We start from the raw sequence: 72,089 nt of genomic DNA on the forward strand, positions 1-72,089 counted from the left end.
GTGTGTATGTACGTGTGTTTGTTTTCGTGGTGAAGGGGAAAAAGAAAGGCGAAATGCCGAAATGGGATTAGCAAATGTAGGTTATCCCTGTCAATTTGTACCACCACCTTCCCCGGCAGTTAACTCTGCGCACCTCTTGCAGATCTCCAAAATCCACCCAATTCGTTATCTTTGTTTGTTGCACTGTTTTCCTCCTTCATCGCCTACAGCTCCCAGTGAAGTGTTCTGTATGCTGCAGCATGTAACGCAGTAACCTGTCCCTATTTCTGATACGATATTTTCAGTCATTGTAACTACACTATCTGTGTCTCAAAGCATTTCCATTCACTCCCATCTCCATCTAATTTTCATTGTAAGCTTGCTGTCCCATAGGAGACCGTACTATCATCAGTCTTCAGATATTTCCTTTGTTGCATCATTGTCAGATTGTAATGTGGACAAATAACATACAGAGCGGTGGTTGACGTTGGATTCGTTAAAAGGAAACCAAATATTTCACTTAGCAACACAATCTGCTTCCTACTTTCTCAATAACCTACTTTCTCAGTAACATTCGCCGATTGTGCTGCAGTTAGTGTACATGTATCGACATAAAATATCCTCTATCCTCTCACGTCACTTCACTAAACCCACTTTCAACAAAGTAATCCCTCTCTCCCATTTCCTCAAACATTCCCCATAGGAAACGTCTTGGATAATTTTAGTTTCATATTTAAAAGTTCAGTCTTACATGCGAAGGTACTTGCAAAGTGGCCATGTTTACGATACTTTAGAATATTTCTCGTACTGTCATAAACGTGTTGTGTATGTATTGAAATTTGTTTCACTGCCATCAGAGCACCCTTGCCACTGATAACTTCTTTTCTTCTTCTTGTTTCGAATAGGCCTACTTTGGACCACGCTTGTTCAACTGTTGGGCTTTGATCTTTGGCCAGTACTGTCACATCCTCTGTCAGTGTAGCTCCTTTCTTTCTTCTGTCCAGGGGGTACCTTTTCTTCAGGGCATTTCCTGAAATCCTCGGACTTCCTTCAGCGTGTGTCTCACAGACTGTCTGTTCCGAAGATCAATTACTTCCAGTTCTTTAATGTCCACGTCGGTTTCTGTCAGCCCAGTGGTGCGAACCTTCTTGTTTTGCCAGAAGGTGAACAGACGGTTGGTCAATCTGTTTCGCGGCAGTCTTGCCACATGGCTATAGAAAGCTACCCTTCTTTTTCTTGTACAGTCAGAGAGACTCTCGATATGTTCGGAGAGCGCCGAGTTATGCAGCCTTCTGAATTCCCCAGCTTCTTCTACTAGGCCTAGGATTTTCCTGAGGATTCTCCTCTCTCTGACTTCCGATTTCTCCATCAGATGTGTCCGATTTATACAAAGACATTTCATGGCATACAGGGCTTCTGGTCGCAAGAGTGATGTGTAGTGCTTAAGTCCCAGGTTGCGTAACAGGCATTTCATGTTGTAGGTGTTCATAGTCAGTCTTTGATTGTATTTCTTGTTATTTTTTATTTTTATGCTTTATATGCTCTCAGACAAGCAAAATCCACGCACCACGAAGGAAAAATAGGAACGGGATGGAAGTTGGTAGATGTGATGTACATGTACTGACTGACATAGACTGCAATTTTATAAAAAAATTGATGATTTATTGAAGAGAAAGAACATCACAAATTGGGCACGTCAGTAACACATCGGTTTACTGCTGGCCCTTATGTAACCAGTTATTCGGTTTGTTGTTGATTGACAGAGTTATTGTCTGATCTTCTGAGCGATTCCCGCCAAATTACCTCACAGGGACTTAAGTCCGGGAAGTGTAGTGGATGGTAGAGTATTTCCCGGTCCCATCGACCAAACAGAGTAGCAACAGCTTGCGCTGTATCCTCCTGCAGATTGTCGTGCAAAATGATGGGTGGGTTGCGCAGAAAGTATCACCGCTTCTTTCGCAAAGCTGGTCGCAGGTGATGCTCCAAAAACGAACAGTAGTACTCAGCATTGAAGGTTTGCCGTGGAGGAAGGTAATGCGTTAGGATAACACCATCATAGTCGTACACGAGAGTCACAATAACTGTAGACCGCTCCATTCGCACCATCAACATAACAGGCTCTGCTAACGGTATACTATGCCTTCCACATCACTGGCAACAGGTTCTACACAACGCTGGTGACTACTTTGGGGGACAGTAACAGGTGCCAACATGTGACTCTTTTGTATCGGCATTACATCATAAAAGTACAGATATGGTTGGAGGGTCCTGCCCATAATGCTGTAAAAGTACTCCCTTGTAGAGGGGGGGGGGGGGGGCAGGCCACAGGGGGTGGGGGACAGTTCCACCAACCTTGATGGCCAAGAAAGGGTAAGGCAAGCAAAAAAGCAAACAATAGAACCTCTCACCGTGTGCGGGTGTGCATTATTGCTGAAATGTAAGCCCACGATGCTTTGCCACGAGAGAAATGGAAATTGAGATATGTCGAGGCACCGCTATGCTGTAAGGGTCCGCGGATGAAAACCAAAGGGGCCTGCTGTAAGGAGAAGTAGCATCCCAGATCATCACTCCTGGATGTCAGGCAGTATAGCAGCCATAGTCAAGTTGGCATCCCGTCGCTGTCCAGGGCGTCTCTAGACACGTCTTCGCTAGACATCGGGGCTAGTTTCGAAGTGGGTCTCACCACTGAACACAGTTCTACTGACGTCACTGAGATTGCAAGCCGACGAAGTGTCTGGAGACGCCCCGAAAAAACGGTGGGATGCCAACCTGATTATCGGCCACCATACGCCTAGCAGCCGAGAGTGATGGCCTATGTTGCCATTTCTTGTCATAGCAGGACCACTTTGTTGGTTATCTGCGGCACCCTGAAAGCACAGCAGTACGTCGACGATAATCTACCCCCATTTTGTTACCTATCACGACAAGGCATCTAGAACATCGACATCAGCAAAATAATGTCCGCCATCACGCTACGAGAGTTTCTACTCTATATTAGCGCTTGCCCAACTCCACTTGTGCCAACAAGGTCTCCGGATCTCTCTCCAATTGAGCGTTAAGGGCAGCGTCCACTAACCAACTCCGTATTTTGATGATCAAACGCCCCAGATGGACTGAATTTAGCACAATGTCCCTGAGGAGAACACTCAAAAACTCTTTCAATGAAGGGCAATAGAGTAACTGCGTGCTTGCTTGGACTAATGCGTTATTGACTTACTCAACTAGTGAAGCTCTTTCTCTTGAACGAATCATCCAATTTCTCTCAATCATACGTCCGTCTGTACATGTACATCACGTCTACATTTTCTCCCCCCCCCCCCCTACACACACACACACACACACACACACACCACCACCAGAGTAGTATAAATTCGTCGAGGAATGTCGTTTCTTTTCGTCTTTAGAGTTTATTTTGTATGTTGAGGGTCAAATATATATACAAAACACGTCGATCATCTGCAGGTTTCTCTGCAGTATTATACAATTTCGTGCCGTTGCGACTTTTCTTTATGCAGCAGATTCACAGAGCCGCAACCGTCACTTTTAAACATTGTGTACCACAATGGTCATATGACACTTTCTTGCGGTACTGCCGGCGTTACTGTTACATCTGTGTATTTGCCTATGCTCTGTTCGGTTTCCTAGTTACTCCTCTCTCCTGTTAAAAATTTGATCGAATATTTCACACTTTAGGAGACAGTCCAGAACTTTATCGAACATCTACTGGACGACAAGGAACCGCGCATAGGATGTTTTCTGAGTCTGTGGACGGAAATAGCGAAATGCGTATCATAAGATCTTTATTTGCGGAATCCCACGTTGATTCCTATAGAGATTTTCTATCTCAATTAACGTCTTAATACGTGCGCTTAAAATTTTTTTCCCAAATTCTGCAGTATTGTGACGTCAGACAGAGCTGACCGATGCATTTTTCCAATTCCTTCTAACGTATGGTTCTGCCTGTGACTGATCGCAGAAGAAAAGCAAGTTACTTCACAGACTCACTGTTTAGAGCTTTATTTGGTGTTATAGAAAATTCGATCACTTCTGTGAGGATAGGAAGAACGACAACGTAAGTAAGGCCACCTTGCGTGGTGTGCTCGTCGATGTGTATACGTGTACTTTCGCCTCCTGCAGCGACAGCGCTCTCAGGAGAGCAGCAACGCCGAGGCAGGCGTCTGAGTGGTTCGGAATGGCAAAGTGGCCAGGGCCCGGGGCTGGAGAGAGCCCGTGGTCCCCGGGCACCGCAGTGCATCAGCCGCTGCGGAGTTTCTCAATAGGTCCATCTCTGTCGACGCTACACCTCACCAACTGACGTCACTCTGTGGGAAGCGTCGCTACGCTACACGACGCCAGCAAACAACTGACAGTAGCTGATATTAGTTCGCATTGTGGCAAAGGTGCCATGGGTTACCTGCGAATAACGGTGTTTTACTTTTTTGTGCTTATACTGTGCAGCAGAAAGGGTGCCAAAATTAGTCTACGGGACTGCCACCTCTGGCAGCAAGATTGGCTCTCACCCAACTGGGCGTCGAAACGAACTGAGAGTGGATAACAGACCCGGGCGCCTCACCCCACGCTGCTTCATTTCTGTACCACAGTTTATCAAACGTAGTGACAGGGAGGCAGTCTCTCGGCATCTATGACCAGACCTTAGTGTGTGAGGGTTCTCGTGGACTTATTGCCTAGTGTTACTGTCGAACACTTTTTGTATTGAGAGAATCAGGACAAAATGGATGCCTCGCATCATCTTCTTAAAAGATAGCGTAGAGCCACAGGGCATAACGAGTATGAAACGGAGCGAGTGATCTTGAAATCTGCAGCTACGTCAACCAGACGTGGTCATCTTTAGTGCCCAATGGCATTCCACAACGTGCTAGGTGCCTGACGTCGAATGTAATCTGGTATCGTCCGTCCTTCTCGTAGTCTTCACATGCAGATACGTTTTTCGTGGTGCTGTACACACAGCCGGGACCTGTGAAACGACCAAGTCGAGGGTCCCATTGTACAGTGATGCCACAAGCGCACAACGGTTGGCGAGCCGCTCTGTGGTTGATGTCGCGCTCCTTCACTTCGGAAGGCAGTCGGCATCGTCTCTGTCGTTTAGTGAAACAAGGAGGCCTTATCGAGTAGTGGACCAGATTTGCGATTGCATTCAAGAGTTCCTTGTTGATAAAACTCAGTACGCCGCTCTTACGGGACCAAAATCGACGGTTTTAAATGTAATTTCTGGAGCACCAACAATAATAAAATTTCGAATAATTTTTAGTCTCTCCGAAATTTCATCCTTGATGCTTCCTGTCTCGGTTAATATTCCAGATACTTGTAACCACTGAAGACTTTAATAATTTGTCCATTACAACTTACATCCTTCACTTTTTTAATTTTTCCTGCTCACCTTCATTACTCCACTTTTTGTTGAACTTACTTCCATGCCTACTTCTTCCATTTCTCTCTTGGAGGTATTTAATTGTTCGTCCAATTTCTGCCCATGTTCTTCCCAAATCACCAACTCATCTGCATCTGGTATGACTTTCGTATTATCTGCTGCTATCCCTTGCCAAATCTTCCTATACTTCCTTCCCAATCGTCTCCGTTCGTTGTTAAGTCATTCAGATATTTTGCCATGTATAATGTCACAATTCTGAGATTTTTGGAAACGTTTCAGATTCTCAGTAGCATTCCGTTTGAAAGTTCCTAGTACATTCACACCCTGCCATTTGTTTTCCCTCGCAATAGCGTCACAAGTCGTTTTTATTGTTAAGAATGCTACTGCGAAGGTCTTTCTGAAATTCCAGTTTCTCTTACACAACCCGTCTGTTTGGATAAATGACATGTAAAATTCATGTCCCATGTAGTTCTGTGTTATATCTGATTATCTGCTAAAATTATCTTTCGTAAATCTTCATGCAGTGTCACAGTAGTACTATTCCTCTGTAATTTCCACAGAGTGCCTTGTTAACATACTTGTAACATACTTCAAGACAGGTTCAGTAATTACGTTTGTCGAAACATCAGAAATTTTTCCCTATATCCATACTATCCTCATTGTTCTATACAGCCACCGAATTACAATAGGTCCTGCGAATTTAATATTTTCCACTGTGATTTCATGTACTTCTGGAGCTTTGCCATTCTCCATTTCTAATAAAGCTTTCTCTCCCTGCAAAATCTTCACATTTTGTCATTCTATTTCGTCTGTGACGGTGGTATTTCCTTTGTTTATCTCATTACGTGCATTTGTTTAATTCTGTCCTTGATATTGTGAAGTATTCTTCACTTACTTTCAAAACTTCTTCTTCCTCCCATTATGGGTTTTCCATGTTTGTTGATAAGTTTTGAAGTATTTTCTTTTTTCTTCCTTCTCTTACCGAATACTCAGTAAAATATCTTCCTGACGTCCTTAATATTCTCTTTTTTTTTGGGGTTTTCTCAAGACATGATGTTAGTCAACGCTTTCTTATTTCTTGCTGCTTTACTTAGTCGTTTCTATTTGTCTGTGTTATGTTCCGTTCTGTTTTCGAAACATTCTGGCCGTGCGTTCTTCTTCTTCTTGACCGCTTTTGCAGTTCTTTCATTAAATCGTGAAGTTTTTGGTTGATGACTTTTTGGATATCCTTCCATATGTTTCTTCCGTTACACGGACTAGAGCCAGTTTGAAGCTCAATCATTCTTCCTCTGTGTTCTTCGTCTCATCTTCGTCGTAATCTCCAGATGTTTATCTCTTGGATTTCTCTATTCTCCAATTCCCAGCACTTGATTTTTGGCTGTTTTTTTCGTATGTACCTTTTATGAATTTTTTCGATGTCGCTTCCAACAAAAAAATGGTTCAAATGGCTCTGAGCACTATGGGACTCAACTGCTGGGGTCATTAGTCCCCTAGAACTTAGAACTAGTTAAACCTAACTAACCTAAGGACATCCAAGCCCGAGGCAGGATTCGAACCTGCGACCGCAGAGGTCTTGCGGTTCCAGACTGCAGCGCCTTTAACCGCACGGCCACTTCGGCCGGCTCGCTTCCAACAATCAGCACTCTCTGTTGAGAGTAATCCTTGGCATTACTTTCACTTCTGTCAGGCATTTGCTCATTTTTGAATTTACTATTATATCTTGTATCTGGTAAGCTTGTAACTATCTCTTCTCTTATACCATACATTACCAGTTTACTTCTCCCACATTTATCTCGTAATACCCCACCTTCCTTGATTCTGTGATCTTGTACTTGGTTTCCCATGATGCTCTTGTATTTTCCTGTGAGATAATTCTAAGACATGCATGCAATTTTACAGAGATCTACTCACATGTTTGGCTTAGTACACAAATCTAAGTGTTAGGAAGTACACTCCTGGAAATGGAAAAAAGAACACATTGACACCGGTGTGTCAGACCCACCATACTTGCTCCAGACACTGCGAGAGGGCTGTACAAGCAATGATCACACACACCGCACAGCGGAGACACCAGGAACCGCGCTGTTGGCCGTCGAATGGCGCTAGCTGCGCAGCATTTGTGCACCGCCGCCGTCAGTGTCTGCCAGTTTGCCGTGGCATACGGAGCTCCATCGCAGTCTTTAACACTGGTAGCATGCCGCGACAGCGTGGACGTGAACCGTATGTGCAGTTGACGGACTTTGAGCGAGGGCGTATAGTGGGCATGCGGGAGGCCGGGTGGACGTACCGCCGAATTGCTCAACACGTGGGGCGTGAGGTCTCCACAGTACATCGATGTTGTCGCCAGTGGTCGGCGGAAGGTGCACGTGCCCGTCGACCTGGGACCGGACCGCAGCGACGCATGGATGCACGCCAAGACCGTAGGATCCTACGCAGTGCCGTAGGGGACCGCACCGCCACTTCCCAGCAAATAATGGACACTGTTGCTCCTGGGGTATCGGCGAGGACCATTCGCAACCGTCTCCATGAAGCTGGGCTACGGTCCCGCACACCGTTAGGCCGTCTTCCGCTCACGCCCCAACATCGTGCAGCCCGCCTCCAGTGGTGTCGCGACAGGCGTGAATGGTGGGACGAATGGAGACGTGTCGTCTTCAGCGATGAGAGTCGCTTCTGCCTTGGTGCCAATGATGGTCGTATGCGTGTTTGGCGCTGTGCAGGTGAGCGCCACAATGAGGACTGCATACGACCGAGGCACACAGGGCCAACACCCGTCATCATGGTGTGGGGAGCGATCTCCTACACTGGCCGTACACCACTGGTGATCGTCGAGGGGACACTGAATAGTGCACGGTACATCCAAACCGTCATCGAACCCATCGTTCTACCATTCCTAGACCGGCAAGGGAACTTGCTGTTCCAACAGCACAATGTACGTCCGCATGTATCCCGTGCCACCCAACGTGCTCTAGAAGGTGTAACTCAACTACCCTGGCCAGCAAGATCTCCGGATCAGTCCCCCATTGAGCATGTTTGGGACTGGATGAAGCGTCGTCTCACGCGGTCTGCACGTCCAGCACGAACGCTGGTCCAACTGAGGCGCCAGGTGGAAATGGCATGGCAAGCCGTTCCAGAGGACTAAATCCAGCATCTCTACGCTCGTCTTCATGGGAGAATAGCAGCCTGCATTGCTGCGAAAGGTGGATATACACTGTACTAGTGCCGACATTGTGCATGCTCTGTTGCCTGTGTCTATGTGCCTGTGGTTCTGTCAGTGTGATCATGTGATGTATCTGACCCCAGGAATGTGTCAATAAAGTTTCCCCTTCCCGGGACAATGAATTCACGGTGTTCTTATTTCAATTTCCAGGAGTGTATTTTCTGGAAGTATGTATCTGGTGTGTAGCCTTGCACAGATATAACACGTGTACGATAAACAGGCCAACACAGAAGATAGCAGGAGCTTGCAAAATGTGTGTAAACAGAAGAAAGAAAATTTGTTGGGTAATGGGCTAAAGAGGAGATACATTACTGAACTAGGGAGAAAAGAAATTCTTGGTGCAACTTGACAGAAACATTCTTAAGCATTAAGGAATAATCAGTTCTATAATGTGACAGATGTTGCGGTTAAAAATTGTAGAGGAAGACCAAGAGATAAATACAGTACGTACGGGTCGCAGGAGTTATTCCGACTTGAGGAGGTTAGTATAGGAAATACTAACGAGGATTAGTACATCAGACCAGACTTTGGACTGAACTACAACAGAAACAGTATGAACTCAAGGGTAGAAACAATGCACGACAATTTCGGAAAAACCCGTCAGCGCACCCACAGAAAGTTTGTCATTCTCAAGTGGAAACAAGCAAATATTGTCTGATGCCGCGTCTTTTGCTGACGAAAGCGTCAATTCGGCGAAGCACCACGAAGGACTTATGAAAATGTGTGGGGGAGGAGAGAGGTGGAATCAGTAGATGTGGAGAACATGTACAGACAAACAGATGGCTACAATTTAAGAAAAATTGGATGATTTATTCAACAGAATTATTATTACATCTCTCACACTTATGCAGGCAGTTACTCGACTTGTAATTTGTTGAGAGGATAATCATGCCAAATTCTGTGAAACTGGAGCGTTACATAGTCAAAATCCCGAGCTGGGATTTGCTCCGAAATTTCTCAATGTTCGGCGAACTTGCTGCTCAAGGGTTGGTTTATCAGGCACGAAGAGAAGCAGTAGAAAATCTCGCCGTGTACGGAAGGGCATCATCTTGCTGTAATGCAGGTCCAGGGTGGCTTCCCATGAAGGTAACAAAGCAAGGCGTAGAATGTCGTCGGCGTACCGCTTTTCTGTATTGCTGTAAGGGTGAGGCGGTTGACAACCGAAAGGGCCCTGATCTGAAATGAAGTGGCACCTCTGAGCATCGCTCCTGGCTGTCGGGCTCCTATGCTACTGCTGTCCGGGGCGACTCAAGCTGCGTCTTCGCTGTTCACCTTGGCTCAGTTCAAAGCACCACTCCTGAAGACTACCCCAGCCAATGAGATTCAAATCTGAATGTGTCCGTCACCACCGCAAGTGAGCTTCTGTAAACAGGCTGGTTGTTTTGCATAGGTCAATGGCAGGTGGCATGAGGGACTCAGTGAGGTGCGCCCCCTTTCTATGAACCACCTATTAACGATTCTTGTGAACGCTGAAGCACCAGCTCGATCGATGATACTGGTCAATCCACGGCTCAGTGTTCCACTCTCATTATTGCTCGGTCCTCACTTTCTGTCTCTCTAAGTCGACTGCTTGCTTCTTGACGCTGTGTTTGGCCATGGTTCACCATTTCCTGCCTAAACCGTTGAATAGTGACACGACTCCTACTCAAATGTCGACCGATTTGCCCGTAACTCCTAGAGGCTTCTTTGGGCGCAGTTACACATCCTCTATCAAATGCTGACATCTGAGTACATTGTTCATTCGCCTGTCTGCGAGGTAAAGTGTTTATCTAACTGCATATACGAAATGGAATTCGCAAAGACTTTAGGTCCTGGCATCAACCTGTCCCCCGGTTACTCTTCTTGCCATCTGCATTGTGAAACTGCGGTGCTTCGTCACACGTTCATCCATCGGCCGCCCAAGTTTACAACTTTGCATTTTCAGCCCAAGTTTGCAATTTTGCATTTTCAGTCAGAATGGGAATTTGTGACCAGTTTGCATAACTGCCGATATTTCGGAGGGAGAACACCCCGACATTTTCAAGGCGTACTACAACGGACAGGCGACGTACATGCAAATTTGAAACCTCGGTTCTCGGACTGAAGCAGGAAAGATAACACACACACTGAACACTAGTGCCACCAAAGATGACCAAAGTCAGAGCTATCGATAGTGTGACTACGAACTCGCAGGTGAGGTTGCATTAACTCTGTCCCTCTGTTTAGGATGATCTTAGTCTGCGTAAGGCGGGTGTATATCGCATTCCCTGTAGCTGCGGCATGGCATATATTGGTCAAATTATCAGGATCGTGGAGGACCGATGTACTGAGCATAAACGGCACACACGATTACAGCAGCCAATTAGATCTGCTATTGCCGAACATTGCTTGGGTACTGGTCACCCCATGTTATATAATAACACTGAAATGTTGGCATGCACGTCCAGCTATTGGGACAGTGTTGTTAAGGAGGCAGTCGAGATTAAATTAGCGAGAAACCTCGTTAACAGGGATGGAGGTTTTTTCTTCTAATAATTTCCGGGTATGCAGCCGGATCCCATCGACATTCTGCCACGATATTTCGGCCCAGAGACGTCCGGCCATCATCAGGTGAGTACTCAACTACTGAAGAGCCCAGGTGCAGTCGCGGTATTTATGCCGAATCTCGCACATGTGAAATATACAGGCATCCTACAGCGCATGCGTCAGGTGTTGACATGCGCAGCATAGCCGAGTTGTACGTGCTGCCCTCGGTGGTGGAAATAAAGGTTCATCTAGTCATTGAGTATCGAATGACACTGTCGATTCCGCTGTGATTGTATAATTTTAATAACAGGATTCCAATTTTTATCCAGCTGAAAGCCGTTGTCTCGATTTATAAGATTATTGGCAAGACGTATTTCCACTGATTCCTTGATTACGGAATCCCAAAAACCGGAAACCGGGGATAAAATTTCAGAAGTCACATGGAGGTTTTTGTTTAAACTCTGTTTGGAATCCGGATGTCCCCCTTGTCAAAAAACATAGGGACAGAGTCAATGCTACCTCACCTGCGAGTTCGTAGTCTCACTATCGATAGCTCTGACTTTGGTCATCTTTGGTGGCACTAGCGTTCAGTGTGCGTGTTATCTTTCTTGCATCAGTCCGAGAACCGAGGTTATATATTTGCATGTACGCCGCCTGTCCGTTCTAGTTTGCCTTGAAAATGGCGGGGTGTTCTCCTGCCGAAATATCGGCGGTGGCTGAAAGTGTTACCTGGTTGAATTCCCGGAAGTTATTTGAAAGATGTACACGCCAGGAGAAACTCATGTCTCAGCTGTTTCCAAGTTTCTGTCTTGTTGGCCCATTCAAAACGTCCATGCCGTCTCTTGGACCTGAACTGACACCAGCACTTCTTGTCGATTATGAAAACCGCTGTGAGAGACAAAGTTGACATCAGATATCTGTACGACCACTGTTTTTGCCGTGTTTTATATGGCTGTGGGAGCTGCAGCGTTTCTTGTAGACACGTTGAGGACTTCAAGTTGTCACACCAACAAATCAGAAATACTTACTATGTAGATGTGCTCACGACGAAAAACGATAGGTTAGTTCAGCCATTATGTCACGGCGCATGTTGATACGCCGATTCCGCTAAACACACTAGTACGTGCAAGATACTTCACTGCCACGTTTAATGTCAGCACTCAAAATCGACAAGGGTACCCTTTTAAGGGATTGACATTCCCTCCATTGAGTTTGTCTGACTTCGGTTTAAATGAATCCTTCATTCCTATGCACCAGCATTCTGTGACTTGACAAGAACAGCCATGATTTCACCTCAGAAAAATAGAAGTGTAGGTAAGCTACGTGTGTCATAACGGTATACTCACTACCACTGAGCCAAGTAAGAAGCTCTTCCCTTCGTACGCCTCTAAAATATGATGACAAACTGGTTCAAATGGCTCTGAGCAGTATGAGGCCTAATATCTGAGGTCATCAGTCCCCTAGAACTTAGCACTACTTAAACCTATCTAACCTGCACGAGGCAGGATTGGAACCTGCGACCGTAGCGGTCACGCGGTTCCAGAGTGAAGCGCCTAGAACCGCTCGGCTATGATGACATAAGTGACGTGTATAGAAAGGAGATTCGCTATGGTTCTGCTCGTAATGAGTAAATACTATGCTTAACATCGAGGAATGACTTAATACTAGCTGAATGTAACGTGTTGTAATTACATCGAGATTTCGGCCAAGCTCGTCCTTGAATCGCCAATATAGGGCAAGTAGTTTCGGGGCTGTGCAAACACAGGCATAAGGATAGACGATGCATGTCTGGTGTTACGACGGCATCTAAGCTACCCTGCAGGTTGTTTTCTGAAGGCAGCACCACAGTAGAGAAACGGCGCTGCAGGGGTTGTAGACATGGGCGATTTCTATCCACAAGCAGCCTAACACCAGGTGTGGAAGTAAGAGACGATCGGTACATTGAAAATATAAAGTTCCTTGACGTGGTGGAGTCATGTACCGATCCCACGACAAGTTGGCGACGGCGGTTGTGGAGTCATCAGCGTCGTAGGAGTCCTGGATGACTTAAAAGCAGTTGCAATCTGAGGTACGCCCCAGGTGGTTGCACTTTGATCTAGCCATCCTTGGCTACTAGGGCGCCGTTCTACAGTACGTTTTTTTGCCTACGACCGCACAGCCCCGTCGGTATGGGGCACAATGGGCTGCTATGTTAGCCTAATTACTGCGCCATCGCCGACACTGACGCCACACAAGTATAGGAAAAAAGACAGCAGGAAGTTTTTCCTTCTAAGGAAAATTAGATAAGAATCTAACAGGAACATTATCCTAAAAACTGGCCGTGTTCCAGTGATTTCACAGGTTTCTGCAGATGTGCAGTATCCATCGGAATCACCTCATTGCTGATTACATCCCGAAAGAGACTATCACCAGGAGTATTGACTGCTACTTTTCACTTATTGTTCCAAGAATTCCCACTCTCTTTCTGTGAGAGGGTGATAGGGTGATTTTTCCGGGCAGTCCAGGTATGATACGGTGCCTGAGCAATCGTCAAATAATAAATGTGGATGTGGAGCACGATGATAACAGCTGTCACCACCTTTCGAAAATCCGCATCATATTCACCATGAAGACGTAGAAGAAAGGGCAGAATAGGTCACCGAGAATACTGAAGTAAATATTGTGGTTCACATTCACGAAAACCTGATAAGTGAACTCAACCCTAGTACGAAATCAAAGATCACCTCTCGTATGAACTACATCATCCACTCGCAAACTTTTATACTCCTCGTTGGGCTCTCGATTGATTCGTAGCTTTGCTTCGTCTGAATGATTAAATACTATGACTCGTCAGATCTCACTTTATGTTTGTGGCTTTTATGTTATTTGGCCCGGTGAAAACGTGTAGTTCTATTCTAAGTACCTGACTCTAAACGTCCATTTCAACAGCTGTATTCACAAAGATCGCCGGCAAACTACTTGAGACGGAGATTAACTCATTAATAGCAGCAATTTCTGTAAGCTTTAAAACCAATTACCTTCGACAAGACGTGACATTGCCCTTTGGTCCCTGTCGGTTAGCATTTTTATACGGCTACAAATGGTACACACAATGTTGTAGATACGGTGCACACCCTGCGTAGAAAATCCCATGATTATGGAAGTAGTCTGGAAATAATAACTCATTCCACCAATGTGTCTTGTCTGCACGTCATTTCATCTTACTGTGCTAATCCCATACAACCCAATGGCACATATTCCTCAACGTCACAAGTCAGTGGCGGAGTGTCACATGACAGCTTGGTCCCAGTTCTACGCAACATGATGTGCTTCAAAATGATCAGTGGCTTCTTCTCAGGGGATGTGTTTAGTTCACTGAGTCATAACTCAAGAGGTTGTAGGCGCACGCTCTGAAGATCACCATTTTGTGCTATAATTTACTGTCAAGTTTTCAGTCCCAATAATGGCAGATATCAAGGTAACTTAGTTTCACCATCTGCGACATGATCGCGTATACAAACACCGATCCAATAACGTCAAATGTTTTCTTTATTCCAGTCTTTGATCACAATATGAATTCTTTAGACGATGACCGGTTTCAGTCCGTAATGACCATCCTCAGATCCATAATATACAAATATATACACCGAGTGAGCAGTGTGTCTTTCAACATAATACAGCAATACGTATCACGATATGCTACCATACAACCAGGAAGATGTACAGAAAATACGGTAAAACGTACCTTTTTTACACCTTGTCGTAAAGTGATAAGGCCATAGTGGCACCGTGAAAACACATAAATTTAATCAGCATAGCATCGTCATATAGATCTAAAGTAAGGTGTACAATAGGCCGCATCGTCCATTCAGTCATTATTGCAACATATTATGTTGAAAGACACACTGCTCACTAAGTGTATATATATGTATATTATAGATCTGAGGATGGTCATTAGGGACTGAAACCGGTCATCATCTAAAGAATTTATGTTGTGATCAAAGACTGGAATAAAAAAACGTTTAAAAAACATCTGAAGGTAACTTAAATTCTGATTTCTAAGTGTTTCCCCAGTTTACAGTTTAAATAAAGACATATATTACCTGCACTGTCATTCCAAGTGAGGGTGTTAGACATTGTTGATGTTAGTCTGTCCCTCAGTGGGTACACTATTACTTGCTGGTAGCGTAATTCCATAATTCATTTCGAAAGGAGTACGACATGTAACATTCGCAGCTTTCCCACCTGGTGCATTTGAACAACAGTTCCTTCATTAATGACGTTTCTCTTGCGCAGGACATCCTTGTTTATGTCAAGAACATGTCTGTAGAACCAGACCAGAGGTTGACGTCTTTGCCTGGCCCACATTCTGTGCTCGACGTGAATATTGGTGTACTTAAAGTGGCTGGTCTATGGCCTACGCGTCCATACGGTCTGTTCGCCTTCTACACTGCGTGGATATACTTAACGCAGTGGGCTGTATTCGCATTGGACTCTATGTCGCTATATTACTACTGGGGTAACCTTAATATGATAACGGCTGTCTTCTGCAACCTTACGTCTATAACAGCTGGAATTATTAAAATGACTCATTTCTTCATGTACAAGCCGAAGTATTACATGCTCGTTAACAAACTGGACGCACTGGTCGCTTCCCAACAGCGGATTACCGATCCAAATGTAAATTCAAAGTCTATTTTAGTACAAACAAGCAAACTGAATAAATACTCTACCTACATCATTGTGACATACGGAAATCTGGTTGGGGTGCCTTGGATTGTGCTGCCTTTCGTGATGGACACTGGAGAGACAGAAAGGACCCTTCCAGTGGTGGAGTGGTACGGCATACGGCAAGACAAGTCACCCCTTTTCGAGATTGGCTACGTCCTCCAGTGCCTCACCATAATGTACTGGTTCTTCGCAAGCTGGGGTCTGGACCTCTTCTTCGGTGCACTCATGATTCACCTGGCCGGCCAGTTTAAGATTCTCAATAACCGCGTTGCCAATGTGGGGCGAAAAGACGACGCTGCCTTTAATAGCTCACCCTCTGGAGAAACTGAAAGGGAAATAATGGATTTCAACAGAGATGTAGTCTCTAGAAAAACTCCTGTTCAACAGCAAGAGGTCACATTGTACAGTGAACTCCGTAAATGCATCATCGATCACCAAGAGATGATAAGGTGAGTGTATTTTCACATGTATATCTTTTTCTTACACAAAAACGGTAGATATAGTTGCTTTCCCAAGTATTCTATAGAATTAGTTTTCGAATTAAATGGCCCTTATGAAGTGCAACAAAAATTACCACAAATTTAGAGGCTTAGGGTAACTCATCTGAAAACGTCCGCTTCACTAAATCTCTCGAATGGTGTCTAACGATCTGAATCTGTAGTTGTTAGCAGCAAATTCGTTTTGGTATCCGAGTTGAAAGCTAACTGCATCATCTGCTCTTACAAAAGGCTCACTGCTCTAAAATTCGGAAAGACTGGAGGAGAGGTGGAGTGCACTATAGACCGGAAAGTTCTTGGAGATCCAGAGAGACCACGTATCGAGGAAGCCAAAGAGCCTAACGCGAGTACGTCGCTTTCATACTTTCATGGAGCGGTGTGATCACATTCAAGGGTACCGAAGAGTACAGAATTGAAGACTTCATATCACGAATACATTTCCAAAGACTGAGAAAGCTTACAAAATTGGCGTAACTGACAACTTAATCATCACTCTTACTATTCAGTCTGAATACTTTTACGAGATCTGCTGCTAGTTATTCAACAGTTCTTGGTATCGTTTACTGAGTCAGTGCTCCAGCAATATAACAGAGTAACTTATAGATTCCCAACAAAAATGTAAGGCCCTTCGCGAAATATTTTAAAGATCTTTGCTGACTTTCAGATGCCATTTACTGTAACAGTCTTTGTTTTCGTGTGTGACGAACTGTTTACGATGCGTTGGGGCTAATATTCCTTGCCAGAAGTAGTCGATCGGCGATCTGTTTTGCGATAGATTGCTAGCTGAAGTGGCACACCAATTACAGCCATAGTTATAGGACAGCTAATTTTAATGAAAAGGTGTGCTTTGGTGTTCTTTTTCTCAGTACTGGAATTTTTTCATTCGGCTTGCAGTTTCATGAACGACCTGGAGCAGACAGTCAACTTCGTAGTCCTCGTTCAGTTCTCGGCGGGAACATTGGTAATTTGTGTGAATCTGTTCCAGGCTGCATTGGTAAGTAACTCAGCCGATTATTATATTACAGAATCGTTTGGTGACCGAGTATTCTAAGCAAATGTACTACTATTATTAGGCGTTGCACAAATCTAACACTTACGCAACTTATTTCAGAATGTCCAGGACTTTTCTTCGGTGCTCAGAGTTTGCATGTACATGTTTGAGCTCATACTACAGCTTTTCATATACTGTTGGTGCGCTCACGACGTTATGGTGGAGGTACGTAAAACATCACAGATGCTACTTACCATACAACACATTGTATTGAAAAATTTCAAGACTTTTGTTTTTCTTCTGGTAAGATGTCTCTCAACAAACGTAATATGTTTAATGAGAGACGTGTTGATGTACAGCACAAGGCGTTGTATTGACGTTATCGAATCTTTCTTGTAATTTATGCCAATGTGGATCTTCTTCTGACATCTGATGCATACTAAGAAAACAAGCAATGATGTCAATATCAAAATTTAAAGTTTCTTACGACGCAGTCCGTGCATACCATTGGGTTCTTACTGGACAAGAACCGGTTTTAGAGTTGTGATTTCCAGTGTATTCTACACAATAGTCTAAATATTGAGTTTGATAAACAACAGCATGATGATTCTAAGAATGATTACAATTTTATATTTATTTCATTGTCTGTTTGGTTCACAGTCATCAGGTGCCAAAAAATGTTTCACATAAACTAAAAATTTGCGTCGTACCTCAGTACATTTTGTACGGCAACTAACATTGCATGTATAATAGTCTTTCACTAATATTTAATGTTCTTCCTGCATCTTAAGTGCAGATAATATTATAGTTTAAAATATGTGTTTACAATAGAAAATGCTAATAATATTCAATGAGTTTTATGCAAGGAGCCTACGTTTGTGCACTATGAGTATGTTGAGAGACTGCCTTCATTGCTAAGTGTGAAACCATATGTCTCGACAGAAATAATATTTGTCAAAACTCTGTTATCTATCTTCCCCCGGCAGAGAAATTTACTGTAACTTACCGAAAACCCTGTGGCATTTTGTAAACCCGTTAATCTATGCCTTAGGTTCTTAAAATAAGATAAGATTCAGTACCATAAGTCTTCGTATGTCTCTATCCAAATGACTGTTTTGCATGTTACTTGTGCATAGGATCGACGTGGACATACTATTTTTTCATCGTGGCCGTCAATCGACCTCACCGTGTAATTCGTCAGTAGCAATACGTTTCCAACCTTTTTAGCAGCTTTAATGCTATATGTTGATCGGTTTGGTCTTTCCGTTCACTTAGCTAGTATTCACTCATGCTAATAACTTTGTCCTGCTAAGGTCTGAACCTTACGAGATTTTCCAAACTCTTCTACCAACGCTGACTGGGTCGACAACACCGTCGCGTCTTGCAAAGAAATACTTCCTCTTAGCAGGTTCTTGTTTAATAGAACCAGCGGCCATTAACTGTGTGACTGTGATTAATACATCTGCTAACAATCTCAGGCAATGACGTAATTTTCTCAGGTCAGCAGTTGCTGTCATCCATCAATAGCACAACCAGCGATATTACCACAGGCAATTAATGTCATGAGCACCTCTACGTAATTCACATCTCTAAGCTAACATTACGTCAGTGTCAAAAATTACGACAACTTTTCACTTTTGAAAACTCTAGACCACTTCAACAGCATGTAACTGCCTTTCAGAATTTAAGGCGAAGGCTAATAACATCTCCAAAACCCCAAGTGACGTAATCGAAAACAGTCAGTCTCGAAGACGTAAAAAGTTATGGTAAGTTTACTTACAAATAATGTCCTCTTATACTATTAACTATAGTTCATCAAAATTTCAAGCACCATATGCCGATACCTCAATTAATGATTGGACTTCTGTTCAGTAACTTGATCTGCATAAGGTTTAACATGATGAGAATTTATGTTTTTTACTGATCTGTTGTACTCTACATCATGGATGATGGTTAATTACGAAAATCGGTAATGACTAATGGAACAATAAACAGCTGACGGTTGAAATGTATTGTGTATCATTAGCACAAACGCGCTTGCAACATTGCAACAAAAAATTCATCAACACATGTTATAAATCTCCATTATTAACATCTTCTGTTCAGTTTTTATTCGTTCGCCAAAATGCATTCGTGTCGTCAATGCAGTACCAGGAACTCTGGTTCAAATTCAAATGGTTCAAATGGCTCTCAGCACTATGGGACTTAATTTCTGAGGTCATCAGTCCCCTAGAACTTAGAACTACTTAAACCTAACTAACCTAAGGAGGTCATACACATCCATGCCGGAGGCAGGATTCGAACCTGCGACCGTAGGTCGCGCGGTTCCAGACTGTAGTACCTAGAACCACTCGGTCACCCCGGCCTGCGAACTCTGGTTGTTCACACGTATGAGTGAGAGTGCTGTGAAGACTACATTCTTTTTTAATCATAACAAAAGCCGCTGTTCCGACGACTTCTAACATAAAACTATACATATCACAGATATACACATTTTATATAATGACATGACACAGGTTAACTACGTTTCATGTAATATGGAAGTGAAAGGCATTGAATATCCCCAATTATTACAACAAACCGGGCATCGAAACGCCTCACTGAAAGGAAGGTAGTGCCGTCTAAGGATATGCCGTATTCTATTATAAATATCAGCAGGTTTTCTGTGGTGATGCAATACCATAATTGATTACCATGTACACTATATGATCAAAAGTATCCGGACACCTAGCTGAAAATGACTTACAAGTTCGTGGCGCAATCCATCGGTAATGCTGGAATTCAGTATGCTATTTGGCCACCATTAGCCTTGATTACAGCTTACACTCTCACAGGCATACGTTCAATCAGGCGCTGGAAGATTTCTTGTTGAACGGAAGCCCATCCTTCACGAAGTGCTGCACTGAGGAAAGGTATCGATTTCGGTCGGCGAAGCCCGGCACGAAGTCAGCATTCCAAAACAACCCAGAGGTGTTGTATAGGATCAGGTCGGACTCTGTGCAGGGCAGTTCATTACAGGAATGTTATTGTCGCGTAACTACTTCTCCACAGACCGCGCATTATGAACAGCTGCTCGATCGTGTTGAAAGACGCAATCACCTTCCCCAAATTCCTCTTCAACAGTGGGAAGGAACAAGGTGCTTGGAACATCAATGTCTGCTGTGATAGTGCCACGCAAAACAACAAGGGGTGCAAGCACCCTCCATGAAAATCATGACCACACCATAACACCACCGCCTTCGAATTTTACCGTTACCACTACACACGCTGGGAGGTGACGTCCACCGGGCATTCGCCATACCCACACCCTCCCATCGGATCGCCGCATTGTGTACCGTGATTCGTCACTCCAAACAGCATTCTTCCATAGTTCAATCGTCCAATGTTTACGCTCCTAACATCAAGCAAGGCGTTGTTTGGCATTTATCGGTGTGATGAGTGGCTTAAGAGCAGCCGCTCTACCATGAAATCCAAGTATTCTCACCTCCCGCCTAACTTCCGTAGTACTTGAAGTGGATCCTGATGCAGTTTGGAATTCCTGTTTGATTATCTGGATAAGTGGCGGCTTATTACACATTACGACCCTTTTCAACTGTCGGCGGTCTCTGTCAGTCAACAGGCTGCGTATGTCCCTTCACGTTTCCACTTCACTATCACATCGAAAATAGTGGACCTAGGGATGTTTACGAGTGTGGAAATCTCGCGTACTGACGTATGACACAATCGACATCCAATCACGTGACCACGTTCGAAGTCCGTGAGTTCCGCGGAGCGCCTCATTCTGCTCTCTCACGGTGGGTAATGACTACTGAGGTCGCCGGTATGGAGTGCCTGGCAGTAGGTGGCAGCACAATGCTCCTAATATGAAAGCGGTTGGTTTTTGGGGGTGTCCGGATACTTTTGATGACGTAGTGCACATCTTCCTTCGATTCTTACCGGTGAAAGCACAGATTAACAGCCATTAAATGAAATCCAAGTATTCTCACCTCCCGCCTAACTGCCATAGTACTTGAAGTGGATCCTGATGCTGTTTGGAATTCCTGTGTGATTATCTGGATAAGTGGCTGCTTATTACACATTACGACCCTCTTCAACTGTCGGCGGTATCTGTCAGCCAACAGGCTGTGTATGTCCATTCACGTTTCCACTTCACTATCACATCGAAAATAGTGGACCTAGGGATGGTCACGAGTGTGGAAATCTCGCGTACTGACGTATGACACAAGCGACATCCAATCACGTGACCACGTTCGAAGTCCGGGAGTTCCGCGGAGCGCCTCATTCTGTTCTCTCACGGTGTCTAATGACTACTGAGGTCGCCGGTATGGAGTGCCTGGCGGTAGGTGGCAGCACAATGCTCCTAATATGAAATCGGTTGGTTTTTGCGGGTGTCCGGATACTTTTGATGACATAGTGCACATGTGCCTTCGATTGTTAACGGTGAAAGCGCAGATTAACAGCCATTAAAGCAGCAACTTCGACTCGTTGGCGCGCAACAAACAACAAAATGGCACGCATTGTACTACGCGAAGCTTTTCAACGCAACTGCATAATGCAGGTAAGAGTGAAGCCAGCTACACTCTGTATATAGAGAAACATTAGGTTACAAGTTTCGCATTCAATGACAAGTGCGCCAACGGTGGCGCACATAATAGCATTGCTAGACTGAAGAGTGGCTCGCGTCGTCTTTCCGTACGAGTCCCGTTTCTGCCTACAATATCACGACGGACGTTTTATCGTGGAATAGGGGAGACAGTGCTACAGACATGATACGCGAATGGGGGTGGCAATCATTAGTACAAAGTAGTTTTTCGATGCGACGGAATCTTCTCATGACATTTCAATCAACATTTTTCTCCTCCGATTGCGAAAATATTCTGTTGACACCCACCTACATCGGAAGATATCATCAACACAATAAAATAAGGGTAATCAGGGCTCGCGCAGAATAATGTAAGTGCTCGTTTTTCCCTCACGCCTTTCGAGAGTGGAACGGTAGAGAGACAGCTTGAAGGTCGTTCATTGAACCTTCTGCCAGGCACTTTATTGTGAATAGCAGAGTAATCACGTGGATGTAGATGTATATGACGTATCTACAGGGGTATGCTCCGAGAACGAAAGTCGTCTCCCACGGCCCCAGTGCAAGGTGTTGATGGTTTAGGGTGCCATTTGGTGCAGAGCTAGTTACCGCTGGCTCGCAGAGCCGATAGTTTAGGAAAGAACCGTTATACCTGTGACGTGTTGAAGAACTACGTCATAATTCATTTCAACAAGAATACTCCTGACCAGCCCTAGCCGGCGTGTTCTGCATCTCTCGCAGCAGTTGAAAATGTGTGGTTAATGGCTGACGAGAGACTAACACACATCCTGACAGTCACTACCATTCATGAACTGTGGCATATAATCGAAGCAGCATAGAATAACTAAACGTTCACTTCGACACAATGGGTAACCTTCATAGAAATGTTGCTTTCACCACAGAAGTAATAATTTCCAAGCCCAGTACATCTGTAAATTTTCTCATGTATTGTTTCTACTGTATATTGAAAAGACACAAGTTAATTTTCGGAATTTTCTATCTTTGTTGATGTTGCTTCTTTAATTGCATGGGTTTAATTCGTTTACTATCCTAAAATCGCATTCAATAATTGGCAACTGCGATGAAACTCTTCCTAAATGTAGTACGTAACGATATATCAAGATAACACTTTTCAAAATGCATGTGAAATATTTAGTACGTAAAACTGTCCCTTTATCTTTACCACTACTTACTATAATTCGTTCTCCGAGCATACCCCTGTAGATTCTAAGTAATAATTTCCAAGCCCACTACACCTATATCTCCTGTAACTTTTCTCATGTATTGGTTCTACTGTATAATGAAAAGACACAAGTTAATTTTCGGAATTTTCTATCTTTGTTGAAGTTGCTTCTTTAATTGCATGGGTTTAATTCGTTTACTACCCTAAAATCGCATTCACTAATTGGCAACTGCGATGAAACTCTTCCTAAATGTATTACGTAACGATATGTCAAGATAATACTTTTCAAAATGCATATGAAATATTTAGTACGTAAAACTGTCCCTTTATATTTACCACTAGTTAGTGTAAATTCTAACAATGTTGAAATATCAGTAATCAAAATAGACATAAATTAATGCAGGATGGTGAAAACATTCATTTCAGGTCCGTCTATGTGCACATGAAGACACCAAATTCACCATGCCGTACCCATATATCCTTTGGTTTTTTTTAAGAGGTGGCCTAAAATACATACACCTTTAGGGATGTGGAATTTTGTTTGACACATAGTTTCTGTACTTTCAGGTTACAGGGAGTTACTACGCTTTTTATAAAATTACACTCATCTATATTTTAAATTGAAATGTGTGTAGGTGCTGCTCTACATGTGTGCTTGCAATCCTGTTTTGAAATCAGTTCTTCTGCTTCCAATCTTTGTAGTAACTGTTTTTGTACTTCTGGCCACTGGTGGCGCCTATCAAAAAATTAGGACAAAACGCGTGTGACGTGCTAAATTTGATATAATGAGATGCACATAGGCGAACCTAAACTGAAAATTATCAGTGTAATATTACACGCAACAGAGAACAACATGGCAACAAAAGATGGTACACTGGATATCCATTCTGAATACCAGTGCCTGCAAATTATCCCTGATTAATAGTTACGCCTAGTTGTGCAACAAAATCGCGAAAATCTAAAAGGTGCGCGGCAGGACAGGTGAATTTTTCTTCCCGATCGGATCCGGAACTTATGTTTCATCCAAAATGACACTTACGCAATATTTTGAGATAACTGATTACATCTTACTAAACGTAAAATTATAAATCATTCGGATATAACATTATTACCTGTCTTGGTTGCCCGAATGATGACATCTTTCCACTGTACTTCCGGAATTAGTATCTCATTTTAATGTCGATGAAACATGGGAGCCATCGTACGAAGCAGCAATAGTACGTCTATTTGTAAGCAACGGAGGATGTTTTGTTATTTATTGGTAATGTAGTCCTCGTTTCATGCGCCTCATTGTTGTTAAAAACTAATATTTAAACATACACAATCATCATTCCTTTTATGTTGCATCCCATTCTTTCTTAATTTAAACATAGTGTATACAATGTGTGTTATTAGGAAAATACAAAAATGTAAATGATGTCATTGGTACAAAATAAATGTTCAAGTTCTGTCATATGGGGAAAATATATCAATAATAGTATTGAATATCAAAAGCTCTGTATCTATGTATTACAACAGGCAGCCCAATGCATTAACCGAAATATTGCCTTATTTATTTGAGTCATCAGTCCACGGACTGGTCTGATGCGGCCCAACATGAAATCTTTATCTACATCTACATGAATACTCTATAAATCACACTTTAAGTGTCTGGCAGCAGTCTCATCGAACCACCTATAATTCTCTATTATTCCTTTCTCGAACAGGGCGCGGAAAAAACCGAACACCTATGTCTTACCGTGCGAGCTCTAATTTCCCTTATTTTATTATGATGATCGTTTCTCCCTATGTAGGTCGGCGTCAACAAAATATTTTCACATTCGCAGGAGAAAGATGGTAATCGGAATTTCGTTAGAAGATTCCACCACAATGAAAAACGCCTTTGTTTTAATGGTGTCGACCCCAGATTCTGTCTCATGCCTGTGGCACTCTCAGCCCTATTTCGCGATAATAGAAACGTGCTGCCTTTCGTTAAACTTTCTCGATATACTCCGTTAATCCTAACTGGTAAGGGTTCCAAACTACACAGCAGTACCCCAAAAGAGGACAGACAAGAGTAGTGTAGGCCGTCTCTTTAGTATCCCTGTTACATTTACTATGGTAGATCTGTTACACTTCCTAGGTGTTCTGCCAATAAAACGCAGACTTGTTTAGCCTCCCACACAACATTTTCCGTGTGTTCTTTCAAATTTAGATTGTTCATAATTATAATTCCCGCAAATTTAGTTAATTTGCGGTCTTTAGATTGGACTGATTTATAGTGCAACCGAAGTTTAACGGTTTTCTTTCAGCACTTATGTGGATAACCTCACAATTTTCATTATTTAGTGTCAAAAGCCAATTTTTTCACTATTCAGATATCTTTTCTAAGTCGTTTCGCAATTTATATTGATCTTCTGATGAGTTTACCAGACGATAGAAGACAGCATCATCTGCAAACAACCGAAGACGGTTGCTCAGATTGTTTCCTAAATCGTTTTATAGATAAGAGACAGCAGAAGGCCTGTAACACTACCTTTGGCAACGCCAAAGATCACTTATGTTTTACTCGAAGATTTTCCGTAAGATGATATGGACTGCGAACTGACCTCTCTGACAGGAAATTACGAAGTCAGATACATAACTGAGACGATATTCCACAAGCACGCATTCCATAAATATACTTTTTCACTACAACGCGGTCGTGTATTACAGTCTCGAAAGCCTTATGGAAATCTAGACGCACGCAATCAATTTGAAATCAGTTGCCAATACCACTCAATACTTCGTGCTTGTAAAGAGCTAGTTACGTTTCGCAAGAAAGATGTTTTCTAAATACGTGTTGAATGTGTGCCAATAGTCCGTTCTCGTCGAGGTAATTCATAATGTTCGAACACAATTTATGTTCCAAAAACCTGCTTCCTATCGAGTTAATGATATGGGCATGAAACTATCTCCTGTGCCAACCCCTTCACCCTACGTCCTGAGTCACTTGCCGATGTATGCCAGTCTCTGTCTTCCTGTAAGGTCGTTACCTTCTACAGCCTCGTGTAGCACATTGTAAGTTATTCCCTGATATCTTAACACATCTCCTACAGTGCTATACCTGTTTCTTTCCCCTTTTCACTGTTTTTCATGTATCCCATTCACCCCCGATTATGTGGAATCCTTCTCATTCCTTATCTTATCATTCAGTCAGATCTTCCATATTTTTCTTTAACACCACTTCTCAGACTCTTGGATTCTCTTCTGTTCCGATTTTCCCGCAGTCTATTGACTCACTGCCATACAATGCAGTTCTCGAAATGTAGAATTTCACAAATTTCTTCGGCGTATTGATGTCTACGCTAGATAGCAACAGACTTCTCTTGGCCAGGAATGTCCCTCTGCCTGAGCTAATCTGTTTTTCATGTCCTCCTTGTTTCGTCCAACATGGGTTATTTTGCTTGCAAGGTAGCAGAATTCCGTAACTTCGTCTAGTTCGAAATTACAGATTTTGATGTTAATATACTCGACAGTCTCATATCTGCTACTTTTCTCAATCTTCCGTTTTTCTCCATCCATACTCTGTACTAATTAGGCTGTTCATTCCATTCAACAGATTCTGTAATTGTTCTTCACCCTCACCAAGAGTAGCAATGTCATCAATGTCTCTTATCATTGATTTCCTTTCATCCTGATTCTTTGTCCCACTCTTGAACCTTTCATTTATATCGTTACTGCATTTCCTACGTATAGATTTAACAGCTGGCGTGAAAGACTACATTTCTCTTTTACATTCTTTTATTCCGATCTCTTCGATCTAGATCCTGTAGTTTTATTGCTCCCTCTTGCTTCTTGTACATATTGTGTATCAGCCATCTGTCTCTATAGCCGCTTCCATTTTTCTTACAATTTCGAACATATTGCTCCATTTCAACCTCTCGAACGCTCTTCCCAGACTGAGAAATCCTATGAACACATCTTTATTTTTCTTCACTCCTGATCCCATCATCCAGAGCAATGTCAATACTGCCTCTCTGGTATCTTTACTTTTCCTAAAAGCAAACTGATCGGTATCTGACATGTCCTCAATTTTCTTTCCCATTCGTCTAGATACAATTCTTGTCATACACTTCGATGTACGAGCTGTTACGTCAATTTTTCTGTAATTTTCGCAGTTATTGAACTTTGCTACTTCGGAGTTTTGCGGATAACATTTTTCCGATAGTCTGATGGACCGTCACCAGTCTCAAAGATTCTACTCTCATGCTTTAACAGTCGTTTGATTGCTGCTGCCCCCAAAGATTTTAGGAATTGTGATGGAAAATTTTGTATCCTTTTGTGTCGTTTTTCATCCCAAGTCTTCCAAAACTGTTTTAAATTCTGCGCTAGTAGTAGATCCCCGGTCTCCCTCACATCGACTACAGTTTCTCCTATCACGTCATCAGACAGTTCGTCCCTTTATACAGGCCTTCGAAGCATTCTTTCCTATTATCCGCTCTCTCCTCTGCGCTTCATAGTGGAATCCCATTAAAGACTTAATGTAGCAACCGTTGCTTTTGATTTCGGTGAAGGTTGTTTTGACTTTACTGTACGCTGAGTCAGTTCATCCGGTATTCATTTTTTTTCTATTCCTTCACGTTTTTCCTGCAGCCATCCCACCTTGACGTCCTTGTACTTATTGACTTATTTCATTCCTAAGAGATTTCCCTTAGATCATCCCAATATTTTCAACAGTTTCTGCACGATACTACCCTATTTAATTTGAATTTTGAGTCGCCTTTTTTGACAATTTTTTACTATAATCTACCGTCCGAATGAGAGTTGTAAGTTACGTAATCAGTATATTCCAACGCATTTCAGTCAAAGCCATCATCGGTAGTCAGAACTAAAAGATATTTTTACGTAGAATTGCTTCACTAGTCTGAGTACGTAAATGGAACCATCCATAAAGAGCTACCACTGGCCTGTTTAAAGCATATATAGGGAAATAATGCAGACCTCCTGCCATGTTCTAACAATCTGCGATGTATTAGCGAAACCCATTCTTTCCAGTACATTACTAAATGAAATGGGTTCTGTCGTCTAGCGTGGGGCATTTATCTCTAAAGCCATTACCAAAAATTTCGATATCTTGCAACAAGTAAATGAATTTCACATCTTCAAATCCCTCTGAGTAAATCAGTATTACAAAAGATTTTTCTGAGTTCTATATATCGTCGGCAGGAATTACCATTTCAGTAACTGATGTCGTTTATAATCAACATTTATTAGTATTACCGTAGCATGAAATTTGACCCCATTTGAATGTTTTTCTCATTTCTGATCTTCAATAACGAGGCTTCTTTTTGGAAAATCATTGAAGTCTCCACTACATTTCAGAGCGAGCGCTTGTGCACATCAGCGTACTTCAGCGAATGGACGGGCGCACCACGACGTTTCACCACAGCACTGCACATCCTCATGGCCCGTGCTCAGAAGCCGCTTACCGTCTCCGCAGGCCGTATATACACCATCAATAGATCAACATTCGTATCGGTAAGCTGCAGAGTAAGCTGTCGTACTAACACAGTTCAGTACGTATCATTTTCTTCAGTAGTGTGTAAACTGTGAATCGTCTGCTTTGATTTGACCAGAGAGACGCATTCAGAATATTTACAAATTAGCCTGTACTGCGGTGAAGTAATTAAACAAAAATGCCATTGATTGAAGAAATTGTGCTGGCCCGTCTGTGAAAAGCAAACATAGGAAAGACGGTGAAACACCTCATCAGCATTCTTGCCCCGTTGTCCGAGAATCGAAATCCTTCCATCATGTATCACGGAGCGATTGATTTCATACTCCTAACAATTATCTGCAAATCGTATTTGTGTGTAAAACTATACCTTCATTCTCAAATATCTATTTTTTTCCATATTCAAAAATAGTTTTGATAACAGTGAGCCTGATCCAATGACTATTACGTAGTCTATTTAACCGTTGTCAAAAACATGACGGATCTGGGGAACACAACACGCTAGAGTGCCCTTTCTTGAAGTGAATACACGAAACAGATCCTAAACTGCTGATACAAGAATAAAACTGTTGTTATTATCCCCTCCTTTTTCCATGACAACGCATCTCTTCTTTTGCTCTTGTGACTGACAACACTAAAAAAGTATTCTCCTTCGTACAACAGATTGGCACTATAAAAGAGTGTCCATACTCTGGTGAAGAGAAACTGCATTCATTGAAACTTCTGAGGCTGGCAATCCTGCAGATGATCTCTGCTTCCTACACTCCAATAATAGACGAAACCGATGTGCATTACTTTCTTTTATATTTATTTGTTCTATTACTACATCTACATCAGCAATTCACAATTGCCTAGCTGAGAGTTCATCGAACCATCTTTAAGCTACTTCTCTATCGTTCCACTCTAGATCAGAGCGCGGGGAAAACGAACACTTAAATCTTTCCATGTGAGGTCTGATTTCTCTTATTTTACTATGGTGACCAGGTGACCATATATATATATATATATATATATATATATATATATATATATATATATATATATATATATATATATATACGTGGCCCTCTTTCCTCTATTTCCTGTATGATGCGGGTCCCACACCGCACAGAGAGAATAGAGAATGGACACACGTTTAGCGTAGTGTAGTGTAGTGTAAGCTCTTTAGGAGACCTGTTACATTTTCTAAGTGTTCTGTCAATAAATCGCAGTCTTTGATTTGCTTTCCCCACATTATCTATGTGATTGTTCCAGTTTAAGCTAGTCGTAATTGTAATCGCTAACTATTTAGGTGAATTTACAGCCTTAAGATTTGTGTAATTTACTGTGTAACGTAAACTTAGCGGATTCTTTCTAGTGCTCATGCGGGTGACTTGGAACATTTCATGATTTTAAGTCAATTTTCGCATTTAGCGCCACACACGTTTCTTGTCTGAATCTTTTTGAAACATTGTTTGATCAAGTGATGACTTTACGTGGCGGTAAATGACAGCGTCATCTGCAAACAGTCTATGAGGGCTGCTCAGATTGTTCCAAAATCATTTATGTAGATCAGGAACAACGGAGGTGTTCCTGCAACAGATTATCATTGAGTCACTCTTACAGACAGGATAAAATTTAGTAGCTATATTCAAGTATTGAATAGTTTAAAATCAATGTATTAAGAAAATAGGTAAATACCTAGGCGGCCGCTTTGGCCCAGTGGTTCTCGGCGCTTCAGTACGGAACCATGCAGCTCTTACGGTCGCAGGTTCGAATCCAGCATCGGGCATGGATGATGTGTGATGTCTGTAAGTTAGTTAGGTTTAAGTAGTTGTATGTCTAGGGGACTGATGACCTCAGATGTTAAGTCCCATAGTGCTCAGAGCCATTTGAACCATTTGTAAACAACGATTATTTGAAGTTTTGGAGCGACTTGAATCGCGGTACTGCCATGTTTGCCCTCTCAGTAGAGGGCAGTCGACAATTTTGACTGTATTTCGACACTGTCAAGTGAGAGCACGTGATTAATTTTGGAAAATTCTTTACACAGACGATCTGGGGAACACAATTACCACAAGATATCATTAGGAAATCAACTCTTAAAATTATTTAACTTAATAATTTTGGTTAAAATCATTTTTTTCATTTACGATATGGCGCAGACCTCAATATTATCACCAGTAAATCAACTCTTCAAGATTTTAAATTAAGGGTTTCGGTTAACTTCACGTTGTCCATTTGACATTCGGTCCTGACATCTATAGATATTGAAAATCTTTTGTTATTGGAGCACGTTGACACATCTACCTTCGGTGCAATGAGCAAACAAGCATATTTTGTTCCAACTACATCAGTGAATGGTATTATATCGTCGAATCCTTGCTAAACGTTTTGTCGGCGAATAGGATGGTCCTTTGTATTGATTTCGATGGAAGGACTGGCTTCATGTTAGAGTAGCTACCACAGTTGTTGTTATTGATTCTTTAGCACATCAGTGTAGCAGTACGTCATATTTCTGACGCATTGTTTGACGTTTCATAGTGGTAATACTTTGAAAAACAGTTTTTGTGCTCAGCTTCATATACTAGTTTTCTATTTTCTATGATATTTTACCATCGGCAATGGTGGAAACTAATATACTTTTTTTACTGTGATTATGGCGTGGTATAATTTCATTCACGGATTTCTCCTACCTTTGTATCTTAATCTCACTACACGTGTTTGCGACTTTCGTGCTGATACAGCTATTAGAAGCAGCTTCCTGATGACACTTTTGAGCCTCTAATTTTGTTCAGCGGCAAGGAAAGTCATAGTAACCGCCGCATCAAAGAGTACAAGAGTAAAAGAAAACTTTTTGTAGAGAGATGGATCGCGTGAGAGGATGTATTTTATGTATTAGTCGGCATTCTGTAAATGCTCATATGTTTTTATTTTAGAATTAACAGATTCAAGTAGTTGACAGAGTTATATGTATGAAACTAACTTTTAGTGTCTCACGCTATAGCTCTGTACGGGAACCTGTATCCTGAAACATTCAAAATATACACTTCTTGAACAGGAAATACACGATTATTTCACCCCGTGGAAGAAACATTCTTATTTATTACCGTACTTATGAGGTATCTTTGAACAGATACTGGAGCTCAACCTCTTTCCACAACTACGCACCATGCTCATCGTAAGATTAACAGAGCCGATTTCAGCTTTCAGACCCAAATTACAATATTCCAAAAGAAAAAAATAATGAATAGGGTAATTAAGATAATATTCCTTAGTTGTCATCGAATGAAGCTGATTTGCCTTGAAATGAAAAAACCTCTTACTGAAATGTTAGAAGCAATATTTCGAAACATACTTTCAAGCAGGTTATTTATGAAATTTAAGTGGAATGCTCACACATTAAGAGCCAAAATTCCTGCCCGAAAAATGAATTTTTGGGCAATAAGATGAAGCTTTCTTTTTTCTTGGGATAGTATGTTGAGCAAATTGAAGCAATGAAAACTCATTAGCTCTGTTTATAGTGGTAAAGTTCTGCTAGCATTAAATCCTGCCGAAGTTGCTGAGTTTTCTGCAGGCGTTGCAGAAAACAGTAAATAACGTGCATGAGTTAACGTGGCACAGAAAAGGTAGCCGTTTTGATTACTGAACTACAAAGGTTCCTTGTGAACAACAAGCTCTCCTGTGTCACTTACTGTATTAATAGTAAACTTGTTTGTAAATTAAAAAAAATTGTTCGATCCAATTTCGTGTTTTGGAGACGTATGGCTTTATGATTATTGTGTGTGTATGACGTGTCATTCTCTCTCTCTCTCTCTATCTCTCTCTCTCTCTCTCTTTCTCTCTCTTCCTATCCGGTCTTGTAATTTGGGTGTGAAAGCTGAAAATCGGCTCTGTTAATTTTAAGATGAATATGATGCGTAGTTGTGGACCGAGGTTGAGCTCCTCTATCTGTTCAAAGATACCACATAAGTATCGTAATAAATATAAAAGTTTACAGTACTCTCCAATGGAAATGAAGTTGTCACTTGATGCCCTACTTCCTGTCCCTTCTTCAATACTTTCCACATATTTCTCTGGCAACCTATTCTGTGGAGAAACTCCTCATTTCCTGTCTTACCAATACTGCTAATTTTCTTCGTCATTCCATATCTAAGACACTTCGATTCAATTATTTTCTGGTTTTCTTACAGACCATGATTCACATCCATACAATGCTGTCCTTAAATGTACGTTTTCGGAAGTTCCTTCCTCGAATTAAAGCTTGCGTTTGACATGGCTGACTTGTTTTTGAGTGGAATTCCTTGTTTCCCACTGGTAGTGTACTATTTATGTCCTACTTACTTCTTCCATCGTGCGCTATTTTACTTTCCACGTAGGAGAATTCCTCCGCTTTGTCTGCTTCGTGATCCGCAAATTCAGAATATCATAGTCATGCCCAAATTAATATGTACTCACTGTAACAGATCAAAAACCTCGCAGAACGTAGTGGATGATCACGTCACGTTATCTGGAGAACGATGAAAAAATTCAAGAAATTCTATCCAGCATCATTCCTGATTATCCACTGACAGGTGTGCTAGTAGTCAGGTTAAAATATGAGGTACATCAAAATCACTTAGTTATTTAATTCCTGTTTCAGTCAGAGCAGCTGAGAGTAATAGTTTGTAACGTGTTTGTTTCAGCTGATCAACGCCTCATATTCCTACTACGCTATTCTGCGCCAGATGAGCGATCGCTGAAGACTTAGCAGTTTCGTGAAAACCTGTGCTGACATCTGGACGTGAATAAAGGTGACGTGATTGTGGAGGTCCGAAACACACAGCTGAAATAAGAAGCCAATTTGGAATTTTTTGTAGTCATGGTACATATCTAATTTACTAAGTCACTTGCTACTGAAATCAGATTAAATGACTGTGCAGAGAATGAGTAATTCATTAATCACACTTTGCGGTTTGACTAACAATTTCTCCTCACACATTTCTTCCTGAACTGTTTAGACACTCCAAGACTGATCACCTGAACATGTTTCGCATTGCACTCGAAGGACTCATCTAGTACTTCTCGAAAAAGACAACCAACTTATACTACAAATGTAGAAGACCCAAATATTTAAGCGATTCTTCCTGAATGATTAGACGAATCTGAATCTAGTACTGCTTCTGAGGGCGAAATTGATTCAGCATATAGAAGAGTTATGTAGGACAGCTGAGAATCAAGAAAGTGGAGACGAACCTTGGGGTGTACATCAAGTAAGCTTACCAAGGGTAGCCTGGCCCGTTAATACATCTCAAACTGCAAATTCAAATAATGTATTAATTATACCCAAGTCTGCTAAGACATTTTATATACAAAGCACAAGCCAGCCTGAAAATGCTAATAATCTAGCAAGTCTAGTCCACCCTGCAAATTTTTTATCGGATGCGTTGGAACGCAACAGTGCAAAACACCACCTCCTTCTAGCAAGAAGCTTAATCAAAATACAATGAAAGTTTCTCCACGTCCTGTTATGGAAAAAATACACAAACGATTAAATATTCTTGGAGTTACTTCGTCACAAATAATATTGTGCATGAAATAGTTCGTTGCACAAATGCGGAGGGAGGACGCTCAGCAGCTGTAAAACGTCTAACTTGGCGTATGGTTAGATATGAGGACATCAGGGCCTGTTTTGGAATTCTACTCGTACAATTCGTAGGTAGTTATGAAAGCTTGGATGTTACTATAAGAAAATCCAGTTTACAGTACAAGTTCTCCTAAAAACAGTTTTGAAGAAATAGTGGGGCTGTCAACGTAGTCTAACACAGATCTAATATTTTCCGGTCTTTTATCTGTAGTATATATATTAAATTTAGCATGTTTCCGTTTAGGAGATCTAAGCTTCCATTTTTGTAGCGTAAATACAGTCAGTTCATAGCACAGTTTTCATTTCTTCTAAACAGCGAGCTACACAGCTCATTCAGTCATCAGCGACCACTGGTGACACATCTAAAGGGTACCAAGTGGCGTATCTAGGATACTGTCTGCTTTTATGATTTTCTTCTTCAGTTAGTCTTGCTATTAAAAGTAGGATGTGTGACTGCTGTGTACCGACAAAGAAGGAGCTTTCCGCCGTTCACGAAGAGCTGCAAGCTCTTTTGTCCGTGGCCAGTCAGTTTAAGGCTGCCTCCTCGGGGTATAGCAGTGGCGGAGAATCCACTGCGTCGCATGGGAAACCTCAGGTGTCTCAGGATGTTGTTTCAAATGGCTCTGAGCACTATGGGACTCAACATCTGTGGTCATAAGTCCCCTAGAACTTAGAACTACTTAAACCTAACTAACCTAAGGACATCACACACATCCATGCCCGAGGCAGGATTCGAACCTGCGACCGTAGCAGTCGCGCGGTTCCTGACTGAGCGCCTAGAACCGCTAGACCACCGCGGCCGGCTGTCTCAGGTGGCCTCAGGCGTGGGTGCAGGCAGTCCTTGCAATTTGTAGCATTGTTCCGAGAGTTGATCTGTGAACTTTGGTTTGGTGCCGAGTGGAGGGTCTCAACCAAAGGGTTCGTCGAATCTGTGACGGTCTTAGCTGCAGATTTTTAGACCTGCGATATCGGTTATGTGAGAAGTGCACTGCAAACTTATAGCAGCTACTAGTGTAGCAGAGTAGTTATAAGGTGCACATGGACGGTATTTAAGCTAAATAGTAGTCTGAGGCCCTCTGATGAATACGTGCAGCCCGATACACAGCAAGGGAAGCCAGACCGCGTTCAGAGTAAAGACACTTCGACTGTCAAGTGTTTATCAGTAAATCGTCGAAGTATTCGTAACAGAGTTAACGAATTTACTGCCCTCTAGTGAAGTTCTCGCCCTCAGTTTATTCTCGGGACCGACAGCTGACTGAAACCCCAAGCGGAAGGCTCTGATGTGAGATCGGAAAGCCAGATTAGAGGCTATAAAAGGGGAGTGTTCATTGCAGTCTACAAAAGTATTGGCTCTATGAAGCCGACGTCGAGTATGAGAGTGAAGTTGTCTGGTCGCGTATGATTCACCTAAGTGAAACCACGTAAATTCTAGGACGTTTTAGTCAACCACTTGATTCTGCTGTGACAGCTTCTGAGTCTTTCAAAGAATGTCTAGGGTCAGCGGTGCATGAACACGCAGATTATGCAATTCAGATTGGAGGTGACTTTAGCCTGCCGAGTATAGACTGGGATGTCTGTGGATTCACTGCAGGAGGTACAGACAGACAATCATGTGAAATACTTTTGAAAACGTTTTCTGAAAACTCTCTTCAGCAGCAAATTCGGCAGCCTCCACGCAATGGAAATATCTTAGAACTTGTAGCTACAAATAGGCTGGATCTTATCGATAACGTCACTATAGAATGATCTCTTTATAGTTACTATTGTTACGAAAGTTAACGAATTACTGACGAAGGCTAGGAGAGTGTTTCTGCTAGAAAGAGCAGAGAAGCAGTTATTGGCATCTCGTGTACACAGTGAATTGACATCATTTAGTTCCCGTAAGAGTGACGTAGAGGAATTACGATCAAAATTTATAAAGATTATAAATCGTGGTCTGGAGTATTATGTGCCCAGTACGTGGTACAGAAAGGAAAAGACTCACTATGGTTTAATATTGTTATTAGGAAAACGCTGAGGAAGTAGAGGTTGTTCCACCCTCAGTTCAAAAGACCTTGTGCAATGGCGACCAGAAGAGGTTAGTGAAGGTTCTATGAAAATGTCTGTGAAGCTTACAACTATTACCACTGCCGAACCTTATCGAAGGATCTGACAGAGAACTCGAGAAAATTCTAGTCCTACTTGAAAGCGATAAGTGGGTATAGGCTTCCATCCAGTCATTTGTTGACGAGTCTGATGTATCAGCTGAAGATAGCAAGACAAAGCCGAAATTTAAATTTCACGTTCAAGAAGTCGTTGAAGCAGGAGAATCGACGGAAATTTTGTCGTTTGACCCTCGAACAGACGCCAGTAAGGACTATGTAGCAATAAGAGTCCCTGGTGTAAAGAAACAAATGAAGGAGTTGAAAAAGAGAAACAAGTCACCTGGTCCAGATGGGAACCCGATTCGGTTTTTCAAAGTTTACTCTGCGGCATCGGCGCCTTAATATGCAAGCATTTGTTGTTAGTCTCCAACCTAGCAAAAACTTCCAAGCGCATGGATAGGAGCGCAGGTGACTCCTTCCTATAATAAGGGCAAAAGAACGGATCCGCAATATTACAGACCAGACATCACTTTTCTGCGGAATCCTTGTAGATATTCCAGAGACCGAGAATCTTATTTTCGTGCATCAGCAAGGTTCTAGAAAGCTTCGCTAGTGGGAATCGGAACTTGCTCTTTTCTTACGTGAGTAAGATTTCCGCAAATCTTTTGACACTGTGCCCCACTGCGGGGTGTTAAAGAAGGTACGACCACATGGAATAGGTTCACATGTACGTAAATGGCTCGAAGACTTCTTAAGGTACAGAACCGAGTATGGTGTCCTCGACGGCGAGTGTTCAGCGTTAGGAGTACGCTAGCGAAGTGTGATAGGGCAAACGATATTTATATTACCCAGTTCTAAGCAAAGAAGGGAAGGCAGAAAGGTGGAAGGAGTATATAAAGGGTTTATACAAGGGCGATGTACTTGAGGACAATATTATGGAAATGGAAGAGGATGTAGACGAAGATGAAATGGGAGATATGATACTGCGTGAAGAGTTTGACAGAGCATTCAAAGACCTGAGTCGAAACAAGGCCCCGGGAGTAGACAACATTCCATTAGAACTACTGATGGCCTTGGGAGAGCCAGTCATGACAAAACTCAACCATCTGGTGAGCAAGATGTATGAGACAGGGGAAATACCTTCAGACTGCAAGAAGAATATAATAATTCCAATCCCAAAGAAAGCAGGTGTTGACAGATGTGAAAATTACCGAACTATCAGTTTAATAAGTCAAGCTGCTAAATACTAACACGAATTCTTTACAGACGAATGGAAAAACTGGTAGAAGCGGACCTCGGGAAAGATCAGATTGGATTCCGTAGAAATGTTGGAACACGTGAGGCCATACTAAGATTACGACTTATCTTAGAAGAAAGATTAAGAAAAGGCAAACCTACGTTTCTAGCACTTGTAGACTTGGAGAAAGCTTTTGACAATGTTAACTGGAGTACTCTCTTTCAAATTCTGAAGGTGGCAGGGGTAAAATACAGGGAGCGAAAGGCTGTTTACAATTTGTACAAAAACCAGATGGCAGTTATAAGAGTCGAGGGGCATGAAAGGGAAGCAGTGGTTTGGAAACGAGTGAGACAGGTTTGTAGCCTCTCCCCGATGTTATTCAATCTGTATATTAAGCAAGCAGTAAAGGAAACAAAAGAAAAATTCGGAGTAGGTATTAAAACTCATGGAGAAGAAGTAAAAACTTTGAGGTTTGCCGATGACATAGTAATTCTGTCAGAGACAGCAAAGGACTTGGAAGAGCAGTTGAACGGAATGGACAGTGTCTTGAAAGGAGGATATAAGATGAACATCAACAAAAGCAAAACGAGGATAATGGAATGTAGTGAAAGTAAATCGGGTGATGCTGAGGGAATTAGATTAGGGAATGAGACACTTAAAGTAGTAAAGGAGTTTTGCTATTTAGGGAGTAAACTGATGATGGTCGAAGTAGAGAGGGTATAAGATGTAGACTGGGAATGGCAAGGAAATCGTTTCTGAAGAAGAGAAATTTGTTAACATCGAGTATAGATTTAAGTGTCAGGAAGTCGTTTCTGAAAGTATTTGTATGGAGTGTAGCCATGTATGGAAGTGAAACATGGACGATAAATAGTTTGGACAAGAAGAGTATAGAAGCTTTCGAAGTGTGGTGCTACAGAAGAATGCTGAAGATAAGGTGGATAGATCACGTAACTGATGAGGAGGTATTGAATAGGATTGGGGAGATGAGAAGTTTGTGGCCCAACTTGACTACAAGAAGGGATCGGTTGGTAGGACATGTTTTGAGGCATTAAGGGATCACAAATTTAACATTGGAGGGCAGCGTGGAGGGTAAAATTCGTAGAAGGAGACCAAGAGATGATAACACTAATCAGATTCAGAAGGATGTAGGTTGCAGTAGGTACTGGGAGATGAAGCAACTTGCACAGGATAGAGTAGCATGGAGAGCTGCATCAGACCAGTCTCAGGACTGAAGACCACTACAACAACAACATCGGTAAATGATTTGGCGGACAAGCTGGACAGCAGTCTGCCGTTGTCTGCTGACGACGCTACGATGTACGGTAAGCTATCGAATTTGAATCACTGTAAGAGGATACAAGATGACTCACACCTGATGAATGGTAGCTGGCTTTAAATGTGTGAAAATGTAAATTAATATGGATTAATAGGAAAAGAATAGGTGGTACTAACGTCGTACATGCGGCTTCCTTTACAGATGAACCACACTTTCCTAGAATTCACCCAATAGACCGAAGTCGACCATTCGTTTTCCTACCACAATTCTCAAACGCTCATTCCATTTCATATCGCTTAGTATCCTTACGTCCAGGTAAATGACGTGGCTGTGTCAAATAGGACAGTACTAATGCTGTGTCCCCGTAATGTTCGGACACAGCATTAGTGGTGTCCTACTTGACACAACCACGTCATTTACCTGGACGTAAGGATACTAAGCGATATGAAATGGAACGAGCGTTTGAGAATTGTGGTAGGAAAACGAATGGTCGACTTCGGTCTATTGGGCGAATTCTAGGAAAGTGTGGTTCATCTGTAAAGGAAACCGCATGTACGACGACAGTACCACCCATTCTTGGGTGCTGCTCGACTGTATGTGATCCATAGCAGGTCGGATTAGAGGAAGACATCGAATTCAGATAGGGGATTGCTAGATTTATTATTGGTGGGTTCGAACAACACGTAGGTGTTTCTGAGATATTTCGGAACCTCAAACAGAGGTCCCTGGAGGGAAGGCGACGTCCTCTTTCGACATCTACATCTACTGCATCTACATTTATACACTGCAAGTCACCCAACAGTGTGTGGCGGGGGGCACTTTACGTGCGACTTCTCTGCCCCGTGATGACTGGGTGTTGTGTGATGTCCTTAGGTTAGTTAGGTTTAAGTAGTTCTGAGTTCTAGGGGACTGATGACCATAGCTGTTAAGTCCCATAGTGCTCAGAGCCATTTGAACCATTTGAACGTACGACTGTCATTACCTCCCCTTTCTGTTCCAGCCGTGTATGGTTGGCCGGAAAGCCTCCGTGGGCCCTTGAATCTCTCTAATTTTACATTGGTGATTTCCTCGGGAGGTACAAGTAGGGGGAAGTAATATATTTGATACCTCATCCAAAAGTGCACCCTCTCGAAACCTGGAGACCAAGCTACACCGCGATGCAGTGCGCCTTTCTTGCAGATTCGCCACTTGTGTTTGCTAAACATCTCCGTAACGCTATCAAGCTTACCAAATAACCCTGTGACGAAACGCACCGCTCTTCTTTGGACCTTCTCTCTCCTCTGTCAACCCGATCTGGTACGGATCCCACACTGATGAGCTATATTCACGCATAGGTCGAACGAGTGTTTTCTTAAACCACCTCCTTTGTTGATGGACTATATTTTCTAAGGACTCTCCCAATGAATCTCAACCTGGCACCCACCTTACCAACAATTAATTTTATATGATCATTCCACTTCAAATCGTTCCGTACGCATACTCCCAGATACTTTACAGAAGTAACTGCTCCAGTGTTTGTTCCGCTATCATATAATCATACAATAATGAATCCTTCTTTCTATGTATTCGCAATACATTACATTTGTCTATGTTAAGGGTCAGTTGGCACTTCCTGCACCAAGTGGTTATCCGCTGCAGATCTTCCTGCATTTCGCTGCAATTTTCTAGTGCTGCAACTTCTCTTTATACAACAGCATATCAGCGAAAAGCCGCATGGAACTTCCAACACTATCTACTAGGTCATTTATATATATTGTGAGAAACAGTTGTCCCATAATACTCCCCTGTCGCACTCAATTGTGAACAACATGCTGTGTTCTGTTTGCTAAAAACTCTTCAATCCAGCCACACAGCTGGTCTGATATTCCGTAGGCTCTTACTTTGTTTATCAGGCGACAGTGCGGAACTGTATCGAACGCCTTCCGGAAGTCAAGGTAAACGGCCTCTACCTGGGAGCCTGTATCTAATATTTTCTGGTTTTCATGAACAAATAAAGCGAGTTGGGTCTCACACGATCGCTGTTTCCGGAATCCGTGTTGATTCCTACAGAGTAGATTCTGGGTTTCCAGAAATGACATGATACGCCAACAACAAACATGTTCTAAAATTCTACAACATATCGATGTCAGAGATATAGGCCTATAGTTTTGCGCATCTGTTCGACGACCCTTCTTGAAAACTGGTACTACCTGTGCCCTTTTCCAATCATTTGGAACCTTCCGTTCCTCTAGAGACTAGCGGTGCACGGCTGTTAGAAGGGGGGCGAGTTCTTTCGCGTACTCTGTGCAGAATCGAATTGGTATCCCGTCTGGTTCAGTGGACTTTCCTCTGTTGAGTGATTTCAGTTGCTTGTCTATTCCTTGGACACTTATTTCGCTGTCAGCCATTTTTTCGTTCGTGCGAGGATTTAGAGAAGGAACTTCAGTGCGGTCTTCCTCTGTGAAACAGCTTTGGAAAAAGGTGTTCAGTACTTCAGTTCTATGCGTGTCATCCTCTGTTTCAATGCCATTATCATCCCAGAGTGTCTGGATATGCTGTTTCCATCCAATTACTGTTTTAACGTAAGACCAAAACTTCCTAGGATTTTCTGTCGAGTCGGTACATAGAACTTTACGCTTCACGCATAGCCCTCCTTATGCTAACTTTGTCATCGTTTAGCTTCTGTTTGTCTGAGAGGTTTTGGCTGCGTTTAAATTTACAGTGAAGCTCTCTTTGCTTTTGCAGTAGTTTCCTAACTTTGCTGTTGAACCATGGTGGGTTTTTCCCGTCTCTCACAGTTTTACTCGGCACGTACCTGTCTAAAACGCATTTAACGATTGCCTTGAACTTTTTCCATAAACACTCAACATTGTCAGTGTCGGAACAGAAATTAACGTTTTGATCTGTTAGGTGGTCTGAAAACTGCCTTCTATTACTCTTGCTAAACAGATAAACCTTCCTCCCTTTTTTTATATTCCTAAATACTTCCATATTCAGGGTTACTGCAATGGCCTTTTGATCCCTGTTCCCTCTTCTGCGCTTACAGTGTGGAGAAGCTCGGGTCTGTTTGTTATCAGTAGGTCCAATATGTTATCTCCGCGGGTCGGTTCTCTATTTAATTGCTCGAGATAATTTTCGGATAGTACACTCAGTATAATGTCACTCGATGTTCTGTCCCTACCACCCGTCCTAAAAATCTGAGTGTCCCGGTCTGTACCTGGTAAATTGAAATCTCCCCCTCAGACTGTAATATGCTGAGGAAATTTATGCGGTATGTATTCCAGATTTTCTCTCGGATGTTCTGCCACTAATGCTGATGAGTCAGGAGGTCGGTAAAAGGAGCCAATTATTAATCTAGCTTGGTTGTTGAGTATAACCTCCACCCATAATAATTCACATGAACTATCCTCTTCTATTTCACTACAGGATAAACTACTACTAACAGTGACAAACACGCCACCACCGGTTGCATGCTATCTATTCTTTCTAAACACCGTCTGTGCCTTTGTAAAAATTTCGACAGAATTTATCTCTGGTTTCAGCCAGCTTTCCGTACCTATAACGATTTCAGCTTTGGTGCTTTCTATCAGCGCTTGAAGTGCCGGTACTTTATCAATGCAGCTTCGACAGTTTACAATTACAGTACCGATTGCTGCTTGGTCCCTGCATGTCCTGATTTTGCCCCCACCCTTTGTGGCTGTTGCGCTTTCTGTACTTGTCTGGGGCCATCTGACCTAAAACACCGCCAATCCACGCCACACAACCCCTGCTACCCGTGTAGCCGCCTGCTGCGTATGGTGGACTCCTGACCTATCTAGCGGAAGCCGAAACCCCACCATCCTATGGCGCAAGTCGAGGAATCTGCAGCCCACACGGTCGCAGAACCGTCTCAGCCTCTGATTCAGACCCTCCACTCGGCTCTGTACCAAAGGTCCGCAGTCAGTCCTGTCGACGATGCTGCAGATGGTGAGCTCTGCTTTCATCACGCTAGCGAGACTGGCAGTCTTTACAAAATCAGATAGCCGCCGGAGGCCAGAGAGGATTTCCTCCGATCCATAGCGACACACATCATTGGTGCCGACATGAGCGACTACCTGTAGATGGGTGCACCCTGTACCCTTCATGGCATCCGGAAGGACCCTTTCCACATCTGGAATGACTCCCCCCCGGTATGCACACGGAATGCACATTGGTTTTCTTCGTCTCGCTTGCAGCCATATCCCTAAGGGGCCCCATTACGCGCCTGACGTTGGAGCTCCCAATTACCAGTAAGCCCACCCTCTGCGGCCGTCCGGATCTTGTGGACTGAGGGGCAACCTCTGGAACAAGACAAGCAGCCATGTGAGGCCGAAGATCAGTATCAGCTGGAGACAGAGCCTGAAACCGGTTCGTCAGACAAACTGGAGAGGTCTTCCATTCAGCCCTCCGGAATGTCTTTCGCCCCCTGCCACACCTCGAGACGACCTCCCACTCTACCATGGAAGAGGGGTCGGCAGTACCCTGGGCAGCCACAGCCGACGTCCGATAGGAGGATGCGTGGGACGAGCTGGCCGTCCCCGACAAACCCGCGATCGGACCCCCACAGTGATGCCCATTGGCCACAGCCTCAAGCTGTGTGACCGAAGCCAGCACTGCCTGAAGCTGGGCGCGAAGGGATGCCAACTCAGCCCATATCCGAACACAGCAGTCACAGTCCCTATCCATGCTAAATACTGTTGTGGAAAGAACGTCTGAACTAATCTACAGAGAGCACAAACAATTCGACACAAAATTTAAACGGTTATTCAAAATACAAGACTGCCTAGTAAATGCAGTAATGCTGCTACTTGCGCACTGCTGACACATTGCTCGGTGGCAGAAGGCTAACTGTACTGTCAGTAACGTACAAAGGCTATTTGAAATAAATAAATGACAGACGACTACGCGACTTTACACGGCAAAGATATTAAAATGCAAATCTGCCCCTGCTAATTACGAAACTACACAATGATATGATGGATTTAACTAAACAAGTGTGCTAAGAACACTCAAACTAATTTTCAAATTGACTACTACACTTATATGAATGCTAAATAAGCCACTTGCTGCTACTTGCGCAATGCTGACAACACTATTGAGAAGAGAAACTATATTTGAAGCTGACTGCAGAACAATTCTGCAACATACATTGAACGAAAGGACCAAGAAGATTAGATAAAGGAGATTAGGGTTCATAAGGAGGCTTATAAGCTATCGTTTGCTCTCTATCTGTCTGCGAACAGGGCAAAAAAGAATATCTTTGTAAGATGGCTATCAACAGCAATCAAGTAATACATAAAATACATGTTTGACCACCAGCTGATTTTATTCTAAACCCAAATATCAACCGATTTCAATCTTGTACCATCTTCATGGATAAGGGCTAAAATGGTTTAACACATCACAATACATTTGTCATAACCTAAATAATGTGTAGGGTATGTCATGAACATCAATATATGACACAGGACTTCCAGAAGCAAACTTACGAATACTAAATGAACATAGAGCAGTAATGCTATGTATACATGAAGTATCTGCCTCTTATTGAAATTACTCTGCATTCTCTTCGGAAGAGATGGGTTTGTGAGCTAATACTTTCGGTTATGCACGCCAACAGGAAATGGGGTCCATAGACATGCCCTTTATAACCACGAACCAGATTATTTTCTTATTTAAATACTTTAGAACCACTTTAAATAACTGATTTATTCGCAGCCACTACACATATTCACAGGAAACGCCACACTCGTTGCTCGAAACTGCGATAGCAAAAACAGGAAGTCATGACACCATCACCCTCAAAATTAATTTGAATAAGGCCTCATCAATTTATGAAGAATCCACAACTCCAAATGCCCTATATACACCCATAAAATGACACCAATACGTAACATACGCAACGGGCCATGAAAATACGGAGTCCCATTGAGTTTGCTTATATCATACGTCTGTATGAACGTACCCGCTACGCTCGACGTAGACTTCCAAGGCCCTGCTCAAGGGCACTTGTCAGTGGGGTTGCTATCCTGAGAGGGGTTGAAGCGTTGATGGTGTGTCAGCAGTTTCAAACATTTTCAAGAACACCGTCCTGTTGTGATACACTATGTGATCCGGACACCCCAAAACCACTGTGCTGCCATCTACCGCCAGTCAATCCATATCAGCGACCTCAGTAATCATTGGGCATCCTGAGAGAGCAGAATAGGGCACTCCGCGGCAGTCACGGACTTCGAACGTGGTCAGATGGTTGGCTGACATTTCCACGCTCCTAAACATTCCTAGGCCCATGTTTCCGATGTGACACTGGAGACGTGAACGGACACGCACAGCACAAAATCCTACACGCCAACCTCATCTGCTGACTGGCAGAGACTCCCGACAGATGAAGAGAGTCGTAATGTGTTATAGGCAGACATCTAACCAGACCATCACACAGGAATTTCAGACAACCTCATCTGCTGACTGGCAGAGACTCCCGACAGTTGAAGAGAGTCGTAATGTGTTATAGGCAGACATCTATCCAGACCATCACACAGGAATTTCAGACTGCTTCACGATCCACAGCAAGTACTATGGCAGTTAGGCTTGAGGTGAGAATCTTGGATTTCATGGTCGAACGGCTGCTCCTAATCCACAAATCACGTCGGTAAAAACCAAACGACGCGATGCTTGCTGTAAGGAGATTAAACATTGGACGATTGAACAATGGAAAAACGTGGTGAGGAGTGAAAAATCACGGTATACAATGTGGCGATCCGATGGCAGGGTGTAGGTTTGGCGAATGCCCGGTGAACGTCAGCTGTCAACGTGTATAGTGCCAACATTAAAGTTCGGGGGCGGTGGTGTTATGGCCTGGCCTGCACGGGGCCCTGACCTGAATCCTATAGAACACCTGTGGACAGCTTGGGAAACCGGACTTTGTGTCAGGGCTCACCTATCAACCACAATATCTCTCCTCACGACAACACTCCACAGAGGATGGCCACCATTCCCCAAGAAACTTTATAACACCTGACTGAACGTATACCTGCGAGAGTGGAAGCTGTCATCAAGGCAGATGGTGGTCCAACACCTTACTGAATTCCAGCATTACCGATGGAGGGGTCCACGAACTTGTAAGTCATTTTCAGCCACGTGTCAGGATACTATTTATCACGTAGTTGCTTTTGATCGCAAAATGTGTGGGAATCGACGCCTCAAGCAAAGTGCTAGGTTCAGTGACGTCCTTCAACGCTTGGTGTCACATTTCCAACCGTCATCGCAGAGGCGTCAAAAGTGCGGGTGAAATGTAACAGACTGTCGACTATCTTCCTTTCGTTCTATGTGTCCACTGTGGCGTTGGGCAGAATTGTGATCAAATTTGGTGCCAATGTGACATCGTTAACTCACTTCTCACATGATCTTCTGAGCCATGGCCTTTTTCGCAGACATCTTACTGTTGAAGTGTCGCCGAACCTGGGCATGACGTCTGCCCCACCCTTTCGCACCGTTAAAAGAGGTTGTAGGCACCTTTCAGCCAACTTTTAAACTTATACGCCGCAACGGGAAGTTTACTTGTTGATTATTACTTATTATTAATATTCTCATTTGTTGATAGGCCTCACCGATGAAAACTATGCAGCCAACGTCTGTAACAATTATTGGTACACTAAAAGATTACTTTAGTTCATTAACGTGGATACGTTCTTCGGTATGGTATACATCAGCAAAGAGTTTAGAGTATTAGTCGAATTAGTTCGAATTTAAGCAGCATTATGTACTTTACACTTTTATAGAACTTAGTTTTCCTTTGACAAATGAGAAGGTCATGTTTCATACATGATTGTACCAGGCAATGCCACATATTATAAAGTGGAGAATGCCCTCCCTGTTTCCGAAGTTCCTTACGGAACTCTCTGTTCACACTCCTATATGGTTTGTATGCCACAATGATGTGACTGACTTCCACTATTTGGAAAGATTTTTCGAGACAATTTCTCCTGAGCACATTCCATGTTTAAAGGAATGGTGATAGTATAAGACAAGAATATTCCATATGAATGACCTGTTGTACCACGGTGCTTCGATAAACATCCTCTGTTTCGTTATGATGGTTCACATTCTGACGCTTATCTTCGGTGTTCTAGATGTAATTTAAGTTCACATTACTCATTTTTCTAATTGAATATAGTTGCAATATTCCGATTCTTGAAATGCGCTTCTGAAATCAGACCACAAAATTTTTGAAAACTATTACACTCCTTAATAACTTCCTTAACTGCCGTGAACTCAGTTGACTATTTCGATGTTTCCTCTGGAAGTCCATACAATTCCTCTGTTCCACTGTATGGGCTGTAGAATGCATATCCTAGGCTTATAACCATCCATCCAATATACTGTTGAATACAACTTCTTCACAATGTATTTCAGTTTTCTCCTGACTTCATGGTCATAATGAAAAACTGGAGACCGTAATGCTGGGAAATAAGTAGCATCATGTTACCTGAACGAACATTTCTTCTCAGTAATATGGGTCGGATCACTGATTTGATTTTATGATCTATTGTCTTTGCTACTTTTGTACCTATCACAACGACAGGATGACTAGTCCCTTCAGACAGTCGTACAAAATTTTGGCTACCAGTAATATCAATGTATGTTAAGAAGCATTTCTTTGGGTTCCACGAGCATTGCATTAGTCGATGTGAGACTTTACTGAGACACAACAAATTTACTCTAGACAGCATTTTGTACAGTCTGAGGTAAACATGTTTCTTGTGCGTTACCAAAATATACTTTGTCACCGTACATATCTGGTCTAATGAAGGCTTTGCCTCTTTGCAGCCGATGCCACGAATTGAATCCACTCTTGAACGTCTGCTACTTGCATTAACACAGTAAGCTGATCCAGACCAAAAAAAGACATTAGTCATTAAAAAATGTGCGTGCCACATAGGCTTATGAAATGTCTCCAGCGTCCTACATCAAGACACGGTGACAGGACATGTGTTAAGTCACCACGGAACTTGGAACTATTTACATGGTAGATATTTTTAGGGGGTAAAAATTATTGTAGAACAAAGAAACTGGAATACATTCAATAAATAATGGAGGATTGAGAGTAAAAGTGCTTCTCTAAGATGAAGACGCTGGCGCAGAAGGGGGATTGTGGAGATAACATAGTACCAATCAGGAGACGTGACTAAGATCAAAACAAAAACCAAGCAACAAAAAGAAAATCTGGTCACCTTCTATGTATGGTGTTTCTAATCTCCTTGTTTAGATACATCGATTTTTTTCTTCCAATAATACTGAATGTAATCAATCATATTTACATAAGTGTGGAATACATATCGCTGGTGTTTGGTGGTAGTATTGTTGGCATAAAAAGCATTATATGCTAGGAAAAGATCATGTTGATTCGACTCAGCAGCCTATGGTGTTTACATTTACTTGATACGTAAAAATGAAATCAATTTTTTCTAGTTTTACGAACTTTTGTTTCCGGACATTGTTAACAAGTATCGACAAACAGTACATTAATAATAATAGCCTTCATCTAAGCTGATTAATATTCTAGACTCTTAACAAAAACAAAATTATTTTAATTCATTTTAATGGACAGCTACTAAGAAGCTATAGTTGAAATTTATACTTTTTCGTACTAATACAAGATATATCTGAAAAGTTCGGTGAATGGTCTAAGAAACAAAAGGAAACAACAGCTAGAAATAAAATACATACATTTAACTTCAGGGCAATCACTATTAGGTGAAAAAAGTGGTCCAGAACCGTGGTCACGCTTTGCTGAATGTATGAGACGTGATCCGAAGTGTATGATCCAAAGACCAGGCGACAGTCAATGTCGTGGTGCTTATAGCCTCCCCAGCCTCCCACGAAAAGCCGGCTTCCAAATCTGAGATGAAGACCATGTTGACCCACCATTTTGGACAGCAAGGGCTCGGTCTGTCAAGAATTTTTATCTCACTGAGTGGGGAAAACGATGTACACCATGCCACTGAATATCGCTTGGTCTCCGAATCACACTCGTAGCAAATCGTCGCATCTTCTGTACTGATGCAGCCGTCCAACAACCTGCGACCACTGTGCTTCAAGCGATTCTGTAAGAGGCGTTTGTTGAAACTTTCAAACAGTGTGTAGTAGCTAATGGTTATTACTTTGAAGGTCAGTTAAGGTATTTTTAGGTAGCTCTTGTATCCTTAACTTTTTGAGACCATTCATCGAAATTTTCAGACATAGCTTATATTTGTTGGGAACTCGAAGTGTGTCACGGATTGATAGATTTATGCAATAAATATTTTATTCTGCCCTATACAATATAATGGCTCAGAGAAATATGGGACTTAACATCCGTGGTCATCAGTCCCCTAGAACTTAGAACTACTTAAACCTAACTAACCTAAGGACATCACACACATCCATGCCCGAGGCAGGATTCGAACCTGCGACCGTAGCGATCACGCGGTTCCAGACTGAAGCGCCTAGAACCGCAAGGCCACACCGGCCGGCTATAGAATATAATGCAACCGACCATCATTTCATCTTTCAGTATTACTTCATGCTCATCCCGTAGACTCCTCCACATCCTGCAAATTTACCCACAGTGACATGAATAATCCAGCTGTGCGACCAACAATGACCAGGCTCTCTCAGTCCTGCCGGTCCCTTTTAAAATCTGTGCTGGGCAGTGACGTGGAAACCGCGTCGGAGAGCTTGAGGGGTCTCCACAAATTTGGCTGCCTCGCCCACTTTTATAAACGAGGCAGTCGCTCCCAACCGCCGCCCCAGCGGCAGAGGCTCCTCCGCCGTGCAAGTGCGGTCGTTTCGCAGCGCAGCGGGGCCCGGCATGCCGGCATCTAGCAAGGGCCGCCAGGGCCGCGTGTTTGCTCGATACATCCGAGTAAACACGGCGCCGTTTGGGGGTGGAGATGTCATTTGCCACGGAAGTGGAGCGTGTATTTCTATCTGGCCGACCTCTTGTTTCCTGCGTGCCCGGGGCAAAGATCGCGCAGCGCCTCTGGGACTCTTGCGGGTTTGGCTGCTTCTGGAATCGACTTCCCAGAAGAGGCCAATTTTTTCCCCTTAAACTGAGCAACATCTTTCCACAGAAATTGCGCAACATAAGACTTGTGAGAAACAGTTTTTGTCAAAACATTCTTAGCAGGAAGGTAGCCCTACCTGACATTTTGCTGGTTTTTTTCCCAGCTGCTTTGGCTATTCCTTTGAATGACACCATATTCCTTCTATCTTCAGAAATTAAGTGTTGAATAATAAACATTTATTATTTTGTGTCATTATTTTTTAATTTATTTTACCATTCAAAACTTAGATTTTGCCAGGTATCGATAGTGTTATCCTCTACCATTAAGATTACAATGTGCTGGGTCATCAAAAAGTCAGTATAAATTTGAAAACTTAATAAACCATGGAATAATGTAGAGAAAGAGGCAAAAGTTGACACACGTGCTTGGAATGACATGGGGTTTTATTAGAATGAAAAAAAAAAACAAAGTTCATAAAATGTCCGACATATGGCGCTGGACAGCAAAACGTCAGTGGCTGCGCATGACAGTCGTGTATAAAACGAGCTGTTATGAGAGAGAGAATCAGATGCGCCAGCAGTCACAGCATGTTGATGTTACCTGAAAAGGTGCTTTTAGTGAAGCTGTATTATCAGAATGGGAATGTGCTAATTCAGCGTTACGATCCTATCGCCATAGGAAGGGGATTCTAACGGGTTCAAAAATGGTTCAAATGGCTCTGAGCACTATGGGACTTAACATCTGAGGTCATCAGTCCCCTAGAACTTAGAACTACTTAAACGTAACTAACCTAATGACATGACACACATCCATGCCCGAGGCAGAATCCGAACCTGCGACCGTAGCGGTCGCGCGGTTCCAGACTAGAACCACTCGGCCAGTCCGGGTAAAGATCGGTTGACAAATGCAGCTGTGGCGAGAAGGCTTTCGAAGTTCGAAACCACGGGTTGTTTACACGATAGGCCCCGTAGTGGCCGACCGAGCACAAGGCGCAAAGCTGCTGAGCTAGTTCAGGAAGAAATGGAGACTGTAGAGGGTTCGTCTATGATCGGGGAAGTCAGCGCTCGTGCAGCCGCACGCCGCACTGGCATTCCATACACTACTGTTTGGTTGGCACTGAGGCGTATCCTCCGATGCTATCCGTAGAAAATCCATTGGCATCTTAAACCGTTACCTAGCGATTTAGTGAACCGGAGGGCATTTGCGCAGTGGGCGTTTCAAAAGGTGGCGGAAGATGACGACTGGTTGAGTAACGTGTTGCGGACCGACGAAGCTCAGCTCACGCTCCGAGGGTCTGTCAGTGCCCACAACTGCAGAATTTGGGCTACCGAAAATCCTAGAACTGTCGTGGAAACTCCACTGCACGATGAGAAAGTCACGGTAACGGTAGGATTTAACACATCCACCGTTATCGGGCCTTTTTTCTTCGTGGAAATGAGTTATTATGGTTTTGTAACTGCTACCGTGACGGGTGAGAGGTACGCCAATATGTTACAGAATCGCAACATCCCCAGCCTGGCTGATAAACACCTGCTGGAATACGACGCTTATCCAGGATGGCGCTCCACCCCATATTGCTAGACGCATGAAAGATCTCTAGCGGACGTCATTTGGTGATGATCGTGTGCTCAGCCGCCACTTTTGTCATGCTTGGCCGCCCAGGTCCCCAGACCTCAGTCCGTGCGATTATTGGCTTTGGGGTTACCTGAAGTCGCAAGTGTATCGTGATCGACATACATCTCTATGGATGCTGAAGGACAACATCCGACGCCAGTGCCTCACCATAACTCCGGACATGCTTTACAGTGCTGTTCACAACATTATTCCACGACTACAGCTATTGTTGAGGAATCATGGTGGACATATTGAGCATATCCTGTAAAGAACATCATCTTTGCTTTGTCTTACTTTGTTATGCTAATTATTGCTATTCTGATCATATGAAGCGCCATCTGTCGGACATTTTTTGAACTTTTGTATTTTTTCGGTTCTAATAAAACCCCACGACATTTCAAGCATGTTTGTCAATTTGTACCTCACTATCTACATTATTCCGTGATTTATTCAGTTTTCAATTTTATGCTGACTTTTTGATCACCCGGTACATATAATACGACTTATGGGGTCATAATAACAACCAGAATCCAAAATGCTCCTACCGCAGAACAAATAAGACCAATATGTACTGGACAGAGTTAGGGATGTAAAAGAAGGGAACTAGCATTTCGACTTACCTGGCATCTTCAAGGATGTTTAAAGAAAAACGTCTTGATGTACTAGAGCTTTCTTTTCTTGATAGTATTAGTACCCATGTCATGTAATATCGTGCCAAGCAAGGTGACCCGGTACATGATGTTATGCCGTATAACATGATAAACGCCATCATACGCCAGCATTTGTACTGTCGTGTAACAGCACACCACAAGTCATTAAAGTTTTGGATGCATACATTCCACCTCTCAAATGTGTTCTAGTATATTCGAAAGAGCATTTGTATTGTCGTGTAACAGCACACCAAGTGTCGTTAAAGTTTAGGATGCATACATTCCACCTCTCAAATGTGTCCTGCTATATTCGAAAGAGCATTTGTATTGTCGTGCAACAGCACACCAAGTGTCTTTAAAGTTTAGGATGCATACATTCCACCTCTCAAACGAGTCCTAGTATAGATGCACCCCCACTCTCGGATACTCCCTATTGTATATGCATCCCACTCTCCAGAAACATATAAATATGCGTCCATTTGTTCTTACACCCTCAGCACACTTGTAAAAATGAATTAGTCTAACTAATTCTACTGGGGAAATAGGGCTACCTCGTAAATAAGCGCGAATATATCAAGATAAATTGAACTAAAATTAAATTCTTTGAAGCTACGGGATACGTCGAAACGCTAGTTCTTCTCTGTTGGATCCCTAACTCTGCCCAAGACGTATTTGCTATTTTCTGTGCAACGATCGGAACATTTTTCAATCTTACGACAATCTGTTCCACAATGCTCTATGCAGATGGAAATCACAAGCTCCCACCCATCCCTTCCTTCTCTTTCCCTATTATATATGTCATATAAATTAAGGGGAGTTAGAACGCCCTATCCCGACAATGTCAAATTTAGTGCCTTGGCTTGCCTGTATTTCAGGAACCACGGGAGCCATTGACATGAAACTTTTGCAGGACATTAAACGGTATGTTCTGAGTCAACTGAACTACAATAATTTCATTTCAGCCACTGCTTTCGGATATACAATTTTTAATTACATGGTTAAAATTTTGTGTCTTTTTTTGTACGTCATCCAAAATAATTTTAATTATACATAACATTATATTCTTCATTTTGTTCAGTAGACTCAGCATAGGTATGTTAATACTCCCTGAAAATTTTAATACTCTACTCGAAGTGGTTTCTCAAATTTAGGGATAAAATGCAATAGAAAATGTAAATTTTCAGGAAGTTCTTCTACAGTTTCATAAGACTGTAACTCGCTTAATAAATGATAATTTTTCTAAATTTTTAGTCACTCAGAAGCACCCTGCACCGTACTGCATTTAATCCTGTTGATCTTTTTCCAAGTTTTTTCTTCTTTTCTTCCTCCTAGACTCCTTAGTGGCCAACTGTGCTGCATACTCTGCTTTATCAATGCGAACCTTGTCCATCCGTTCAAGTTCTGTCATACAATTTGCTCCAGGATTAACTGCCATACGCTGTAGCACATTCACCCTATCAATGTTGCCATCATTAAAGCCAATAACAGCATCACTGACCCCCCTCCCCCCCCCCCCCCCCACACACACACACACTTTATTCATTCCAACAAAAACATTTTTTGGTAAGCGAGTCCATATAAGATTACTGAACGGCTCATTGGGATTTTGAATCTGACCACGCAGACACTGGCTGTGTGAACTGTTTGAGTACTGGGCATTGCGTTAATTGTACAATGAATCAGGTCCAGGAAGGTAACGATGGTGTACCGGTTTTTCGTCAGCTGACAGTCTGTGGAAGAAAGTAGCCCATACTACCTGCTTCATTTTCAACAAATCCTCAGTGTTATTCATAATGGCCATCTCATAATACTGCTGTAGTTCCTAAATCATTTTGTCTGTCAGCCTGCCTCTTAAGGTTTTACCATCAGAAACTTTGTTTCAACTTCTTCAACATGGTACCGATCCTCTTCTGGACATGACCAATATAAACAAGTAATTTAACTTTTGTAACACAGCAGTCCACAGCCTTCTATACAAAAAATTACAGATTTTATTACATCTTGAAGTAATGCACGTAAAAGTGATAATGATGAAAATAGGCATTCTCCAGGATACTAGTCCACTGTTAATAAGAAGGCTGAAGGAACCTACCATGAGGGAAGCTAAATTAACAACAGCTTTAGTTTAGTGTTGAAAACAACATGTATTTCAGTCACACGCAAATTATCGCGCAGTTTGTTGCTCAGGCATGGGCCTTAAATGGACAAGGAGGTACTACAGGGCATCAATGCAATTATGAAACGACGATCAATACTCGATGTCCAAGGAAAGATATCGAAATATTCGTAACTGAGACACCTAATAATGGACATTACGAAGCCACATCTTCCATTTGGACACATGCGCCCTGACGCATTCTGCAGATCACACAAAGGACCAAATTTTCAAACAATACGTCTCACTAACAGTGATTTGGAAGAATTGTTTTTTAGTGTGAAAATTGTAAAAAAGCAAGAGGACGAATGGTAGGATGTTGTGGTGGTCTGTGGTGTCCAAATTAGATGCTGGTATAGGATTATACCAAGATGTTTTTGTGTTTTTTTTTCTTTATTTTGCACCGTTTGATACGTGTTGCTCAGTATAAGTTTATTCTGTAACGATGGCACAGCACTTGCACATTACTGAAGTACTCTGACGTACGCACTGGAGGCTTTCAGGGGCCTGGTTGGGGATCGACGGCTCCAGCCTCTTACTACCTTAGCTTAGTGTCAAAAGATGATGGTGAATAGCTAGAGTGCTAAATTAGTATCACAGTCTCGTTTCAGAATCCGGCTCCAGAACCGACAACATACAACATTTTCATGGTTTTCTATCTCCAAGTTCAATCGACATTTTCCACTTGGTGTATCAGCTTCCTTCAATGTATAGAGTGTCGTGGGTGTGTCAATGTAGTTTAATGTTTGTGTTGTGTGATGAATGGGTAAGGATGAAATTTATGCTGACACACAGCCGACTCCTCTCTAGCAGCACCAAGCAGAGCGCTTGTCTTAACGTCTTCATCTGATGGTAGTTCACCGTCAACAGTGTCACATCTCGTCACTTCACTACAGGGAGGTCTCAAATTTGTTTTAAGACACTGGTGCAATGCTTGGTGATCAGAGAACATCTGCCAACACGTCTACTTCCTGTGCGGCCGAATATTGGTTTGTTGTTGTGGTAAGAGCATGGCTGGTCGGGAGTGGGACGTGCTGGGAGCTTACTGGATATATATATATATATATATATATATATATATATATATATATATATATATATATAGTTCCAAGCTATCATCTATTAATAAAGTATCAGCGTACTGACAACACCGATTTTACAAACAATCACGACCCAGTTTATTTGCCATTTTAATTAGGTCACATTGTTGAATAAGTGAAACCCATCTTTGACGTTGGTAATCCAAAGAAACATTTACAATTAAATTCTGCAGGCGTTAAATATCTCTTTGACTCACATATTAAAGTACACATTAAAAAGAAATATTAGTGCAACAAGCATTGCAGTCATGGACTGTACAGCTAGTCCCGGCGGAGATTCGAGTCCTCCCTCGGGCATGGGTGTGTGTGTTTATCCTTAGGATAATTTAGGTTAAGTAGTGTGTAAGCTTAGGGACTGATGACCTTAGCAGTTAAGCCCCATAACATTTCACACACATTTCAGCAAGCACTATAAACCTTAACAGAGTCGAACTGTTACAAAAACATTGAATCATACTTTTAATCTTGATGGGTCTCTTATAGGCATGGTACTATCTGGACACACTCTCGACACTACGAGCTCACAAAACATAGTGAAGGAAACAGTTAGGGGTTCCTTCCAGAACTAAAGAAAAATAAGATTTCCTTACATTGCCTAAAGTCATACATAATGACCAAAAGAGAAGCCAAATTAATCAAAATAGAGGATTGACGAGGAAAACTCTTATCATAAACAAATCCCATATAAATATAACTCAAAAAGACACAAACTCAGAGTAAATGAGAACACTCACAATATGCAATACTTGATAAAAACATGATCAAAAAGACACTACCGTCAAGGTCATTGCCATAATAGACGACAAGACAACTTAAGACGAAGTCGATCATACAGACGAAGTACACTGCTTCCTAAGCAATGCCAATCGAAACTCAACAACACAAAGACAACCCGCCACGTCGCTTAAACACTGATAAGCCACACTGTTGGTAACCACCACGCTACTTTACTAGGACTCATCAGTAAAGAGGAAAACTAATCCTCTCTACCAAGAGATGTGACCGGTAAACAACAAAAAACTAGCGATCTTTGACATGGTAATATATTTCCGTTACTTCAGTATTCATCTGAACATGCGAGCGTTGTATGTACTGAGGCGCTGCACTTTCAAAACGGTGGCGAGAACATGGTAGGCTGAGAGACTGCATTTGTCGCCTGCAGTTCCTCAGCCTCCATCCAGGTATCGAACTCAGTAAACAACAAAGGCAGGCACACAGCCGACATTCATTGCCGGTATCTGTGCACCAGCCCTACAGAAGCTGCACTGCATGTAAGGCGGCAAGCAAATAATAGAAAGTCTGAAATTAAAATCCTCTGGGTTATTAGGCCACGTCATACCGCCTCTAAAATCATTGACGTTTCGACCCTTCTAGCAGTAGTGGACACCAGAAGATCCTGAGGAAGATCCCAGCAAAGGGGTCGAAATGACGATCACATTAAAGGAAATATGACACGTCCTAATAAGCCAGAAGATTTTAACTTCAAATGATAAAGGGCTGCACCTTTGCCAGCGTCTCGGCACTGCCACCGTGACTCAGTGGTTGCACCTCGATGACTCTGTAGCATTGGTTGGCTATTCCACACGGCGTTCCAATCGACAGATTGTTGCCTTTCTTGTCCGCAGGCATGCTGTTACAGTTGCTTATACTGCTCCACCTCCACCTCGCCCCATAACAGTCGAGCAAGATGATTCTGGAATGGCTTGGACCTTCACCAACCACGCATTGGCCAGCGACGAGGAATATGAAGAAGAACACAGCCTAAGTGCCATTCTTGTCAGGCGTCGCACTTGTCGTTTGCCTTACACGGCCCACAGTAGACACTGCCTCTGGCACAAGGAGCCACTTCCGCACTGCTGTGCTGAATAGCTCCTCCAAAAGACTCTGGTATGTGGAAAGAACAGCGAATATACACCATGTGATCAAAAGTATCTGGACACCTGGCTGGATATGACTTACAAGTTCGTGGACCCCTTCATCGATAATTCTGTATTTCCATAAGGTGTTGGCCTACCGTCATCGGTGATGACAGCTTCCACTCACGCAGGCATACGTTCAGTCAGATGCTATAAGGTTTCTTGGGGAATGGCAGCCCATCCTCTACGGAGTATTAAACTGAGGGAAGGTATCGGGGTCGGTCGGTGAGGCCTGACACAATATTTGGTTTCCTAACCCTCCCAAAGGTGTTCTATAGGATTCAGGTCAGGGCTCTGTGCAGGCTAGTCTAATACACTGATGTTATTGTCGTGCAACCACTCCACCACAGGCCGAGCATCATGAACAGCTGCTCGATCGTGTTGAAAGATGCAATCGCCATCCCCGAATTGCTCCTCAACAGTGGGATGAAGGAAGGTGCTTGTAACATCAATGTAGATCTGTGCTGTGGTAGAGCCAGGCAAAACAACAAGTGGAGCAAGCCCGTTCCATGAAAAACACTATCACACCATAACACCACCGCCTCTGAATTTTACTCTTGGTACTACACACGTTGGTAGATGACGCTCACCGGGCATTCGCCATACTTAAACCCCGCTTCCAGATCCCCACATTGTGTACCGTTATTCTTCGATCCACACAACGTTTTTCCACAGTTCAATCGCCCAATGTTTACGCTCCTTACACCAAACATTGTGTCGTTTGGCTTTTACCGATGTGATGTGTGGCTTATGAGCAGCCGCTCGACCATGATATCCCAGTTTTGTCACCTCCCGCCTAACTGTCATAGAACTTGCAGAGGATTCAGATGCGATTTAAAATTCTTGTGTGATGGTCTGAATAGATGTACGCCTGTAACACATTACGACCCTCTTCAACTGTCGGCAGATTTTTTCAGTCAACAGACGAGGTTGGCCTGTGGGATTTTGTACTGAGCGTGTCCCTTCACGTTTCCCCTTCAGTGTCACATCAGACACAAGGACCTAGGGATGTTTAGGAGTGTGTAAATCTCGGGTACAGGCATATAGCGCAGATGATAGCCAATCACCTGACCATGTTGGAAGTCGTGAGTGTCGCGGAGCGCCCCATTCTGCTCTCTCACGACGTCTAATGACTACTGAGGTCGCTGATATGGATTACCTGGTAGTAGGTGGCAGCACAATGCACCTAATATAAAAAACTTATGTATTTGGGGGTGTCCGGATACTTTTGTCACAGTGTCGTGAAAGGAGGGTATAAGATGTACATCAATAAAAGCAAAACGAGGGTAATGGAATGTAGTCGAATTAAATCGGGTGATGCCGAGGGAATTAGATTAAGAAATGATACAAAGTAGTAATGGAGTTTTGCTATTTGGGGAGCAAAATAACTGACGAAGGTCGAAGTAGAGAGGATATAAAATGTAGACTGGCAATGGCAAGGAAAGCGTTTCTGAAGACGAGAAATTTGTTAACATCGAGTATAGATTTAAGTGTCAGGAAGTCGTTTCTGAAAGTAATTGTATGAAGTGTAGCCATGTAAGGAAGTGAAACATGGACGGTAAATAGTTTGGATAAGAAGAAGAACAGAAGCTTTCGAAATGTGGTGCTGCAGAAGAATGCTGAAGATTACATGGGTAGATCACATAACTAATGAGGAGGTATTGAATAGAATTGGGGAGAAGAGGAGTTTGTGGCACAACTTGACTAGAAGAAGAGATCGGTTGGTAGGACATATTCTGAGGCATCAAGGGATCACCAATTTAGTATTGGAGGGCAGCGTGGAGGTTAAAAATCGTAGATGGAGACCTACAGATGAACACACTAAGCAGATTCAGAAGGACGTAGGCTGCAGTACGTACTGGGAGATGAAGCAGCTTGCACAGGATTGAGTGGCACGGAGAGCTGCATCAGACCAGTCTCAGGACTGATGACCACAACAACAACAGTGTAAGTGCGGCCGGAGAGACCATCAGGAACAGCCATCGCTCCACGACACGTTCTCGTTGTCCCGTGCGAGCCACAGTTCTGCCCAATTCGATGTTGTCACTAGTGTTCCAGACCATAGATCTCCTTCCGTTGTCTCTCTTCTTCCAGGTAATGCCATCAAGCTCATCCTCTTTGTGATATTAGTACCTCACTTGCCTAGCACAACAGGCTGGGCAGGCGCGAAAACAAGAGCGCGAGGAAATTCAGTTACATGGAACAAACTCTCCACTGCAAAATTGGTTCCTGCTCAATGTTGGAAGAGGGGTTGACAGTCGTATGACAGGCACTGCCATAATAAACCTATACTTAGTAAATAAGATGAGAACTGGTTCAAAAAAAAGTTACGCCTACGACGAAGGCACCAATTAATAGAAAGCGCGGAAGATAGTCACCTAAGATACGAACTAGTGCCTAATACTCCCCTGCCCTCGACTAGGTCATCGATCAGCCAACATCCTGTACCGCACCCGCTAGGAGAAGCAAACACAATTCCGAAGTTACAAGGTGGAAACACCACACACAGTGGCATAACAAGAAATAAACAACAAAATAATTTTCCACATCATAGAACTCAGATCCATGTTCCTTCTCCAAGAAAGTCACAGATACTACAACTGAATCTACAGAAAACTCACGACTATTCATAATGATTGATAAAGGATGAGGAAACCTAACTAACTGCTATGTATGTCGACTTTCCAGGTCTAGTGCTTCTACTTCCCCACTCGATTTGTCTCACCCCATTGCAGAACTTTCTAATCCATCATGCTACCCTGTAAAAAAGACGCTGAAAGTAAATGACTATTAACGATGTATACCCAAAGTGCCTAATGCAGTATTGTGCTGTTTTTATACTTTCTCCCACGATAGCTAAAAATAAATAAAAATTATGTACCCATTTGTGTATGTGTGTCACTAGCCGGTAATACTTGTAACTAGACGAGGAGAGGTATTTCACTCACAAAAAACTTCAATATGAACTCAGTCTCCGTGAGGGACCTGTGAATGTTTTCAGATGCCTTACACACGTTCATCCGCTCCCCAAGTGTCAACTCCAGTAGCCGATTTGTCAACTAGGGCACAGTGCTAACAGAGGCCCGCTCTCGAATGGACACCTCTTAAAACCACTTCCTTCTTCAATAATCACGTCGCACTCGACATACCCCTAAAGACCATACCTGCAAAATGAGAAAGTATTACAAGACACTACTTCCAAACAAGAAATTGCTAAGGCTAGGACCATCACACCACCACAGTGGCCAACCATGCTCTGCTGCCGAATGTAGCACATTATATGGGTGGAATATGGTACGACTGTGAGTGGTGCTAGTGTGGGCGTATGCTAAATCCATTTATTAACAGTATACGTTTCATAAAATGGAAAACGAAACGTAATTAAAACTTGTGTCCTTGATTACGGAACAGTTTATCTCAGACCTAAACAATATTTCACGCAGATACAAAAACAAATTTTCGTGCTATTAATGTGCGGCAGAAGTATATAAGAAGACAACTTGTATTGAGTGCTTTGATATAAACCTCAGCTCTGCCCAAGTGACCTTGCAAATGGGCAACAGCTAAAATGATAATAGTATCACCGCATAATAGAGTTTACTAATGACACAGCGAATCACACCGTACATCTAAGAAAATCACTCGCCTATATGAGATCTACGATCCACTACCATCAACTTTCAGTCTCTATACCCAAACAACAACACAACTTCACAGTGTTAACTTTAAAATACAAAGATAAGTACAATAAACAGTTTCCTATCACTAATAAATAATAAGAGAATCACAACTTTCCGCGTTCGGTATTTTCACGATATAACTGTCTTATACGCCATGGTCCAGCTGTGCTATTCTGTAATTCACTTGACAAAACTTCTCACTGGCGTGCTAGGCTTCAAACTACAATAACAGTTACAAGTATACACCACAACGCTTGAATTTAGATGACTAAGTAGAATATTATCAATGTCTGCCAGTAAGTGATGCGGTTTCCTGCAATATTTTCACCGAATAGGGGGGTGCATTATGACCATGACAAAACATTATAAAAAGTCCAAATTCCGTTAAAAGTCGTTGATTTTCATACCCAAAATAGCTTTTAAAGTATGTAGATGAGTAAGTAGGATCCTGAACCTGAAAATATGAATATGACATTCGTTGCGAAAATTCGCATTCACTACTAATACCATTCACTATTGACATTAAATTTTTTGGTTAAATTCTATCGAAAAATTTAAAACAGTTATGGAATATCATAAAGAAACAATTAAAAACAGCAAATTTCTTTTCAAAAAGTGTGCACATAACCCCCCTCCATACTTGGTATTGTGAGGGTTAATCCAGACCCTGAAAACTACCGTAACAAGAAGGAAACTTTTCACAAAACAGTTAGCACCTATATAAAATGCGACTGTGCAACACCCTTCACAGAAATATAAAGTTTTCAAGAAGGTTGAAAGATTTGCCTCCAAAAATTCAATTATTCGATTCCATCATAATTAGATTTAATGTAATTAGCCGATAAATTTAAAGCTACAGTAATAATAATATTACAAACTGTACAAGAGTAGCTTCACTAATAATACTAAAAGAACTTCTAAAAGGCCAATGCAAACCTTGGCAGCTGTTAAGTTCTTTAACAAAACCTCCGAGCAGATGATCAGATAGGCTATATTCACGGAATACGACCTGTAGGCTCATAAAAGAAACACAACAAATATATCAGCAATAGTAATGTAATTTTTTTCAAGTAACGACCATAAGACTGGGCCGCACAGGACTGTAACATATACACACCAAAACGCCAGTGCAATACAGTCACACCCGAAGCAACAAGTTTCCTTAAAATAACACCTCGGCCTCGCTGTCTGAAATAGCTATACTTAGCATTAAGTAATGCTTTTAAGTCTGGGTCTCACAAATTAAATTTGCAACCACCACGCCAGCGCAATACAGTTACGCACACGAAGCTGTAAATTAGAATAACAGGACGCCATGAGCCTTAACGTACTACTTCACAGAGTAATCAGATTGTCTGCGGAAGTTTTCGTTAGTTGTTGTGTGCCGTCGTTCAATGGAAAGAAGTTTGGTCTGAAAGCGACCGTACAAAATAAATACAAATTACGGTCAACCTGTAACTTAGCTTAAACATCTGAATACAGTGGTACACTGCAACTAATTAGGCAGCTGCCACAAAGATTATCCTCAGTAGAAGACGGAACAATGATACAACACTAGTTTTTGAAGTTAAACAAATAAGGCGGACGCCGCGTAACAAACGACCAAACGTACCTCCCATCAAAAAACGAGTCCATCCCTGGAATCGTCTGCTCATCCGACAAGATAATTCAGACTGACATCAAACCTTCCACATTAAAAGTTCCACTGGTTCCTAATACAACCCAAATCAAGTGATTCCGCACTTTACACACAAACAAGCAAATACAGAACAATAGGATCGAGGATATGGAAACAACCAAGCCTTTTAGCTAGTACGTGCTCACAACGCCTTAACACTCGGCCCCATACGTCACCAATGGGAACAATGCGTTGATCCACACTCGATCACAAAGGGAACCAGTTGAACGCCACAAACTTCATTATTCCAATGAGATCTTAGTGCAACACATAGCAGCGAGGCAACGCTAATTATACTTCACGGCGGTGTGCCGTCCCACCATTGTCTTGTGGCATTTGGGTGTAAAAGGTAATTGGCCCTGACGCGAGCAAATTACACACGCCACTCACAAAACCACAAACAACGGTGTGACGAGCTGCAAAACACACCGTTGGATGCTCACACCAGCAGCAGCACCAATCAGCTACAAATAGCTCTGGTCCTTAGAATCACTGAAACCTTGTAACAGATCTTCAAGCGACAGCGATTGAGTGGTACACAGAACTCTTCTAAGAGCTGCAAACCCGTCTTGTGGAGCCGGACGGACTGCAGATCTACGGCAAAGCCAAACTCAATATTGTCACTGCAGAGCACACAGACAACGCTGTTATCCTATTCACCCCCGACAAGCCACTCAGGCCCACCTAGGGGCACCTCATCAGTATGTCGACAGCGCCACCTAATACCAACGCACGAAACACCACCAATGGACAGACACAAAACAGGCAGATGAACTATTTCAATCGATAGCTATTGCATGAATTCAGAAGTGCCGTAGAGAATCTAACTGGCACAGAACTAAGCACTGTTTTGCGTTTACTGACATCTTTCCAGTTTCTCATCTCTGGCTGTGAGCTGACATCTTCTTCTTCGCAACAGAAAAAGACACCGTCCGTTACCAGCTCAACGATATATGCTTATAGATGGCCATGACCTCCAGCGAGCTTTGGTACTGCTGCAAATTACGCTGATCAGCTCCAAAGCGCTTTCCTCTCCAGTGTGTCTTCCATACTGGCGCTCAAAAAACTCTTTGCTGTCATTGTGATCATGTCATGCACAGCCACGCTGAATATGAAGACAAGCACGACCGACGCTTCATCCAGACCCAGCGCCCTAGTCATTCCATGTCCACCGCGCATGTCCATCGCCGTCACTAGTGGATCTCGGCGCTGGCAAAGGTAGATGTGACCCCCTCCATACCGAGCTACCGACTAGCTACGTCAACAGACTATGGACCGCCGAAACTCCTTCGTCCAGTAATGCCAGAGGGAACATGTGCAGCCAGCGCCTCCAACAGCCACAGACACCAGCCACTCCACCGCTTGCCCGATACCGCCCAGAGTACTCCCACTTTGCTCTCAGTCGATGTCACCATTGACATCCCACACCGCAGACATTCTTTCTAGTTAATTCTGAATTAGTGCTGTTGCCTGCATGTCTTCAAATTCGCCTGGTGTGAGTTCAGCGCCTCACCCATCCAGGCCCTACCTGTTGAGCCGGAGGGAAGATAAGAGCGCCTCAAAATTCAGTGTAACAGTGCTCTAAAGCAGTTTCATCTACATCTACATCTACATGGATACTCTGCAAATCACATTTAAGTGCCTGGCAGAGGATTCATTGAACCACCTTTACAATTCTCTATTACTCCAATCTCGTATAGCGCGCGGAAAGAAAGTACACTTATATCTTTCCGTCCGAGCTCTAATTTCCCCTATTTTATTGTGGTGATCGTTCCGCCCTATGTAGGTCCGTGTCAACAAAATATTTTCACATTCGGAGGAGAAAGTTGGTGATTGGAATTTCTTGAGAAGATTCCGTCACAACGAAAAGCGCGTTTCTTTTAATGATTTCCAGCACAAATCCTGTATCATTTCTGTGACATTCTCTCCCATATTTCTCGATAATAAAAAACGTGTTTCCTTTCTTCGAGCTTTTTCGATGTACTCTGTCAGTCCTATCTGGTAAGGATCCCACACCGCGCAGCAGTATTCTAAAAGAGGACGGACAAGCGTAGTGTAAGCAGTCTCCTTAGTAGGTTTGCTACGTTTTCTAAGTGTCCTGCCAATAAAACGCAGCCTTTGGTTAGCTTTCTCCACAGCAATTTGTATGTGTTCTTTCCAGTTTAAGTTGTTCGTAATTGTAATACCTAGGTATTTAGTTCATTTTACGGCTTTTAGATTAATCGTGTAACCGAAGTACTCTCCGTCATAATGATATACAAAACTAAAGCTTAGACGAAGTGGTATCCTCTTAGATTACAGATAGTGGTAAAACCTTTCTCACCCTCTTTAGAACGTCAGTAGAGAAAGGATTTAGAACGAGTATCGTACAGTTTTTCCGCCAAATGCATGCGTTGAAGAGAGAGCGAACGCAGACATGTCCGTTGGCAGACGACATCGAGGTGCTTGTTCGAATCCAATTTGGAAGAAACGTTTTCTCGAAAGACAAGAAGAGATAGGGAGTTGGGGGTGGGGGTTAGGGGTTATGGCCTAAGGCTCATAGTCAATAGAGTTTGTGCTACTGTCCAGAATCCTTCCAAAGTGTCTCAGTGAGTGACAGCACGTGACGATGGAGGTACTTCAGTCGATTGGGAACGCTGAATTAGGTTGCTCCCGTGGTGCAAATACGGAGGAGTAGCAATGTAGTGGTATCAGTTTTCACCTTGTCTTTCACTCACCTTGATGCATGGGACACAAACATGGCCCTACATAACAGACACGCTACCGTTACTGTCTCCCACACACAGTAGATGCACGTTAGATTAAAATGTCAAACATCGAGGGGAATGATGTAATTGTGCACAAAAGAGGCTAGACATAGTCCTGGGGCCTTATAATATAGCAATGCGTTACCCATTTGGTCCGCTTCCCTCAGTATTAATGTTTTTATTTCAGTGGTGACTGTTATTCGTTATTTCTTTGTTCAGCACATATTCAGTTAATTTTTCCTCCTAACCTGTAGCTTGTATCACCCACTCACTTACCTACGAAATATAATTCCTACCCTTTCAGTTATCACGTGCTGCCCTTGTGTTGATATCCATAATACATTCCCACTAACGAATTTAATGCTGCCGTTCAAATGGTTCAAATGGCTCTGAGCACTATGGGACTTAACATCTGTGGTCATCAGTCTCTTAGAACTTAGAACTACTTAAACCTAACTAACCTAAGGACATCAAACACATCCATGCCCGAGGCAGGATTCGAACCTGCGACCGTAGCGGTCACGCGGTTCCAGACTGAAGCGCCTAGAAGCGCACGGCCACACCGGCCGGCTAATGCTGCCGACCTTGCCAGATAAAGAGTGAACCATATGAAGGAAGAAACGTAAATTAGTTACAAACTACGGCGTGCACACAATTTGTTAAGCTTGTAAACGTCACTACTGGTATTCAGATTTAGGCTATGACGTGTTCGATATGCCTGGCATCTCTGGCGATGATATGGCGCAGACGAGTCACGGAATTTTGCATGACCCGCTGAAGTGTATGGAACGCCGATGCTGTCGATGACCTCCTGAATGACTGTTTTCAGCTAAGCAATGGTTTTTACGGTTATTCCTGTACACCTTGTCTTTAGTATAGCCCCACAAAAAGCAGTCACATGTGTTCAGATCCGGAGAATATGGTGGCCACTCGAGGCCCATTCCAGTATCCTCTGGATACCCTAGAGCCAGAATGCGATCCCCAGAGTGCTCCTCAATGAAATCAAACGCTCTCCTGCTTCTATGGGGTCAAACTTCATATTGTGTGAACTACATCTTGTCGAAATCAGGGTAGCTTTGGATGATGGGGATGAGATCATCTTCCAAAACCTTCACGTACCGTTCATTAGCCACCGTTCCATCAAGAAATATCGCACCGATTACTCCGTGACTGGACATTGAACACCACACAGTCACCCGTTGAAGCCGAAGAGACTTGTAGATCCCGAAATGCGTATCAGTGGTTCCCCAAATGCGCCAGTTTTGCTTACTGACGGACCCATCTAAATGAAAGTGGACTAAACCAAACCATGCAGGCCTATACTAAGTGTCAACATGCCCCACGGCCAACCGTGAAGTATGAGCGTCCTGCCGCTTATGCAGTTTAAACTTCCTAAGGCAAACCGTGAAGAAGTTTCATATAGTTCAAAAATTGTCACTCTGTATCAACAAATACGCATTTGCTATAATCAAACATCTCTTTCCGCTGCTGTCAGCATTCGCCGTAATGTTACAGCGTAAATTTTCGATTTTTTCGATCGGTAGGCGATATTCATTTTTTGATTTCCTTTTAATTGAACTTAAATAACAGATTACAATTTTGAGACTTATGAATGCAATACTTTTGTCTGTACAGCTGTCACGGGACCAAACACTACTCACCCACAGTGCATGAATACTGTCAATACTCTCTCCCAGTCTCTAGATACCACAGCTACTCTCGAGCCTATCTTGTTGGACTAATTCTCTCCAAGAAGGCCAGTATAAACAAAAGGCTTAGCTGTTTTCTAGAGTACAAACCGATGTAAGATAAAAATGTAGCCTGTTGCCCCACACTTTAATATCGAAGAAGTATAACCGAAATAAAATAAAGGTTCAACGAAGGAATTAAAATTTATGATGAAAGAACATCAGTTATAAGATTCTGTGATGACATTACTTGTCACCATGAAGAATATGAAGTGAAGCAATTCTACTATGAAGCATTACTACTACCCAGGGAGCAAAATATCACATGACAGAGAAGCAAGGTAGACATAAACGCAAACTAGCACAGGCAAAAATAGCATACTTTCCCAAACGAGGTCTGTTGTCATCAAACACTGGCCTTAGTTTGAGGATATGTGTCTGAAAACGTGCGTAGGGCACAGAGCATTGAATAGAAATGAATCATGGACTGTAATGAAACCGGAAAGGACGAAATTCGAAGCGTTTGAGATATGGTGACATAGATAGATGCTGAAAATTTGCTAGGCTGAAGAAAACGTTGATATAAAGATGGGGAAGGATGACAGGACATGTGTTAATACACAAGGGACCTATAGAAGGTGAAAGCTGTACGGAAAGACAGAGACTAGAATTTATCAAAAAATTATTGAGAATATAGACTGCGTGCTACTTTGAGATGAAGAGGTTTGCACAGGAAGAAATATTTGTGATGCCCCGTATCAAACCGGTCAGAAGACTGATAACTTAATGGAAAGGAGTATTTCCAGGTTTCAGTGTAGTGTGCAATGGTCTCTAAATTATTGGTATACCACCCTTGGATGTCAAAGACTAAATTCCTGATTTCAGTTTCAGGGTATCAGTTTACTCTTTCATGATGAAATAGCATTTGTTAGTATATTTAAATAAATCAATAAAAAACATATGACCTTTACAAAATACGGTGACGATACTTGGAGGCTCATAGACTTACTAAAATCTCAAAGGAAGTTTCTTCTACAGACACAGTAATACCTGCCAACACCCATCAATCTGTAACACAAACATGCGGCCTTCCGAGTGCATCGCCTGTTACCTACCACACAAATGAAATGAGGTATTCCAAATGGATTAAAAGTAATTTAAGAAACAGTTGTAGTAATGCTTATAGCCCCACCCTAATATGTAACTACCATAGCAGACAGAAACGACAGAGGAGAACAGCACTTTCGTTTCCTCTTCAGGAAGCACTAAACCACACTGTGAACAAATGGGTCCACTGTTACATTTAGCTAAGATAACAAGGTTCCCACCAGCAAACTAACGTCCGAGTAATATACACATGATTTCCTTACAAGTAATACTGTAGTCCACATTCTGTTGAATAGTAAAGACAAGAGCCCAGCTTAGCATCAGAGTGCTAAATTTGTATGGCAAATTATACAGGGTGAGCCAGGACGAAAGGTACATGTTTTGACGGGTGATAGGATTACTGGTTCTGAAAAAAAACTTGATGTGGATATATGCCCTATTCCAAATGGTTTCCGAGATAGAACACTTTCAATGTACATTTCTATTTATTTTCTGTATTATTCATTTTCATTGTTTACAACATACCACAGTAATGTAGAGGAAGTTGAGACGAACATTTTGATACAGGACGTTTGTCAAGTCGGAAAACTACCTGAAAGTTGCCTATAAAATGTACCTGAGGTACAGCACACGAGCGTCGCGTGAGATTTTCAGTATTCTCGCGATCTCTCTTCACAAACTGTTAGTCGTAGCCAAAATATAAATAGGACCATTATTGTAGCAAATTTAATTTTGTTTAATTGTGTACTGAGACACGTTTTCGTTAGAGTGTGCGGTTTCTGAGTTATTAAAGAAAAAAGTACAAAAGTGATATTAAATATGTTCTATCTCGGAAACTATTCGCAATAGGGCATATGTCCACTTGGAGATTTATATTCAGAATAACTAATACTATCGCGTCTCAAAGCATGAATCTCTCCTCCTGCCTCACCCTGTAGTACGTCAGTCAGGTAGGGGCATACCTATTGTACTGACTGGAGATGAGAGAAGTCGGAGACGGAAGAAAGAGAGATTTCATCTTTGCTGAACATGTTTTCAACGAATATCATCCTTAATTAATTGAAATATGGAGATCTCGGCAGAGAAAATCAAGCAGAAAACAAACATTACTCGATATTCTACCAGTAAACAACAATCACAGAAGCTTCAGTTACCCATCAATAATGAAATACAGTGTCATTATTCACCATTGCTAAAGTAACAGCAGGCACTGACTATTGACTCATTTCAAGATACCCCCTAATGGGGTTGTTGTAAGTAGTGTAGCTGTGCCCACCCACACTTCACTGACTTACTCTCTGCTCCACCCTTTCTCGCTTGTTCATCAGAGTCACCACTTACTTCGCCAAAATAAAATATAGCAGTCTGGGCCGTACTATCTTTACACTGGTTTGGTCTGAAAATTCTTAAACTTTTAAAGTAAAATAATGTAATATTGTTAAAGGATGTATATATAGCCACATTGGTTGCACAAAATTCTTGTCATATTGACCATGGTTGTCACAGGAATTAACACTAAAATTTTATTCGACGACAGCATTTTTGCAAAGACATTCTTACGCATAGTGTGATTACCTGTAATCCCTGTACTTTTTTTATTCTGAAGAAAATTTCACTAGTACCGCCGAAACCATGGTCAATTTGACAAAAATTTTGTGCAACCAATGTTGCTATATATACATTATGTAACAAAATAATGTATTGTGGCTGGAGCTCAGTCAATGAAAATGTATAAAATTTCCATAATGTAATGTAACATTTATTTCTTCATAGATTATTGGTCTATTTAATTACGTTTGTGATTTTCGAATACACATTTAGCTATCAAAGAAAATCTTTCTACAGCTACACTACTGGCCATTAAAATTCCTACACCATGAAGATGAAGTGTTACAGACGCGAAATTTAACCGACAGGGAGAAGATGCTCGGATATGCAAATGATTAGCTTTTCAGAGCATTCACACAAGGTTGGTGCCGGTGTCGACACCTACAACGTGCTGACGTGAGGAAAGTTTCCAACCAAACAGCAGTTGACCGGCGTTGCCTGGTGAAACGTTGTTGTGATGCCTCGTGTAAGAAGAAGAAAGGCGGACCATCAAGTTTCCGACTTTGATAAAGTCGGATTGTAGCCTATCGCGATTGCGGTTTATCGTATCGCGACATTGCTGCTCGCGTTGGTCGAGATCCAAGGACTGTTAGCAGAATATGGAATCGGTGGGTTCAGGAGGGTAATACGGAACGCCGTGCTGTATCCTAACGGCCTCGTATCACTAACAGTCGAGATGACAGGCATCTTACTCGCATGGCTGTAACGGATCGTGCAGCCACGTATCGATCCTTGAATCAACAGATGGGGACGTTTCCAAGACAACAACCATCTGCACGAACAGTTCGACGATGTTTGCAGCAGCATTGACTATCAGCTCGGAGACCATGGCGGAGGTTACCGTTGACGCTGCATCAACAGACAGGAGCCCCTGCGACGGTGTACTCAACGACGAAGCTGGGTGCACGAATGGCAGTTTTTTCGGATGAATCCAGGTTATGTTTATAGCATCATGATGGTCGCATCCCTGTTCGGCGACATCGTGGTGAACGCACATCGGAAGCTTGTATTCGTCATCGCCATACTGGCGTGATGGTGTGGGGTGCCACTGGTAACACGTCTCGGTCACCTCTTGTTCGCATTGACGGCACTTTGAACAGTGGACGTTACATTTCAGATGTGTTAAGACCCGTGGCTCTACCCTTCATTCGATCCCAGCGAAACCCTACGTTTCAGCAGGATAATGCACAACCGCATGTTGCAGGTCCTCTTGATGAACTGTGGTACCGTATTGAAGCTGCATGGGCAGCAGTACCTGTACACGCCATCCAAGCTCTGTTTGACTCAATGCCCAGGTGTATCAAGGCCATTATTACGGCCAGATGTGGTTGTTCTATTTACTGATTTCTCAGGATCTATGCACCCAAATGGGTGAAAATGTAATCTGATGTCAGTTCTATTATATTTGTTCTATGAATAACCGTTTATCATCTGCATTTCACCTTGGTGTAGCAATTTTAATGGCCAATAGCATATAAAATGTCGTCGATTTTGTGGGGACTATCTGTTTGCTCTTAATTTACCTGAGGAAGGCCTAAAAGCCAAAATCTGGCTTACAGTCAAAGGTAAAACAAACATTATTGTGGAAAATCAATACTGTGAATTTTTTGTTTCAATTAATAACACATTACACCGCTCGTTCATTTATTTAGCAGCTTCCATTTACTGGTGAGACGTAACTGATGAGCTTTAGGCTGTGGAGCCTGAACTGTGGAGGCTGGACGAGGGCATGTGGCTGCCTCGCAGTGCATGGTGAAGGGCAAGGGCGCGGAAGGTGGGAGGGCAGCGGAGCGGGGGTGGGGTTGCGGGTAGCGGGATAAAGCGTGACCTCTGCGCGGTGCGCCCAGAAACTCCAGTTAATCAAGGCGGCCGCTCCTCGGATTTATATCTGGCCGTTCATCACGGGCGTCACCACGGCCGCCTACAGCCTCCAACGTGCGCCGGGCCGGGTGCGCCGGCCATTAACGTCTGAACCTTTACCGATCGTTAAGCGCCACCGATCCGCGGCAGCGACTCACCCGCAGTAGTAGCTCAGATTATAGCAGCTCACTGTGTACTTGGAATATATCGGAGGTAAATGAAGAGCTGAATGGGTATGCCGATAGAACGTAAGTCATTAATAAATCCTAAGGTTTCTCATAATATCACCTTCTCCATTCATTATACATACCGTTATAGCTTACAGAGTGTGCTGGGGGGATGCTTTCTGATGTTGGAAGATAGGTGCTTGTTTCTGACGAAATTCAGTTTTTTACATGCACACTTTATAACTGTGGAATAAATACACCGCTAAAGAGCAATATCTGGATTGGGAGATTTACTTTTCACGACAGACGTTACTATGCTGTGTCACCCTGCTGTCAGTCGCTCATAAAA

General features: G+C 42.6%; 1 protein-coding gene across 1 annotated transcript; it reads left to right on the forward strand.

Annotated features, from left to right (window-relative positions):
• Positions 1-5,123: 5,123 nt before the first annotated feature.
• Positions 5,124-33,431, forward strand: LOC126484430 (odorant receptor Or2-like). Its single transcript, XM_050107945.1, has 6 exons — positions 5,124-5,201; positions 15,366-16,249; positions 17,192-17,291; positions 17,409-17,513; positions 28,394-28,549; positions 33,191-33,431. Exons 2-6 carry the CDS (start codon positions 15,390-15,392, stop codon positions 33,245-33,247), a joined length of 1,278 nt encoding a protein of 425 aa, XP_049963902.1. The 5' UTR covers positions 5,124-5,201; positions 15,366-15,389; the 3' UTR covers positions 33,248-33,431.
• Positions 33,432-72,089: the final 38,658 nt, after the last annotated feature.

The sequence above is a fragment of the Schistocerca serialis genome, chromosome 6 (assembly GCF_023864345.2).
Source record: "Schistocerca serialis cubense isolate TAMUIC-IGC-003099 chromosome 6, iqSchSeri2.2, whole genome shotgun sequence".
Lineage (NCBI taxonomy): Eukaryota > Metazoa > Arthropoda > Insecta > Orthoptera > Acrididae > Schistocerca > Schistocerca serialis.

Coding starts and splice junctions, on each gene's coding strand:
- LOC126484430 (XM_050107945.1), top strand. CDS start 15,390: ATGTCTGTAGAACCAGACCAGAGGTTGACGTCTTTGCCTGGCCCACAT. Junction 17,292..17,408: donor ATCTGTTCCAGGCTGCATTG/GTAAGTAACTCA, acceptor AACTTATTTCAG/AATGTCCAGGACTTTTCTTC. Junction 28,550..33,190: donor ATAGATCAACATTCGTATCG/GTAAGCTGCAGA, acceptor TGTTTGTTTCAG/CTGATCAACGCCTCATATTC.